The sequence below is a fragment of the Pristis pectinata genome, chromosome 1 (assembly GCF_009764475.1).
Source record: "Pristis pectinata isolate sPriPec2 chromosome 1, sPriPec2.1.pri, whole genome shotgun sequence".
NCBI classification, from domain to species: domain Eukaryota; kingdom Metazoa; phylum Chordata; class Chondrichthyes; order Rhinopristiformes; family Pristidae; genus Pristis; species Pristis pectinata.
The window spans coordinates 8,821,729-8,892,816 of record NC_067405.1 but is presented as its reverse complement, the minus strand read 5'-3'; the positions used below and the strand labels follow the sequence as shown (position 1 = coordinate 8,892,816).

General features: G+C 42.4%; 1 protein-coding gene across 4 annotated transcripts; it reads left to right on the top strand.

Moving 5' to 3' along the window:
* Positions 1–20,224: 20,224 nt before the first annotated feature.
* sec22a (SEC22 homolog A, vesicle trafficking protein) lies at positions 20,225–70,646 on the top strand. 4 transcript variants are annotated; one of them, XM_052026448.1, is made up of 8 exons: positions 20,276–20,543; positions 28,803–28,903; positions 29,386–29,587; positions 42,171–42,334; positions 44,857–45,036; positions 50,075–50,193; positions 58,515–58,580; positions 68,634–70,646. In XM_052026448.1, the coding sequence occupies exons 3-8, from the start codon at positions 29,406–29,408 to the stop codon at positions 68,832–68,834; spliced, it is 912 nt and encodes a 303-aa protein (XP_051882408.1). In that variant the 5' UTR covers positions 20,276–20,543; positions 28,803–28,903; positions 29,386–29,405; the 3' UTR covers positions 68,835–70,646. The 4 variants fall into 4 exon arrangements, with proteins under 4 accessions (XP_051882393.1, XP_051882398.1, XP_051882408.1 ...); XM_052026433.1 differs by lacking the exon at positions 28,803–28,903 and having other exon boundaries at positions 20,225–20,333; XM_052026438.1 differs by lacking the exon at positions 28,803–28,903 and having other exon boundaries at positions 20,256–20,543.
* Positions 70,647–71,088: the final 442 nt, after the last annotated feature.

Sequence of the window (71,088 nt, the reverse complement as noted above, 5' to 3'; positions counted from 1 at the left end):
AGCACAGAACAGGCCCTTCGGCCCACAATGTTGTGCCGACATAGCTATTCCCTCCTACCTACAGAATGCCCATATCCCTCTATTTTCCTCATTCATGTGCCCATCCAAGCCCCTCTTAAAAGCCCCCAATGAATTTGCCTCCACCACCCTATCAGGCAACGCATTCCAGGCATCCACCACTCTCTCAGTAAAAAAACGTACCCCTCACATCTGTTCTGAACCTACCCCCTTCTCACCTTAAATGCATGCCCTCTGGTATTGGATCGCTCAATAGTGGGAAAAAGATATTACTTGTCCATCCTATCTATGCCCCTCATAATTTTATACACTTCCAACAGATCACCCCTCAGCATCCACCGCTCTAGAGAAAAGAGCCCGTTTGTCCAACCTCTCCTGATAGCACATGCCCTCTAATCCAGGCAGCATCCTAGTAAACCTCCTCTGTGCCCTCTCTAAAGCCTCGACATCCTTCCTATAGTGAGGTGACCAGAATTGCACACAATACTCTAAATGCGGCCTAACCAGAGTTCTATAGAGATGCATCATAACTTCTTGACTCCTATACTCAATACCCCGATTAATAAATGCAAGCATTCCATAATCCTTCTTAACCACCCTGTTGACCTGTGTAGCCACTTTCAATGAGCCATGTACTTGCACCCCAAGGTCTCTCTGCTCTTCAGTGCTGTTAAGGGTCTTGCCCTTAAGAGTGTACTGCCTCTTGACATTAGTCCTACTAAGGTGTAACACCCACACATTTATCCAGGTTAAACTCCATCTGCCATTTCTCTGCCCACATCTGCAGCTGATCTATATCATACTGTATCCGTCGCCAGTCTTCTACACTATTCACAGCTCCACCAATCTTGGTATCGTCTGCAAACTTACCAACCCATCCATCAACATACTCATCCAGGTCATTTATGTACATCACAAACAGCAGTGGTCCCAGCACAGATCCCTGCAGAACACCACTACTCACAGGCCTCCAGCCCAAATAAGTCCCTTCAACCACCACCCTCTGTCTTCTATGGGCAAGCCAGTTCTGGATCTAAACAGCCAATTCTCCACTGACTCCATGCATACGAACTTTCTTGATTAACCTACGATGTGGGACCTTGTCAAATGCCTTACTGAAGTCCATGTAGATGACATCCACAGCTCTACCTTCATCAATCTCTCTCGTCACCTTGTCAAAAAGCTCAACCAGGTTAGTAAGACACAACTTGCCCCGCACAAAGCTATGCTGGCTTTCCCTAATCAAGCCATTGGATTCCAGATGCTCATATATCCTATCTCCAAGAATTTTCTCCAGCAATTTCCCGACAACTGACGGGAGACTCACCGGTCTATTGTTCCCCGTATTTTTCCCTTGTTCCTTTCTTAAATAGAGGAATGTCAGCCACTCGCCAGTCCTCCAAGACCTCACCCGTGGTCATAGAGGACATAAAGATACTGGTCAAGGCTCCAGCAATTTCCTCTCTCGCCTCCCTCAGTAACCTGGGGTATATCCCATCTGGCCCCGGGGACTTATCCACCTTAATACTGTTTAGACCTAACACTACCTCCTCCTTGACCTCTAAATACCCTAACATGTTTCCACCCTTAGTTCCAACTTCTGCGTCCTGCATGTCTCTTTCCTGGGTAAATACTGAAGAGAAATACTCATTCAGAACCTCACCCACATCCTCTGCATCCATAGATTCCCTTCTTTATCCTTAAGTGGTCCTACCCTTTCCTTCTCACCAATGACATACAACCCCTCTGCATCTCCCTCTCTACTGCAGGATGTACTGAGGGGCTTCTATTCAAATGGAGACCAAACCAATCTCCTCTCCCACTACCTAGTAGAATCTCAACTCACATCCAAGGCATACATCAGTGATAATAAACCTGATTCTGAACAATCTCCTCCATGGTTTCAGAATTCTCGCCATTATTAAATCTCTCCCTGGCCTTGATCTCTTTCAGTCTCACAGTCTTCCTGCATTCTTCCCTCTCTGACCTTCTGCTCATCCCTGGTTTCTGTACATGCTCAGGTCCCTAGCCATAGCGTCAGAGTCATACAGCACGGAAACAGGCCCTTCAGCTCAACTGGTCCATGCCGACCAAGGTTCCCATCTAAGCTAGTCCCATTTGCCTGCGTTTGGCCCATATCCCTCTAAACCTTTCCTATCCATGTACCTGTCCAAGTGTCTTTTAAATATTGTTAATGTACCTGCTTCAACCACTTTCTCTGGTAGCTCATTCCATGTACGGACCACCCTCTGGGTGAAAAGGTTGCTCCTCAGGTTCCTGTTAAGTCTCTCCCCTCTCACCTTAAACCCTCCAGTTCGATTCCCCAACCCTAGGAAAAAGACTGAGTGCATTCACTCTATCTATGCCCCTCATGATTTTACGCACCTCTATAAGATCAAGCCTCATTCTCATACACTCCAATAAATAAAGTCCCAACCTGCTCATCTTCTCTCCATACCTCAGTCCCTTGAGTCCCGTCAACATCCTCGTAAATCTCCTCTGCATTCTTTCCAGCTTAATGGCATCTTTCCCATAGCAGGGTGTCTACAACTGAACACAATGTTCCAAGTGCAGCCTCACCAACGTTTTGTACAACTGCAACATAATATCCCAACTTCCATACTCAATGCCCTTACTGATGAAGCCCCTCACTGTGGAATTCTCCTGCAACCCTTCCCTGACTCACTCCAAAAGCAGCAAAGCACATCTGGTAAGCTACAAAGACCTTGAAGCAATTTATTTTAAAATCTTTATAGATAAGTCCTGCTGACAGGCTGAGATCTTCAGTGAATGATGCGTGGGTTACATCTGAAGTGTTTTCAGGGAGCAAGTCCACACTGTCATTACTTTCCACAGGAAAAAAATTTATTTCTTCAAATAAGAGCCATTTAATCTGAGGCTTGAGAGCTGGTCTCAGCTGTTCCTGTCTCCTTCATGGTAATATGCTGTTTACAAATGGAGATCAAATAATGCCTGTCTTCAAAATTAGTCTGTGCATAATTCTTTTTGTCTCGCTAATGGACGACTACATTCAATCTGTCCAACTCCTGAAAGATCTGCGCCGTAAAATATGTACCAGGTTTTACATGAATCACTTGCCTTTCATTGAGTAAGAATTTTTACAGAATGAGTGACAAATTATGTATCAGCCATTTGTGAGTCTTCTGCCAAAGGGCCAACATCATTCTTGTTTAATCTAGAAATCTTTTTTTCTTGACCGGATAAAGAAAAACAAACTGGGTTCCAAGGTCACTTTCTCACCTTTATCATCATACTTTTCTCGTAGGCATTAGTCCCCGCTGGAGTGATTTCACTGCTCATCATCATGAATGGTCATGGGAAATTTGTCTTTCTCCAGATATTTTACGGGATTATTTCACCCCACCCAACACCCTACAGCCTTCTCTATAATCAGCTGTTCTCCCCGTTATTTACTTCAGTCACCGAGGCGAAAAAAGCGGCATTGATGGAGGCCATTTGGCCCATCTTGCCTCTGGCAACTCAATGAAAAACCATTCCAATTAAGATATCTTTATTAGTCAGATGTACATCAAAACACAGTGAAATGCACCTTTTTTTTGCATAGAATGTTCTGCGGGCAGCCCACAAGTGTCGCCACGCTTCCGGCACCAACATAGCATGCCCACAACTTCCTAATCCGTACGTCTTTGGAATGTGGGAGGAAACCGGAGCACCCGGAGGAAACCCACGCAGTCACGGGGAGAACGTACAAACTCCTTACAGACAGTGGCCAGAATTGAACCCGGGTCACTGGCGCTGTAATAATGTTACACTAACCACTACACTACTGTGCCTGCACTCACCCTGGCTCTCTCCCCATAGAGGTGAATATCTTTCTCTTCCAAGTATTTGTCCACCCACCTTTAAGCAGTTGTTATTGAATCTGCTTTCACTGCCATTTTAGGCATCAGGTTTCAGACCAAAATACATTTGCTTTGCAGCAAAGAGGCTGATTTGCATACTCTTGTCTTCAGAATGTGAATTATTGTGGAATAATTCCATTGAAATGACAGCTGAACTAATTGGATTTGAGGTTCCAGACGCTTTGTGTTTTAATCTCCTGTTTTAATCCCATTTTTCCTTGTCCCATCCCCCCTTTCGTTATTTAAATCCTTTCTCTGTCTTCCCCCTGCATTTGCTTCAAACCACTTCCCGGTTCAAATTTGAACCATTACCTCGGTTCCTCTCTCTGCAGGTGCCGCCCGACCTGCTGAGGATTTCCAACCCTCTCTGTTGGTGCTTCAGGTTTCCAGCAATCACCCTTAATGAATCTCACAGATATGCACCAAAGTGATCCCACAACACTTAGTATAAACCTCCCCGTCTAAGCTGGACATTTGCAATAAGTCAACCGAAGCAGAAAAACACGATGATGCTGGAGGAACTCAGCAGGCCAGGCAGCATCCGTGGAGAAAAGCAGGCGGTCAATGTTCTAAAGAAAGATCCTAACCTGAAACGTTGACCGCCTGCTTTTCTCCATGGATTCTGCCTGGCCTGCTGAGTTCCTCCAGCATCATCGTGTTTTTCATCTAGATTCCAGCATCTGCAGTCCTTTCTCTAACTGAAGCAAAAAGATAGGTATTTCCAGTGAGATTGTCCAGCGTAGCCAATGTTTTAAACTGGCTGCTGTCTCTATCCAGCATTTACCATGATTGCATTGTAAGAAATTAGCTGTGAAATACACAATTAATTCAGAAAATGCCCTTAATTCTTTTTATAGACCAATAACCATGAGTTCTGTGCTCCCCCAGTACTGATTTTCAATGGTCCACAATTGGCAGCCATTATAGGAACTGCCACAGCATTGAAATTCCTCTCTAAATTCCTGTGTTCCCCCAGATGTTTAAAACCTCTTTGATCAAGGTTTCTGTCATTTTCCTTAACATGGCATGTGCCTTTGCATCTGTGCTTTGACAGTGCTCCTGCAAACTGCCTTGGAAGGTTCCTGCTATGTTAAAGGGACATAAAGACAGAACCACAGGAGACTGCCAACGCTGGAATGGTTTGTTGCATTGACATGGGATGGTGTTTTTATGTTGGATTTTCAGCATTCACAGTTTTTGCTTTTGCCTCGTTGATGGTTGATAGTTTCTTAGATCTGTTAATTGCAGGCGAGTGGTAGAATCAGAGCGAGTTGAGGGGAGTGGTGTTTGTATTGGTTTGTTGTGGTCACATGTACCAAGATACAGTGAAAAGCTCGTGTTTTGCATGCCATCCAGACAGATCATGCCATATCGCTTACGGAGTTCAAGAGCCACGGGGTAATATTGCAGCTCCGTAGAACTCTGGTTAAACCACACTTGGAGTATTGTGTTCAGTTTTGGTCACCTCATTATAGGAAGGATGCGGAAGCTTTGAAGGGGGTGCAGAGGAGATTTACCAGGATTGGAGAGCACGTCTTATGAGCATAGGTTGAGTGAGCTAGGGCTTTTCTCTTTGGAGAGGAGGAGGATGAGAGGTGGCTTGATACAGGTGTACAAGATGATAAGAGGCATAGATCGAGTGGACAGTCAGAGACTTTTTCCCAGGGCGACAATGGCTAACACGAGGGGGCATAATTTTAAGGTGATTGGAGGAAGGTATAAGGGGGAATGTCAGAGGTAAGTTAGAGAGTGGTGGGTGCGTGGAACACACTGCTGGCAGAGGTTGTGGGGGCAGATACATAAGGGGTATTTAAGACACTCTTAGACAGGCAAATGAATGATAGAAAAATGGAAGGCTATTTGGGAAGGAAGGGTTAGATAGATTTAGAGCAGGATAAAATGTCAGCACAACATCGTGAGCCAAAGGGCCTTTACTGTGCTGTGATGTTCTACATAAGTAGGTTAAGGTAGTAAAAAGAAACCAGAATGCAGAATATAGTGTTGCAGTTACAAAGTGCAGTGCAGTGCAGGTGGACAAATAAAATGCAAGGGCCACAGTGAGGTAGATTGGGAGATCAAGAGTTCATTGTTATGGACTCAGTGCAAGTCCCTTAAAGATAGAGAGTGTGTGTGTATGTGTGTGTGGGGCGTGCTTACGTCAATAGAAGATAAAGGACATAATGACGTTGTTGAAGAAGAAGAAGAAGAAAGAGAGAGAGAGAAGGGAGAGAGACACCAGCCTGCTTGTTTTCTCTATCTTTCTTCTTCTTCTTCAACAACGTCATTACGTCCTTTATCTTCTATTGACGTAAGCACGCCCCACACACACATACACACACACTCTCTATCTTTAAGGGACTTTCACTGAGTCCATAACATCATCTTCTAGCATATGAGGTCAGTCCAAGTGTATGATAACAGGGGATAGAAGCTGTCCTTGAGCCTGGTGGTGCATGCTTTAAGACTTTTGTATCTTCTGCCCGATGGGAGGGGGGAGAGCAAAGAATCACTGGGGTGGGAGAGGTCCTTGATTACGTCGGCTGCTTTCCCAAGGCAGCGGGAAGTGTAGACAGTCAATGGAGAGGAGGCTGGTTTGCGTGATGGACTGGGCTGCGTACAGAACTCTGCAGTTCCTTGCAATCCAAGCTGTGATGCGTCCAGATAGGAGGCTTTCTATGTTGCATCTATAAAAATTGGTAAGAGTCATTGGGGGCATGCTGAATTTCCTTAGCCTTCTGAGAAAGTAGAGTTGTTAGTGTGTTGATGTTAGAGGGCTAAAAGAGGACATGAGGTTGCTCTGGCAGACAAGGTGAAGAGAATCCAAAGGGTTTCTATTGCTATATTAAGAGCAAAAGAATAGCAAGGGACAAAATTGGTCCTCTTGAAGATCAGCATGGTCATCTATGCGTGGATCTGAAAGAGATGGGGGGAGGTTTTAAATGGATTTTTTGCATCTGTGTTCACTCAGGAGACACAGAGTCTATAGAACTGAGGCAAAAGAGTAGTGAGGTCATGGACCGTATCCGGATTACAGAAGTGGAGGTGCTTGCTGTCTTGAGGTGAATCAGGGTGGGTAAATCCCCAGGGCCTGATGAGGTGTCCCCTCGGACCCTGTGGGAGGCTAGTGCAGAAATTGCAGGGGCCCTGGCAGAGATATTTAAAATATCCTCAGCCACGGGTGAGGTGCTGGAGGACTGGAGGATAGTTAATGTTGTTCACTCAGAGGGTGGTGTGAGTGTGGAACAAGCTGCCAGCAGAAGTGGTGGATGTGGGTTCAACTGTAACATTTAAGAGAAGTTTGGATAAGTACATGGATGGGAGGGGTATGGACGGCTATGGTCCGGGTGCAGGTAGATGGGACTAGGCAGAAAACCATGCTGGCATGGGCTAGATGGGCTGAAGGGCCTGTTTCTGTGCTGTACTGCTCTTTGACTCCACGTGTTGGTGTGGGGAGAATAAAATGAGATTAGTGTAGGATTAGTGTAAATGGGTACTTGGTCTGCACAGACTTGGTGGGCCAAAGGGCCTGTCATCGTGCTGTATTGCTCGATAACATTGCAGCACAGAAAAGGCCATTTGGCCCATTGAGTCTGGAACTGTCACCTGCCCTTTATCCCAGCAATGATTTCTCCATAAAATTCTGCCCTGTGCTTTTATATCTGCACCAGCATCAAGGAAAGTCACTGATTTGCACATTTTCTGTATTGACGCTCAAAATTTGGAGCGGTACAATCCCAGAGTGTTTAATAGATAACAGACCCTGTAACAGCAGAAAGAACTATAGGGAAAAGCTCATGCAAAGAGTAGCTTCATACCCAAAAACTACTGTACATTCTTATGAACAAAGAATATTTGGGAGTGCATGGAGACATATGTCTTGGAAACAGGCCCTTGGCCCCACCGTATCCATACCAACCATTAAGCACCTCAGACACTAATCCCATTTAGAGCTGCTCTGAGGAAACAGATGAGCTTCTATACGACTGCTTCGAGTTAGTGAACTGGTCCATGTTCACAGACTCATCTAGGCTGGCAGCTGAGTATGTCACCACCATCACGGACTTTATCAGCAGTTGTGTTGAGGACTGTATCAAAAGAGGACAATACGGGTGTTCCCAAACCAGAAACCATGGATGAACTGGGAGATCCACTCCTTACTGAAATAGAGGACTGCTGCATTCAAATCAGGTGACCCTGACCTTTACAAGAAATCGAGATACGACCTCTGAAAAGCTATCAGGAATGCCAAGAGACAATACCGGTTCAAAATAGAGTCCCAGACCAGCTGTCAGTTGTGGCAGGGCTTACATGCTATAACAGGCTACAAAATGAAATCGGGCAGCACAGCATAGTCAACAACAGCGCATCCATTCCTGATGAGCTTAATGCATTATGCCCATTCTGAACAGGAGTGGATTGTCACTACCCACCCTGACAGCCTCCAATGCAACTGAACCCATGGTCACCATCGAGGACACAAGGTCAGTCTTCTGCAGAGTGAACCCGAGGAAAGCATCTAGCCCGGATGGTGTCCCTGGCCATGTGCTCAGATCTTGTGCTGATCAACTGGCAGAAGTATTCGCAGACATATTTAACCTCTCCCTGCTTCAATCCAAGGTTCCCACCTGTATTAAGAAGACCACTATCATCCCAGTACCCAAGAAAAACAAGGTAACATGCCTTAATGACTACCGACCAGTGGCTCTGACATCCATCATGAAATACTTCGAGAGGTTGGTTATGGCACACATTAACTCCAGCCTCCCAGACAATAATAAACCAATACAACCTTGACCCACTGCAATTTGCCTACACTAACAGGTCTACAGTGGACACCATCTCCCTGGCTCTACATTCATCTCTGGAACATCTGGACAGTAAAGACACCTACATTAGGCTATTGTTTATTGACTACAGCTACACCTGCAATACTATAATCCCAAGCAAACATCACCAAACTCCAGGACCTGAGACTCAATACCTCCCTCTGCAACTGGATCCTTGACTTTATTGAAGGAAGGAAATAGGGATAACCCTGGGAATTACAGGCCAGTGAGTCCTTCTTCAGTGGTGGGCAAATTACTGGAGAAGACTCTTAGAGACAGGCTGATTAGGGACAGTCAGCATGGCTTTGTGAGGGGCAGGTTGTGCCTCACAAGCCTGATTGAATTCTGAGGATGTGACAAAGCACATTGATGAAGGTAGAGCAGTGCATGTAGTGTACATGGATTTTAGTAAGGTGTTTGATCAGTAAGTCAGGAGGCATAGGATCCAGGGAAACTTGGCTGTGTGGATTCAGAATTGGCTTGCCCATAGAAGACAGACGGTGGTGGTAGATGGAGCATGTTCTGCCTGGAGGTCGGTGACCATTTGTGTTCTGCAGGGCTCTGTTCTGGGACCCCTGCTCTTTGTGATTTTTTTTATTTTTTTATATATATATATATATATAAATGGCTTGGATGAAGATGTGGAAGGGTGGGTTAATAAGTTCACAGATGACATGAAGGTTGATGGTGTTGTAGATAGTGTAGAAGGTTGCTTTAGGTTACAACAGGACATTGATAGGATGCAGAGCTGGGTTGAGAAGTGGCAGATGGAGTTCAACCTGGAAAAGTGTGAAGTGATTCACTTTGAAAGATCAAATTTGAAGGCAGAATACAAGGTTAATGGCAGGACCCTTAGCAGTGTGGAGGAACAAAGGGATCTTGGGGTCCAAGTACCTAGATCCCTCAAGGTTGCCATGCAGGTCGATAGGGTTGTAAAGAAGGTGTATGGAGTGTTGGCCTTCATTAGTCAGGGTATTGAGTTCAAGAGCCACAAGGTAATGTTGCAGCTCTATAAAAGTCAGTTCTGGTCACCTCATAGGAAGGATGTGGATGCTTTAGAGAAAGTGCAGTGGAGATTTAGCAGGGTGCTGCCTGGATTGGAGAGCATGTTTTTAAGGAATACATTGAGTGAGCTGGGGCTTTTCTCTTTGGAGAGGAGGAGGATTAGAGGTGTACAAGAGGCATAGATTGAGTGGACAGTCAGACTTTTTCCCCAGGGTGATGGTGACTAACACGAGGGGGCATAATTTTAAGGTGATTGGAGGAAGGTATAGGGGGATGTCAGAGGCAAGTTTTTTTTTAAACAGAGTGGTGGGTGCGTGGACACATTGTTGGCAGAGGTTGTGGGGGCAGATGCATTCAGGACATTTAAGAGACTGAGATAACCCTCCATTTCTTTGTGTCTATGTGGGAGGGAAGGGTTAGATAGATCTCAGAGCAGGATAAAATATTGGCACAACATTGTGGGCCGAAGGGCCTGTACTCTGCTGTAATGTTCTGTGTTCTGTATGGGATGTACAAATCATTGGCAATCATTTACCCATTCCTAATGACCCCTGAATTAAGTATTGGTTTATTATTGTCACTTGTACTGAGGTACAGTGAAAAACTTGTCTTGCATACTGTTCATACAGATCAATTCATTACACAGTGCATTGAAGTAGTACAGGGTAAAAACAATAACAGAATACAGAGTAAAGTGTCACAGCTAGAGAAGTGCAGTGCAGGTAGACAATAAGGTGCAAGGTCAAACAAGGTAGATTGTGAGGTCAAGAGTCCATCTCATTGTACAAGGGAACTGTTCAATAGTCTTATCACTATGGGATAGAAGCTATCCTTGATCCTGGTGGTATGTGCCCTCAGGATCCTGTATCCTCTGCCTGATGGGAGAGGAGAGAAGAGAGGATGACCTGGGTGAGTAGGGTCTTTGATTATGCTGGCTGCTTCACCAAGGCAGCAAGAGGTATAGACAGAGTCCATGGAGGGGAGTTAAGGGAATTAAGTGGCTTGCTGGATCACTTCAGAGGGCTGTTGAGAGTCTGCCACATGCTGTGACTCTGGACTCCTGCACATGCTAGGTGTACTTTTCACAATAGTACTTTACCAGAACACCAGCTTTTTGGTCCAGATTTATTTAATAAACTGAATGTAAATTCCACAGCTGCTCTGGTGAGATTTGAATTCATGTTTCTGAATTACTAAATCATCTTCCTAGCATTCCATGGTGCTGTATCTTCTGTGGCATTCCATTATGCTCAACAGCCAATGAAGTTCTGAAGTGTTAGTCACTGTTGAAATTGGAACCATAGAACACTACTTCTAGTTTGTGCTGAAACTTTATTCCGATAGTCCCATTGACTGCTGGCCAAATTGTGCACGAGTGTTCCTCAAGTAGCAATGGCAAAATAACTGGATAACCTTGACTAAAGGTGAGTATTGGCCAGGATACCTACTGTTTTCCACATTCGTGCTATTGGAATCTTACTTGTTCACCTGAGAGCATTTTGCACATGGTTATACATCTTATTGCAAAAGGAAGCAATTCCAACAGTGCAACACTCCCTCAAGTCCTGCACCAGGAGAGTCAGAAGATGCTCAAGTCCTTGGAATAGAACTTGAACCAATTGGCACTTGAGGGAGAATAATTTGTGAGGCAATGGGATAGCTCCTAGAAGCTGGTATGGATTTGATGCCCTCCTTCGGAGCCTTATTAATGTTAAGAGTCTACAAATCTTCACCCTCAAAGCAAGTCATGGTTGACATTTAAATATTCATGGTGGACTCAACTTTTTCCCCCATACAAAAGTTCCTTTTTTTCAAGCTGATGATCTAGTATTTGTCATTTTAACATTTCCTGAGGAAACTTTCCCTTGGCAATGTCTACATACCTAGTCATGTCCCTTGCACCTTAATTGCCTGCTCTCTAACTTTAACACTATATTCTGTATTCTATTTCCTTTTGTATGACCTTGATGTACTTGTGTTTGGAATGATGTATGGATGGCATGCAAAACAAAGCTCTTCACTACATCTCAATACATGTGACAATAATAAACCAACTACCACCAAAAAAATTAAGTTCCCAGTTGTCTGCCACTTTAATTTTCCATCCAGCACCGACCTGTCTAACTTCGGCCTATTGTGGTATCCCAAAGGAAGTCCAACATAAGCTCAAGGAGCAATACCTTGTATTCTGACTGGGCATGCTTCAGCCCCCTGGATTTAATGTTGAATTCAACAATTTTCAGATGACTAGCCCTTATAGTTTGTATCAGAACTGACCTGTTCATGTTAACTCTTTTGTTCTTTCGACAGATGCTGCCTGTCTGTTGAGTATTTCCACCCATTCTGTTTTTATTTCAGATTTACAACATCTGCCCTGTTTTGGAGACACAAGACACTGCAGATGCTGGAATCTGGAGCAACAAAAACTGCTGGAGGAACTCAGCAGGTTGAGCAGCATCTGTGGGGGGCGGTGTTGGGAGGGGAAGGAATTGTCAATGTTTCGGGTCAAAACCCTGCATCAGGACTGCCATGTTTTGCTTCTCCAGAATTAATCACATTTGCGGTGAATTTGTTTTACTCTCCTTCCCTGCTTTCTGCTTACATCTCCTCTGGATTACCAATCACAAGGAAAGTGTCAGTGTCTTTCTTAGGAGGTTCGGCTTGTCACGGAACACTCCAACAAACTTCTACAGATGTGCTGTTGAAAGTGTCCTGACTGGTTGCATCATGGTCTGGGATGGCAATTCAAATGTGCAGGAACATAAGCTGTAGAGTGGGGGACTCTGCCCAGTACATCATAGGCACATCCCACCCCACCATCGGGAGTATCTACAGGAGGCGCTGCCTCAAGGCAGCAGCATCCATCAAAGATCCCCACCATCCAGGCCATGCCATCTTCTCCCAGCTACCATCAGGCAGGAGGTACAGAAGCCTGAAGTCCCACACCACCAGGTTCAAGAACAGCTACTTCCCTTCAACTATTTGGTTCTTGAACCAACTGGCAAAACCTTAATCACTACAGCTTAGCAACACTGACCACTTTGCATTATAATGCACTTCATTTTTTTGTTCTAGTTGTGTTCTTTCTTGTAAAAATTGTTTAATTATGTTTTTCTTGTGAATGCTGCTTATCTGATGCTATGTGCTTGTGATGCTGCTGCAAGGAAATTTTTCATTGCACCTGTGCACACATGGACTTGTGCATGTGACAATAAACTCTACTTTGACTTTGCCCTCACCACCTTCTCTCAGTGGGCATTGACACCATTCATATAATTTAGGTTCTCTTGGTGTGCATCCTATCAAACATTTCTTTGATCTCTCCACACCTTTTGCTGCTCTGCATCTTAAGTGTGTTTAACCTCAACTTTTCAGTTCTGGTGAAAGGCTGACCACCTGAAATGTTAAATGTTTCTCTCTAGATGCTGCCTGACCTGCTGAGTATCCTCAGCATTCTCTTTAAGATGTCGCTGTCTCTATTTTACTGTCATTTCTCCACCTTCCCAACCTTTTTAAGAGAGCTTTCTAATATACTGTAGATTCCTCCCTCTTATTTTCCGAGACTAATTTCTTTTCAAGCAGTTATCCAATTTTTTTTTTTGAAAACTTCCACTGAATCCGTCAACACCTTTCTGTCAGTGAATCCCAGATCAGAATAACTTGCTGCATCAGCTGAAGTTCATTTTATCTTCTCCCTGCTTCTTTTTGCCAATTACTGCACTGGCAGCACAGATGTCTGGTGGGTGGTGCTGCTGCCTCACAGCTCCAGTGACTCAGGCTTGATCCTGATCTTGGGTGCTGTCTGTGGAGTTTGCATGCTCTCCCCGTGACAAATGTGGGTTTCCCCCTCAGGTTCTATGGTTTCCTCCTACATCCCACAGACTTTTCCTTTTCCTACCTATGTCATTGGTACCAATGTGTACCACAACCTCTGGCTGTTCACCCTTCCCCTTCAGAATGCTGTGGATCCAATCTGAGATGTCCCTGACTCTGGTACCCAGGAGGCAACATACCATCTAGGAGTCTCTCATGTCCACAGAATCTCCTGTCTGCCCCCCTTACTACAGAATCCCCTATCACTACCACTCTCCTCTTCTCCCCCTTTCTCTTCTGCACCACACAACTAGGGTCAGTGCCAGAGACCTGGTCACTGTGGCTTTCCCCTGGTAGGTTGTCTCTCCTAACAGTATCCAAAGTGATATACCTGTTATTGAGGGGGAACAGCCACAGGGGTACTCTGCACTACCTGCCTATTCTCCTGAGTCACTCAACTACCTGCCTCCTGCAGCTTAGGAGTGACTGCCTCCCTGTAGCTCTTGTCTATCTACTCCTCATTCTCCTGTAGGAGCTGAAGGTCATCCAGCTGCAGCTCCAGTTCCCTAACACGGTCTGTAAGATACAGTGGCATGCAAAAGTTTGGGCACCCTGGTCAAAATTTCTGTTACTGTGAATAGTTAAGTGAGTATTAGATGAACTGATCTCCAAAAGTCAAAGTTAAAGATGAAACATTCTTTTCAATATTTTAAGATTAGTGTATTATTTTTGTCTTGTACAATTTTAGAGTGAAAAAAGGAAAGGAGCACCATGCAAAAGTTTGGGCACCCCAAGAGATTTGAGCTCTCAGATAACTCTTACCAACATCTCTGACCTTCATTAGCTTGTTAGGGCTATGGCTCGTTCACAGTCATTGTGAGGAAAGGCCAGGTGATGCAAATTTCAAAGCTTTATAAATACCCTGACTCCTCAAACCTTGTCCCAACAATCAGCAGCCATGGGTTCTTCCAAGCAGCTGCCTAGCACTCTGAAAATTAAAATAAATGATGCCCACAAAGCAGGAGAAGGCTATAAAGAGAGAGCAAAATGCTTTCAGATAGCCATTTCCTCAGTTTGTAATGTAATTAAGAAATGGCAGTTAACAGGAACGATGGAGGTCAAATTGAGGTCTGGAAGACCAAGAAAACTTTCCGAGAGAACTGCTTGTAGGATTGCTAGAAAGGCAAATCAAGACACCCATTTGACTGCAAAAGACCTTCAGGGAGGTTTAGCAGACTCTGGACTGGTGGTACACTGTTCCATTGTGCAGCGACACCTACACAAATATGACCTTCATGGAAGAGTCATCAGAAGAAAACCTTTCCTGCGTCCTCACCACAAAATTCAGTGTCAGAAGTTTGCAAAGGAACATCTAAACAAGCCTGATGCATTTTGGAAACAAGTCCTGTAGACTGAAGTTAAAATAGAACTTTTTGGCCACTATGAGCAAAGGTATGTTTGGAGAAAAGAGGGGGCAGAATTTCACGAAATGACCTCCTCTCCAACTGTTAAGCATGGGGGTGGATTGATCATGCTTTGGGCTTGTGTTGCAGCCAGTGGCACAGGGAACATTTCACTGGTAGAGGGAAGAATGAATTCAATTAAATACCAGCAAATTCTGGAAGCAAACATCACACCATCTGTAAAAAAGACAAAGATGAAGAGGATGGCTTCTACAACAGGATAACTATCCTAAACACACCTCAAAATCCACAATAGACTACCTCAAGAGGCACAAGCTGAAGGTTTTACCATGGCCCTCACAGTCCCCCGACCTAAACATCTGTGGATAGACCTCAAAAGAGCAGTGCCTGCAAGACAGCCCAAGAATATCACAGAACGAGAAGCCTTTTGCAAGGAAGAATGGGCAACAATCCCCCAAACAAGAATTGAAAGACTCCTAGCTGGCTACAGAAAGCATTTACAAACTGTGATACTTGCCAAAGGGGGTGTTACTAAGTACTGACCATGCAGGGTGCCCAAACTTCTGCTTCAGGCCCTTTTCCTTTGTTATTTTGAAGCTGTAAAAGAGGGAAATAAAAAAAGTAATCTTGCTTCAAATATTAAAGAAATGTGTCATCTTTAACATTATGCCTTTTGGAAAACAGGTCATCTTTTACTTGCTTAGCTATTCACAGTAACATCAATTTTGACCAGAGGCATCCAAACTTTTGCATACCACTGTATCTTTATTAGTCACATGTACACCAAAACACACAGTGAAATGCATCTTTTGCATAGTGTTCTGGGGACAGCCCACAAGTGTCACCACACTTCCAGCACCAACATAGCATGCCCACAACTTTCTAACCCATACATCTTTGGAATGTGAGAGGAAACAGGAGCACCCAGAAGAAACCCACACAGACACAAGGAAAACATACAAACTCCTTACAGGCAGTGGCCAGAATTGAACCCAGGTTGCTGGCACTGCAATAGCATTACACTGACTACAACACTACTCTGCCTGCACTAAGGAACAGCAGCAAGATGCACCTCATGCAGATGTAGTTATCAGGAAGACAGGATGTTTCCCAAAACTCCCACATCTCACAAGATGAGCACACCACTGGCCCTGGAACCATTCTAACTATGGCAATAAAGGAAAAATCAAAGAAAGAAACTTACCAGAAACTTACCTTTGCCTCCATCTCCTCTCACTGAAACCTCAAGTACTCTGACCCTAGCCCACTCCAACAATTGCCACACTGCTTAGACCTACCTTCCTTTTATTTGCTGCTGTTAATTAGCCAATCAACTATTAACAATTTGCAAATGTGCCTCTTTTAGACTCTTGCAAGGTGAAACTCACAAGCACAAGCACAGAGACTCACCTCTTTTCAATGCTCCCACTCAAAATCTCTCCACTTTATCATCCTGAGATACATTTGTCCCTGAGTGATAAAGGATCCTGGAGAATTGTGTGATCTGCAGTGATTTGGTACTCACATCTTAACAATTACACCATGGAAGTGAGAGGCCAGCATATGGCTGGGCCAGTAATTATTACTTTCCGAGCTATGCAATCATGTTTGCTTCAATGGTGTGAAATAATACAGGGAGAGTGTGTGAAAAATTCAGTAATGGATGAATTGCTGCCTGTCAGATGTGCAAAACCTGCAAAGTGGCAGTAGTGAGATAATGCATACAAATATTCTGCTCAAACCATTCAGAAGCATTCAATTTTCATTTCAGAACTGTACTATATACAACAATATTTGTATTTACACAAGCCTTTCATGAGCTCAGAACACCTGAAAACACTTGACAGCCAGCAAAGGATTAAAGTAGCTAATCACAGGCAAATTGCTTGTACAGAGAATGGCGGACTAATTGCAAGACCACCTGTTTTTTTTGTCATGGCGTTGAATGGGAGATAAATATTATTCAATGTGCTGGGAATAATTCCCCACTGAAGTATTGCCATGGGATTTTTTTAAATCTCCACCCGGGACAACAGTGTTGCCAATAGTCCTGTATTGGAAGATAGGATAAAATATCTTTATTTGTCACATGTACATCGAAACACACAGTGAAATGCATGTTTTGCGTAGAGTGTTCTGGGGATAGCCCGCAAGTGTCGCCACACTTCCGGCACCAACATAGCATGTCCACAACTTCCTAACCCGTATGTCTTTGGAATGTGGGAGGAAACCGGAGCACCCGGAGGAAACCCACGCAGACACGGGGAGAATGTACAAACTCCTTACAGACAGCAGCAGGAATTGAACCTGGGTCGCCGGCGCTGTAATAGCGTTACGCTAACCGCTACACTACTGTGCCTTTCCCTGTCACAGAATTGTTGTGCACGGAAACGAGGTCCATCGCCCACCCTGTCCATTTGGTGAGGATCCTTATTGATGGATGCCGCCTTCTTGAGGCACCGCCTCTTGAAGATGTCCTCGATGGTGGGGAGGTTGTACCTGTGATGGAGCTGGCTGAGTCTACAGCCCTCTGCAGCCTCTTGCGATCCTATGCATTGAGCCTCCATACCAGTCAGTGATGCAATGAATCAGAATGCTCTGCACAGTACATCTATAGAAATTTGTAAGACTCCTTGGTGACATACCAAATCTCCTCAAACTCTTAACAAAGTAGAGCTGCTGGCATGCCTTCTTTGTGATTGCACCAATGTGTTGGGCGCAGTGTAGGTCTTCTGAGATGTTGAAGCCTTGGACCTTGGAGCTGCTCACCGTTTCCACCACTGACTCCTCAATGAGGACTGGTGTGTGTTCTCCCGACTTCCCCTTCCTGAAGTCCACAACCAGTTCCTTGGTCTTTCTGATGTTGAGTGCGAGGTTGTTGTTGCAACACCACTCAACTAGCCAATCTATCTCACTCCTGCAAGCCTCCTCATTGCCATCTGAGATTCTACCAACAACAGTAGTGTCATTGGGAAATTTATAGATGGTGGTTGAGCTGTGCCTGGCCACACAGTCATGAGTGTAGAGAGAGTTGAGCAGTGGGCTAAGCACACATCCTTGAGGTGCACCCGTGTTGATTGTCAGCGAGGAGGAGATGTTACTACCGATCCACACTGACCGTGGTCTCCTGATAAGGAAGTCGAGGATCCAGTTGCAGAGGGAGGTACAGAGGCCTAGGTTCTGAAGCTTGGTTATTAGTACTGAGGGGATGATGGTGTTGAACGCCGAGCTGTAATTGATAAACAGCAGCCTGATGCATGTCTTGCAGTTGTCTAGGTGCTCCAAAGCAGAGTGGAGAACCAGTAAGATTGTGTGTGCTGTAGACCTGTTGTGGCAGTAGGCGAATTGCAGCAGGTCTAGGTCCTTGCTCAGACAGGAGTTAATTCTAGCCATGACCAACCTCTCAAAGTACTTCATCACAGTAGGTGTGAGTGCTACTAGGCAATAGTCATTGAGGCAACTCACCCTGCTCTTCTTGGGCAATGGAATGATTGCTGCCCTTTTGAAGCAGGTGGGAACTTTAGAATGCAGCAGTGAGAGGTTGAGGACGTCCTTGAACACTCCAGCCAGTTGGTCAGCACAGGTTTTCAGTACCCACCCAGGTACACCGTCAGGGCCTGACGCCTTGAGAGGGTTGACCCTCTTTAAGGATGTTCTGACGTCGACCTCTGAGATAGAGATCACAAGGTCATTGGATGCTGCGGGGATTTGCACAGCTGTAGTGTTATTCTCCCTTTCAAAGTGTGCATAAAAGGTGATGAGCTCATCTGGGAGTGGAACATCACTGCCAGATTTCGCCTTGGAGGAAGTAATGGCATGTAAACCTTCCCACAGCTGTTGTGCATCCGACTGTGTCTCTAGCTTCACTCAGAATTGCCTTTTTGCTCTCACGATGGACTTCCGTAGGTCGTACCTGGACTTCCTGAAGAGTTCTGGATCACCTGTCTTGAATGCCACAGATCTAGCCCTCAGAAGACTGCAAATCTGAATGGATGTCTTGCAAAAGTAAGTTTATCACTGTATCTCGGTACCTGTGACAATAATAAACCAATTCCAATTCCAAATGTACCAATTAAGTTCTCATGAACATACTTCAAAAATGTTTTTTACATCCATTTCTGAGATGCAAGGCCAGCATTTATTATCCATACCTAACAGCCCTTGGGAAAGTGGTGAAGGCCCCTTATACTACCAGTTCAGTGTATATTTGCATTGTTTAAGGATCCCATTATCACTGTTTTCTTGTCTTTGCAAACCGTAAGTTCCCTGCAAATGTTACTACTACAGCAACGACCCGGGTTCAATTCCCACCACTGTCTGTAAGGAGTTTGTACGTTCTCCCCATGTCTGCGTGGGTTTCCTCCCACATTCCAAAGATGTACGAGTTGGAAAGTTGTGGGCAAGAGTATGCAAATCAGCCTCTTCGCTACAAAGCAAATGTGTTTTGGTCTGAAACCTGATGCCTAAAATGGAAGTGAAAGCAGATTCAATAACAACTGGATAAATACTTGGAGGAGAAAGATATTCACCTCTATGGAGAGCCAGGGTGAGTGCAGGCACGGTAGTGTAGCGGTTAGCATAACACTATTACAGTGCCAGCGATCCGGGTTCAATTCTGGCCACTGTTTGTAAGGAGTATGTTCTCCCCGTGACTGCGTGGGTTTCCTCCGGGTGCTCCGGTTTCCTCCCACATTCCAACGACGTACGGGTTAGGAGCTGTGGGCATGCTATGTTGGCGCCGGAAGCGTGGCAACACTTGCAGGCTGCCCCCAGAACACTCTACGCAAAAGATGCATTTCACTGTGTGTTTCGATGCACATGTGACTAATAGCGATATCTGATCTGATCTGAATTATTCCTGCACATATTCTCCCTTCAGCACTGAAATATTATCTTCCATCCCTACTATTGCACAATTTTGCAATCCATGTAATGCTTCAATAATTGCAAAAGTAACGACAAACAATTATATGTTACGCCAACAGCTTTCTCGGGCTCTGTTGAGATGAATTCCTCGCAACACCAGGGGCGAACTTGCCACGTAAACACTAATTGACAGGTGGGTTTTCCCGGGTTGGTGCATGCGCGTCAGGAGCAAGGCGAGAGCCCGTGAGAGGCGTGTCAGCCGGCGAGGGAAGCGCGCATGCGCTAGGTGACCAGCCCAATGAAGGGGGCGGGGCTTGTGCGGCGACGGTCGGGACGGGGCCGGCGGTGTGGTGGCCAACCGCGCATGCGGGCACCCGGCGGCGTGGTGGCCAACTGCGCATGCGCGCACCCGGCAGGCCGTCGTAAGGGACGGCGCGCTTGCGCGGAGCCGTCCCTCTGAGGCAGCGGGAGCGCGCATCTGTGGCCGGAGGGAGGAGGTGGGTCTGTGGGGTCCGAGCGACGCCGCGCCCGGTGACCGGCTGACCACTCCTTCCCCGGGGGGGGGGGCAGGCGGGCAACCGCCACAGATACCCGGTCCGGTCGCAGCCGGTTGCTGGGGTAACGTCAAGGCCTCGGCCGAGCGGCCCGTTGCCCCGGGAAGCCTCGGATCGGCCCCGGCGCTGCCCGACCGGCGGAGGAGCCACTGGGTAAGGGGCAGGGACACGGACCGTGGGCGGCCGCACACACCCAGGAGGCGGGGGGGGGGGCAACCGGCGAGGGGCCCGGTCAACGGGCGGACCCGCAGCCAAGCGGCTGCCTGCACCGTGAACCCCCCCCCCCCCCCCCGCCCCGACACTCCACATTCCCTCCCCCCTGCCCGATCCCTGATCCTAGGCTACCGGTGCCCAGATCCCTCCCTCACCCCGACCACACCCCCGCACATCCCTCCCCTGACCTGCCCGCATCCCCAGATCCTTCCCCTACCCCGCCACCTACCCGATCACGCAGATTATCCCCCCCACCCCGCCCCGACACTCCACACCTCATATCGCGACTCCCTCCCCGCTGCCCAATCCCTGATCCCTCCCCTCCCCGCCCCTACCCTACCCCACCCCACCCCACCCCCGATCCCTCCCCTCTCCTGATGCCCAGATTCCTCCCCTCCCCTACCCCCAGATTCCTCTCCTCCCCTCCCCTACCCCGATCCCCAGATCCTTGCTCCCTACCTGGTCCCTGATTCCCTCCCCCCCCCCCTTCCCTCCCCGATTCCCTCCCCCCCTTCTCTAGTCCCCTTCCCTCCCCGGTCCCTGATTCCCTCCTTCCACCCCTTCCCTCCCTGCTCCCTGATTCCCTCCACCCTGACCTTCCCATCACAAACCTTTTACCATTGCGTTGCCCCCACCAGAACATACATATATAATAAAAATAGATAGTGCTGCAAATATTCAGCAGGTCAGGCAGCATCTGCAAAGAGAGACAAAATCGATGTATTGGATCAATGTCCTGTTTCTGCCTCCTACACTCTGCCCCTGCTCCCCACCCTGACTGCCAATTTCCCCCCATTCAAACCATGCTTCCTGTCTCCACTGTCATTCCCCCATCTGATCTTATTCCCCATACCCACTCTACAACACACCATAACCTGACCTAGTTTCTCCAACCTGACTTCATGGCCCTCTCTAGATACCACCCTGACCCCAAACTCCAAATCTGATACTGCTCCTCACAGACATAATCCACTAATCATCTTCCTCTTCCCTGACCTACACATACCCCATGCAAATCATCTTGCACCCACTCACCCAGCACTTCCCTCCTGACATCCTTTCTCTATGACCTTGTACTCTGGTGTTGTCCATCGCCCTTAATGCTCTGCTGACCTCTGTGATGTTCCAGTTCAGGCTGCAGCTGAGACCAGTCAATCAGCAATCAAACCAATTCTGACTTTATTCTCCTTGTAGCTTCAAGGCTGGGAGAGGGAAGAAATATTTTCTTAGTACTCTTGGCATCAACAGACTTGATCTTCTTGCCTATACATTTTCCACATCAATAGTGGAGATATTGGCACTGTTATTCGCTTCAATGCTGTATACCGGAAAGGAGAAATAGTGATATTATCACTTATGGAAGTCCTATAGTTCAGACTATTTTAGAGTTCTAAAATGTAGATGTGTTGGTGAAAATAGGATTCAACTTGATTATGCTGTTTCTGTCAGCCTTAGGTTGGCACACTAGGTGTTTAGGGTCACCTGGTAAGAATAATAGCCCTTAGACAAGGTATTAAATATGCTTTTGGAACTGTAATTAGATGTGATGGTTAACAGATTCATTTTGGAAAAGTTGCCTAGATTTTGTATGTATTTTCTGGAGTTTAGAAGTTTTTTTTTGTAATCTGATTGAGGTACTTAAAATGATAAAGGAATCCATAGAACATTGAACAGGACAGTGCAGGAACAGGCCCTTTGGCTCACCATGTCTACAGTGTCAATGATGCCAATCTTAAGTAATCCCATACGCCTGCACGTGGTCTGTATCCCTCTAGTCCCTGCCAGTTCATGTGTCTGTCTAAATGCCTACCAGAAGTACCTCATTCAATGTACAGCATATTCGGATATGCTGAGGTACATCCCTCTTTTCTTCCTTGCCCCCATTTTCTTAAACTATTTGACAGAATTATCTTTTGCCGTGCAAAAGTAAACAGATGGAACACAATACATGAATAGAATGTAGAACAGTACAGCACAGGACAGGCCCTTTGGCCCACAGTGTCTGTGCTGATCATGATGCCAAATTAAACTACACCTATCTGCCTGCAAATAACCCATATCCCTCCATTCCCAACCTGTTCATGTGTCTGTCTAAATGCCTCTTAAACATTGTTATCATATCTGTTTCTACCTAACACTTCCCTTAGCAGTTTCCAGGTACCTAGCACTCTCTGTGTAAACAAAACTTGCCTCTTTTAAACACCCCCCTCTTGCCTTAAATCTATGCCCTCTAGTATTTGACCTTTCCACCTTGAATATCCACCTATCTGTGCCTCTCATAATTTCATACTCCTATCAGGTCGCCTCCGATGCTCCAGAGTATGTATGGGGAACATGACTTTGCTGGAAGGGACTTCAGCAACTGCAAGCTTAAAAATAAAACTAGGCCATTCAGAAGTAAAGTCAGGAAGACTTGCATATGAAAATTTGGAATTGCCTCAATGAGAAGGCTGTTGTTGGTGGGTCAATTAATGTTTTCCAAACTGAAACTGACAGTTCTTTGGTATGAGGTATAATAGGTAGATGGAGTTCAGATACAGATCAGCCTTGATCCATTTAAATGGTGGAATGGTTAAGTGGCTGAATGATCTTCCCTGTTCACATCTTTGTTACTGTTTAAGTTCTATGTGCTTCAGGAGTTAATGACTCCTGAAGATTTCAGAAAAAAAGTTTTCAAAGATTTGTTTCCAGTGGATTTTCCAGGCTGTTGGCCTTAATAGCCTTGGTAGTTTTACAGTGTGACTTGTAGCTGGCTGCACAATAGAACTTAGTTCACATATTGCAACATGAATGCCTTTAATCGCTTATGTGGAGCTTTGTGGAATGGTTTAAGAAAAACCATTCCCAGCTGGACATTACATTCAAAACTGAATTCGGCGATTTAAAGGTAAGAAAATTTGAACAGCTAGTTTGGATTCAGATGTTGAATGAAGACTGTCAGCAGATGATAAAGTGGTGTCTCCAAACAAATACTTTCATCACACTGAAAATGATTAAGAATGACTTGCTCCCATACTGCAATCTGTAAATAACATCTTGAAGGACTGGTCTGCATCTTATTGGCTCCTTGCACTGAAACTTGCCAAGCAATGTGGACTTGGAGTTGCGCTGATCCTTAACTCTTTCAAGGTTTCCAGGGTTGGAGAACATGAAGAGATCTATTCTCATTACCAATGGATCTTTTTTCTCTTCATGGCAGTCCCTCAAGGTTGAGGATGACTTGCTTCCACTCCAATATCGTAGGTTCTGAGGTGATTAAAGCATCCAATGCAGGATTTCCAGACTCTGCCACAAGTTGAGTAAGGTAATGCTTGACAGGATGGCTGGGTGGATTGGTTTTTTTTATTGTCAAATACACCAGGGTGCAATGAAATTCTTTGCTTGCGTGAAGTTCACAGAGCAAACGGCATACGTGGTTATAGTAAATACAGCGAGCACAGTGTGATGAGCCAGGTTGCTACTTGGTGAGTGTCCCTTTAAGGCGCCTGAACGGTAGAGTGTGGCTTTGTCTGACTACTGTGAGTGAGAGCGGGGAGCTTCTATAACTGGAATGCTGCGGGTGTCTGAGGGAGGATTCACTGGAGTGCTGGCAACTGCAGACGTGTCTGAAAGCTGATTTCCAATTGGCCACAGACAGACAGAGAGAGAGAGACATGAGAGTTGGTAGCACTGACTGCCAGCCTCTGTATTTATGAGTGAAGCACAATCATTGTGACTGTCACTTTACAATCCATACATGGATTTTTGGAGAAATCTGTGGAGTCCACTTTGTCGTTAACCTGTAACAGGAATCAGGTATATGTGTGGGCGGCCACGTATCGAGTGCCTTCGGTGTGGCAGATATTTCTGAGCCTAGCAGCGGAGATACTTCTACCTCAAGCAGAATGGCCTTTGAATCAGTTGGGATGTTATGTGCTTCTGCTTGTTGTGCATGGCCTCCACAAGCTCCCATCAGTGCCTTCTTCAATGCTCCTTCCCTATTTCATTGGTCATGGACCAGTGATTCCTATGAGACAGGGAGGATGTTATTTTTTTCAAACCTTGTGTGTCTACTGGTGTGCCACAGGGGTCGGTTGTTGTTTGTAATTTATATAAATGAGTTGGATGTAAATGTACAAGGCATTGTTAGTAAGTTTGCGGATGATACTGAAATGGCTGATGTTGTAGACGATGTAGAGGGTTATGAAGAATTACAGGGGGATCTTGATCAGCTGGGTATGTGGGCTGAGGATTGGCAAATGGCTTTCAATACGGATAAATGGGAGGTATTGCGTTTTGGGAAAACAAACCAGGGTATGGCTTGTACAGTGAATGGTAGGGCTCTGGGGAGTGTTGTGGAACAGAGGGATCTAGGAGTGCAAGTGCATAGTTCGCTGAAAGTGGCACCTCGTGTAGATAGTGTGGTGAAGAAGGTGTTTGGCACGCTGGCCTTCATCAGTCAGGGCATTGAGTATAGGAGTTGGGAAGTTATGTTGCAGTTGTATAAGGCGTTGGTGAGGCCTTGCTTGGAGTATTATGTGCAGTTTTGGTCACCCTGAATATAGAAAGAGTACAGAAAAGATTTACCAGGATGTTGCCTGGACTTGTAGGCCTGAGGTACAAGGAGAGCTTGTGCAGACTAGGACTTTGTTCCCTGGAACATGGGAATTTGAGGGATGACCTGATAGAGGTATATAAGATCTTGAGAGGCATAGACCGGGTGAAAGCACATTGTCTTTTTCCCAGAGAGGAGGTGCTAAAAACAAGAGGACATAAGTTTAAGATCAGAGGTGAGAGATTTAAAAGGGACATCAGGGGCAGCTTCTTCACGCAAAGGGTGGTGTGTATTTGGAATGAGCTGCCAGAAATAGTGGCTGAGGCGGGCACATTAGCAGCACTTAAAAGGCCATTCAGGAGAGGTTTAGAGGGCTATGGGCCAAACATGGGCGAATGGAACTAGCTCTCTGGGCAACACAGTCGGCATGGACGAGTTGGGCTGAAGGGCCTGTTTCCATGCTGTAAGACTCTATGACTTTGAGAACATCCTGAAGTATTTTCTCTGTTCTTCTGGGAATCTCTTTCTGTGACAGAGCTTGGAGTAGAGTGCTTGTTTTGGGCATCTAGTGAAAGGCAGGCAGACTGTGTGGCCAGACCACTGGAGCTGGCTCAGTGTAATTAGAACCTCAAAGCTGGAACTGTTGCCTTGGGTGAGAATTTGACATTAGTTCACTTATCCTTCCAATGCATTTTGGGATTTTGTGGTATGTTTCCAATGCTTCTATGTGCCCACTGTAATAGTGCGTGTCTCTGAAGCATATGCAGGAGGGTGGAAATCACTGCTGCCTGATAGATTGTGAGCTGGGTTTGAGATCTTGATCTTCAAGACTCTTTCCTCAGATGGACAAAGCCTGTGCTAGTGCACTGGTGTAATCAATGTCTGCCTTCTCTGAGAGCTGGCTCCTGAGAGATGAGAAGGGATCTATATTTTCCAGGATCTTATGGAGGATGGGGGGCAGTGTTTTGCAGCAGGGGCAGGTTGGTAGAGGACTTTTACAGATGATTAATGTAAGGCCTATTCTCTCTGTATACTTGGGGTGAACAAATCAACGATGGCTTGGAATTCAGCTCCTGTGTGTGTTTGGTGAATGGAATTTGTTGCATGTTAGGGCACAGACAGAAGTGCTTTGAACGTCCTCATGTCACAAACCAGCAACAAAAGAAACACACTGAGCATGATTTAGTGTTAAAAACTATTTTATTAATCACTACTTATGATAATACGTAAAATAAAAGTTAAAATGTTAGTATGTTAGAATTCAAAAATGTTAAACCTCGAACGTTAACCCCAAAACTAAACTCTTCGTGTGTGTGTGTGACAAAGTCCAAAACTCCCAGTTCCGGAATGGTTCTTAAAGTTCAGTTCCGCAAGCCATAAGGTGAAACATGAGCAAGGGCTTCTTCAACAACCACCGTTGTCTGAAGATAAGATGTAGATGTAGAAAAACATAGAGAGAGTACATACGAAATCCAAATGTTCCACGATGGAACCCAAACGACACTCCAGTGTTTACTCGGTAGTGACTTCCTCACCCCGAAAAGCATCCGAATCGTGGTCGTCCACACACAAATACCTGTTTCCTTCTACAGGTCAGCAACAAAGTGAACTCCACCGGATTACTTCCAACTTCCATACATGGATTTCAGTGGTAAACACAGTTATTGTTTCTCATCCATCGATAGAGAAAAACAAGCAGGCTGGTGTCTCTCTCCCTTCTCTCTCTCCTTCTTCTTCAACAACGTCATTACGTCCTTTATCTTCTATTGACGTAAGCACGCCCCACACACACATACACACACACTCTCTATCTTAAAGGGACTTTCACTGAGTCCGTAACACTCAAGTTTAATAGCAGCTGAATATGGAAGACCAATTTGGAGCACATGTGAATATACATACAAATTAGGAACAGGAGCGGGTGACGGCCTCTCAAATTTGCTCCCCCATTCAATAAGGTCATGGCTGTTTTGAAACCTAAGTCCTGCATTCCTACCTACCCCAGCAACCTTTCATCCTTTACTTAGCAAGAATTTCAATGCTTCTGCCTTAAACCTGCTTTCCTAGCTACCTTTTTATCATCAGCAAATTTGGCAACCATACCTTTGGTGCCTTCATCCAGGTCATTTATATAAGTTATAACATGTTGAGACCCAGTTGATTCCTGTGGTACCACTCGCTGCATCTCGTGCTGCAATGGTTAGCAAAGATATGGGTGGCCATCATTAGTTCTGCCCCTGCCTCAGCAGATGAGCTGAGGCAGGGGCAGAACTGATGATGTAATGGAGGTGTAAATGGATGGTCTTAGTGGTGGATTGAATATGAGCTCTAAAACTGAACATAAAACAGCAAAGTTGTGAAACATCTACTTTGTTTCATAAGAATATAATACATAAGGACATAAGAAATAGGAGTAGAAATCGGCCATCTGGCCTATAGAGCCTGCTCCGCCATTCAATGAGATCATGGCTGATCTGGCCGTGGACTCAGCTCCACCTACCTACCTTTTCCCCGTAGGCCTTAATTCCCCAACTTTGTAAATATCTATCTAACTATGTCTTAAATATATTTAATGAAGTAGCCTCCATTGCTTCCCTGGGCAGAGAATTCCACAGATTCACTGCTCTCAGGGAAAAGCAGTTCCTCCTCATTTCCGTCCTAAATCTACTCCCCTGAACCTTGAGGCTATCTCCCCCAGTTCTAGTCTCACCTACCAGTGGAAACAACTTTCCTGCCTTGATCCCTTTCATAATTTTATGTTTCCATAAGATCCTCTCTCGTTCTTCTGAGTTTCACATAGTTGCCAGGTGCAAAAATGGAGTCGGTGTCTAGGCAACAACGTTTGTGACAAAGGCTGATATTTTGTCGACTACATTTTAAATCCTTGTATACTAATTTACCAGCTGTTCTTGCTGTACAATATTTCAAGTGATATATTTGAGCTTGACAGCAGAGCGGTAAAAATGTGTTTTGTTTTGTATGGCGGGGAGATTAATAAAGGCATGAGTTTCTACATGGCACACAACTGGAATGAAGATTTATTCTGATGTTATTGTAGCTTATAAAAATTTAGCCTGGAGCAATGAAAAGTTGTAAAACTTCTCTTATTAATTTAAACATGGTGTTAAATTAAGAGTGTGCTAAAAGATAAAGCAATTAAGTAGCTTAATTAGTTACAGATGAAACATTTTTGCAGTATTCCTACTGTGTTCTTAAATAATTTGGACTATATTAGGTTAGGGAATCTGGAAGTTTTTTTTGGCTACTTTATTCCCATTGCCCTTTTCTTTTGAAAGCAGCAATGTAATATATGTTTTTATGCTGTTGCTGACGGTTAGCTTCTCTAATTAGTTATTCTTCTTTCTTAAGCCAGAATGGCAAACATTGGTTGGCAATCTAACCATAGGATCTGTTGCCACCAAGCCTGAACCTTTGCTTCTCACTCTCCCTGCTGAGACTTCTGGCTGAGGCCTCTCGATCAGAAGGGGGATTGTTTCTTTCGGTGGGATACTGAAGCCAAAGATAGTTCAGGGCAGTTAAAAAAGACTGGATGTGTTGGAAATCTGAAACAAATACAGAATATGTGGTTACTGGTACCTGTAGTGGAACGGCAGAATAATACATCTGGTCTAACCTGAGTGACAAAGGACTTATTCTCTTCACAGGTATTGTCCAACTTGTGGAGCAGTCGGATAATACCTGCAAAATGCAGCAATTTCAACTTTTGTACTGTCAAATCATCAACACTGCTGAGACAGCTACTTCAGTATGTATGAGGTGTTGAATGTTGCACCTTCCTTATTGTATAGCTTTGTGAGAAATCACACGGACATCTGGGGGATAGATTAGAAACAGCTGACAATTTATGAATAGCATTTACAGTAGGTAGCATATTTCAATGCCTGAATGTAATATCTGAAGAAATGCTGATGGAACCCACTTGGTGTAGCTCTGTACACTTTCAGATTGTTTAGCATATTCTACGGTGAACAAGTTTTGTTTCTTTAAATATCCAATAATATTGTGATTCACCTTGACTTTTTGCTCTTGCCTCACAGTAAAAATATATTAGTTATTCTAATGTTCAAAATCAGATTTATTGTCACTGACATATGATGTGAAATTTGTTGTTTTGCAGTAGCAGTACAGTGTAAAAACAAAATCTATAAATTACAAAAATAATATGTTTTGGATGTTGCAATTAAAATGCATTAATTTACTGAAACCATTTCCTTAAATGTCTTTCAGCATCCCAGGGGCTGTCGGAAATGTCCATGGTCCTGTTTGCTTCAGTGGTGCGTGTTCGAGATGGCCTTCCACTTTCTGCTTCAACAGATTATGAACACAATAAAGGAGTACAGGAGAGCAAGAAGCATCTTAAAGTGCTGTCAAAAAAACTAGGCCATCTGCCCGATCGATGTACTCTGAAAGATGTACCCTACAATATACAGTAAGTTATTGATATTCCCATCCTCTCTTTGCTTTAAAAGGAACTGAAGAATTTTTAAAATGTTATGTCTACCATTTTGTGGATGTTAGTTGCTGGAACGGGATTAGGCCATTTAGCCCTGAACTCCAAATAATTAATATGTTTGTTTTATTTTAAAAGAAGCTATCATAACTTTAAAGTAAACTGCTGGCCAAGCATCAGTTGCCATTTGCAAAGGCAAGTTCCAAATTTCTACCACTGCTTGCCTTGCTGTTTCATAGAGTCATAGAGCTGTACAGCATAGAAACAGGCCCTTCAGCCCACCACATCTATGCTGACTATCTTGCCTGTCTATACTAATCCCACTTGTCTGCATTAATTCCATATCTCTCTATGCCTTGCTGATTCAGGTACCGGTCCAGTTGCCTTTTAAATGTTATTAATGCTCCTGCCTCCACCACCACTTCTGGCAGCTCATTCCAGATACTGATTAATCTTTGTGTGAAAAGTTTACCCCTCAGATCCCTTCTAAACCTCCTCCCTCTCACCTTAACCATGTAGTTTTGGACACCCCTACTATGGGAAACAGACACTGGTTATCTGCCCTATCTATGTCTCTTTTGACTTTATATGACTCTATCATGTCACCTCTCAGCTTCCTTCACTCCATGAAAAACAGACCTAGCCTATCCAATCTCTCCTGCTGACTCAAGCCCTCCAATCGAGGCAACGTCCCTGGGAACATTTTCTGCACCCTCTATAACTTAATCACATCTTTCCTACAATGTGGTGACAAGAACTGCACACAGTACTCTCAAGTGCAGTCTAACCAAGGATTTGTATAACTGTAAAATGACATCCCAACTCTTATACTCAGTGTCTCAGCTAACGGAGGCAAGAATGTCGTATGCCTTCCTCACCATTCTGTCTACCTGTGTTCCCCTTTTCAGAGAGCTATATATTTGTATCCCAAGGTCTCTGTTCAACAATAATTCCCAGGGCCCTGCCATTCACTGTGTATGTGCTGCCCTGGTTTAACTTTCCCAAAGCGCATCACCTTGCACTTGTCCAAGTTACATTTCATCTGCCATTCCTTTGTTGATCTATATCCTGTTGTAACTTTAGACAAACTTCTTCAGAGTCCACTATACCACCAATTTTGGTGTTATCTGCACATTTACTAATTATGCCCCTGCATTCTGAATTATGTATAATTTATGTTAACTTAAGTTCATATTAACTTAAGTTGTCATGTTTATAATGTACTGTGCTGCTGCTGCAAAACGCTCATTTTCATGGCATTTATATGCTGTTCATTCTCATCCAAATCATTAATATATACGACAAACAACAAAGGACCCAGCACCTATCCCTGTGGCATACCATTGGTCACAGGCCTCCTATCACCAGGAAAATTTTGTATCCAATTTGCTAGGTTACCCTGGTTGTTCTAACCTTCCAGACCTGCCTACAGTGTGAGACCTTGTCAAAGGCTTTGCTAAAGTCCATGTACACACTATCTACTGCCCTGCCCTCATCAATCCTCTTGGTCACCTCTTCAAAAAGTTCAAATCAAATTTGTGAGATGTGATTTCCCAAGCACAAAGCCATGCTGACTATCCCTAAATCAGTCCTTGCCTTTCCAAATGCTGGTAGACCCAGCCCCTCAGAATCCTCTCCAATAACTTTCCCACCACTGATGGAAGGTTCACTGATGTCATTCCCTGGCTTATCCCTGCTGCCCTTCTTAAATAAAAGGCACAATATTAGCCATCCTTTAGTTTCCCTGTACCTCATCTGAAAATCCTGGCTCAAACTTTTAGACTATATTCCCATTTCTAAATTCCCAGCCAATGGAAATCAGATTCCACTATCTACTCTATCATTTGATGTGTAAGAGTTATGACCAGGGTACAATAAGACCTTTATAGTGCCATGTGGAAGCTTTGCACCCAACCTGAACAGATTGGTTTAAAATCAACCTAATGACAGCACCTCTCATAATGTAATGCAACCTCTCTATTGGAATAGTGGTGTTCGAGTCTCTCTTCCCAAGAGCTTTCACCTACATTTTTCTGACTCTGGTGAGAGCTAACATTATAGAGATAAATCGGTTAAGGGTGCTTGTTGTAGGTGAGTGCACAATCACATGGCTCAGCATTGCCGCCAACAAACCACTGATTATAGACCACAAGTAAAGAAACATGACTAAATGACCTAGGTATACATTATAAGTTATGTCACCTCTGCATGCACCATTTTATATTTCCTGCATTTGTTTAACTCCAGGAAAGCGAAAATGGAGCATCATGTTTTGCACAGGGAGGAGAAACGTTATTGGTTGTTTACAAATGGGGCAAAGCTGTGTAAATCTAAATGGAGATTTATGTCTTTTGCAAAGCACTTTGCTCAAACTTGCTTACAGGTCAATGTCAGCCTAGGGGTCAGTTGTGCTTTTATAGTGCATGGATTTGTCACTGTCTTTTGTAAATTGTATATAATAAAGAATAGTTGGCAGAGAGCTAGAGATGTCAGTTTGGCCCCTTGTTGTTTGGCACTTGTGTAAAATTATGTTAAAAGTTGCTTTTGTTTGCTATTCTGGTTAAAACTGCCTTAAAATGAAACAAAGCCAGCTTTAACTATTGTTCAGGAGATCCATGCGTCCTAAAATCATGTTTCCCTGTTTCATTAATCGACCTAATGGCATCATATTTCTGCAGTTCCTAACACAGCCTGAGCTTGGCCTCCACCTTTTGATAATGCAGCCTTACCCAGCAAAGAGGTCAGTCAGGGTGACTAATGATGTCAGTTTTAATCCACAGTTAATGGACTTGTTGAAAGCACAGGCCTCGAGGGTCTTTTTTCTTTAAAATAAAATATATGTATCCAAATTTCTATTTTTGCTTTTAAGTTTTGTAGATTAATGCTGATGAGTTTAAGTCATTTATATTCCTCTCCATTGCAAGTATTGTTAGTGTTCAAACAAAACAGTGTTAGAGTCCCATCTATACTTTGAATGAAACTGTCACTCGTTTAATAGTTTGCTAAATTTTTGCCTTTGTCTTTCCTTGATCTAATCTATACATTGATTGCTCTGCATAAAGTGGATTTTCCTGACATCAGCACACAATTTATTTTTACTAGTTTGAATCTAGCTCTTGACCTGCAATGTAATATTTTAGATATACCTTTTTTAATTTCCTTAACTGTCTTCCACATTTCTATAAGATTGTCCACAGATGCTATTTTCCAGATAAGATTCACAATCTATATCAACCATTTGGTTGAGGGGATAATATGTAACTTCTCGAAGTTTACTGATGACAGAAAAATAAGTAAGAATATCTGTAGTGATCAGGATGCTTCAAAGGGGATATAGACAGGCTGAGTAGGCAACCATTTGGCAGATGGAGTATAATATGTAAAAATATGAGGTTATCCACTTAGATTAAAAAAAACAGAAATGTTGAGTATTTTTGAAATGGTGAAAGGTTGGGAAATGTTGATGTTTAAACGGTAAAGGCTGTTCTTGTACACAAGTCATGAAAACCTAACATGCAGTTGCAGCAGGCAGTTAGGAAGAAAAATGATTGGTTGACAGAAATTCCCAAACTACAACGCTGATTACACTTCCAGAAGTACCTCATTGGGTGTACAGCATATTCAGATATGCTGAGAATCATCCCTCCTTTCTTCCCTGCCCCCATTTTCTTAAACTATCTGACAGAATAGTCATTAGCCATGCAAAAGTAAACAGTTGGACCATCGTACATGAATGGAACGTAGAACAGTACAGCACGGGAACAGGCCCTTCAGCCCATGATGTCTGTACCGATCATGATGCGACATTAAACTAATCCCATCTGCCTGTACATGATCCATATCCCTCCATTCCCTGCCTGTTCATGACCCATTTTAAATGTCACTATCATATCAGCCTCCAATGCTCCAGCAAAAACAATCCAAGTTTGTCAAACCTCTCTTTATAGCTAATACTCTCTAATCCAGGCAACATTATCTGTCCTGTTCTAAACATGTAGTCGCCACGGCCAGGAAAGTGCACCAGCACCTCTACTTCCTCAGGTGGCTAAAGAAATTTGGTATGTCCCCTTTGACTCCAATTTTTATCGATGCACCATAGAAAGCGTCCTATCCAGCTGCATCATGCTCTGCCTGAGACGGCATGAAACTGCAGAGAGTTGTGGACACAGCTCAGCATATCATGGAAACCAGCCTCCCCTCCATGCACTCTTGTCTACGCTTTTCGCTGCCTTGGTAAAGCAGCCAACATAATCAAGGACCCCACCCACCTCTCTTATCTCCCCTTCCACTGGGCAGAAGCTACAAAAGCCTGAAAGCATGTACCACCAGGCTCAAGGACAGCTTCTATCCTGCTGTTATAAGACTATTGAACAGATCTCCTGTACGGTAAGACGGACTCTTGACCTCACAATCTAGCTTGTTATGGCCTTGCACCTTATTGTCTGCCTGCACTGCACTTTTTCTGTAACTATAACACTTTATTCTGCATTCTATTATTGCTTTTCCCTTGTACTACCTCGATGTACTGATGTGATGAAATGCAAAACAAAGTTTTTCACTGTACATCAGTACATGTGACAATAATAAACCAATTTTCCAATCTACATCCCACTGAACCTCTTCTGCGCCCCCTCCAAAGCCTCCACGTCCTTCCTGTAATGGGGAGACCAGAATGACCAATGTGGCATCCCCAAAGTTTTAGGCAGCTGCCACATGACTTTCCAACTTATACTCAACACCCCGACCGATGCAGGCAAGCATGCTGTACGCCACCTTTATCACCCTATCTACTTGTGTTGCTGCTTTCAGGGAGCTATAGACTTGCACCCAAGATCCCTCTGTACATCAATGTTCCTAAGGTCTGGCCATTTACTGTGTAGTTTCCTCTTACATTTGACCTTCACAGATATTATGGAACCACCTATTTAAAGGACATTTTGTTGTTATACTTAAGGTATGTGTGTGTACTTTCAAAAAGCTTTAAGCAAACTTCTATGGAATAGACTTGTTAGCAAAGTTAGAACCCATGGGATTAAAGGGGCAGATGCAAGTTTGACCAAGAAACAGGAAATGAAGACTAGAGGTTGAAGATTTGTTTTTTAAAAGCTGGAAGATATCTTAAAAGTTGATATTAGGACCTTTTTTTTGATATACAAGCTAGATTTGGTTAAACAACATAATTTCAACGTTTATACCTGACTCAGCTTGAAAATATGTTAAAGCACAAGTAACAGACTTCAGGAGGACATTGAAAGACTGAAAGGGGAAGGCATGTGGCAGAGTCAATTTGATTCAAGTATGAAGTGATACATTTCAGTAAGGACAATGAGAAGAGGTAATATAATGCAAATGGTACAGTTTTAAAGGACTGGAGAAACCTTGGTAGATACATTTTTGAAGGTGATGGAGCCAGTTGAGAAAGAGGTTCAAATCAATCATAGAATCATGGACCATACAGCACAGAAGTGGGCTGTTTCTGCCCACTTTGTCCATGCCAACTACAATGTCTATCTACGCTAATTTCATTTTCCCGCAATAGACCCGTATCGCTCTATGCCTTTCTTTTCCAAGTACCTGCCCTAACATCTTTTAAATATCCTAGTTGTATCTGCCTCCAGTACCATCTCTGGAAGCTCGTTCCAGATATTCACCACTCTGTGTGTGAAATACTTTCATCTCAAATCTACTTTAAATTTCTCCCTCTCACCTTAAAGCTTTGCCCTCTAGTTCTAGACTCCCCTGTACTGGGAGAAAGATTCTGACTAACTATCAGCATCTGTGGTAGGAAAAGGACATTTGTAGTCATGTAGGGCCCCCGGGAGGGCTGCGCTGGGGACGAGACGGTCGCCCACCTCTTTGTGGGCTGCTGGTTTGCGAGGAGGGTGTGGCGAAAGATGAAAGGGTCCTTGTCACGTTTCATCCCCAGCAGCCGCGTAACAGAGGATTCTCTGATCTATGGGCTGTTCCCGGGGACACACACAGAAACTGACATCAACTGCTGCTGGAAGGTCATCAACTCGGTGAAAGACGCCCTTTGAGCTGCCCGAAAGTTGTTGGTCTCCCAGCGCTGCGAGATGTCCGTAGGGGAAAGCTGCCGACTGGCACATTCCAGGCTGCAGGAGTACATGCTGAGGGACGCACTGAAGCTGGGTGCAGCCAACGCAAGGGCTCGGTGGGGAAGGACTACAGTTTAGGGTTCTTCTGCCACAGGAGAGGGAGGGGCAGGTTCAGGCAAGAAAACCCCTTAAATATTGTAAATATGGGATTGGGGTATCACCCCAGGGAGCCACACGAGTGGCATCAGTGCTGTGGTTTTTAAAAAAAAGTAACACTAAGAATTGATCTGTACATGAATGTAAAGGTTTGCGCTGTTTTATTATTGTATATAGTTTGTCTTTTATTATGAATAAAGTTTATTTTGGTTAAAAAAATTTAAAAAATATATAAAGTTTGTAGTCATGGAGGGTCAACAATTCCTCCCCACCCCCCCCCACAGATGCTGCTCGACCTGCTGTTCCTCCGGCAATTAGTTTTCTTGCTCCAGATTCCAGCATCTGCAGTCACTTGTCTCCCCCCCCCGACTATCTATACCATCTATTCCCATCATAATCTTGTACGCTTCTATCATGTCACCCCTTCAGCCTCCTACCTTCCAATGAGAATAAACCCAGCTTATCCAGTCTCTCTTTATAACTACAGCGTCCTGGTGAATCTCTTCTTCACTCTCTCTATTGCTACCATAACTATACAATACTCTTAAGTGCAGTCCAACAAATGTTTTGTGCAGCTGCAATATAACATCCCAACTCTTATATTAGAAGAATGAGAGGGGACCTCAGAAACATTTCGAATGTTGAAAGGACTGGACAGAGTAGATGTGGCTAAGTTGTTTCCCTTGGTGGGTGAGTCCAGAACAAGAGGGCACAGTCTTAGAATTAGAGGGTACTCATTTAGAACAGAAATGAGGAGAAATTTCTTTAGCCAGAGGGTCGTGGATTTATGGAATTCGTTGCCACATACAGCCGTGGACGCCCGATCATTGGGAGTGTTTAAGGAGGAGATTGATAGTTATCTAATTAGTCAAGGTGTCAAGGGATATGGGGAAAAGGCCAGGAATTGGAGTTAGATGGGAGAATAGTTTAGCTCGTGGTGAGGTAGTAGAGCAGATTCGATGAGCCGAATGGCCTACTTCTGCTCCTTTGTCTTGTGATCTTGTGATTACCTCCACTTATGAAGGCAAGCATACCAAATGCTTTTTTTTACTCTCCTATCCACCTGTGTTGCCACTTTCAGGGAGCTATGGGCTTGCACCCCAAGGTCTCTGTGTGCATCAGTGCTCCTAAAGTCCCTGTCATTTACTGTATATGTCCTCCTTGTGACCTAGTAATCTTTGACTTGGTTACTGGAGATATGGGTTATAAAGGAAATTATACGTATTTTATACTGGTGAGGCTTCAGTTTAAGTAGTGTTTCCATTTCTATACACCACACATTTGGAAGGATATGAAGCTCTTGGATTGATTCTGGCTTTCCATTTGGGAGATGCTGAGATTGTGATCCTTGGAAGAGGGATGGTTCAAAGCAGATTTGATGGAAGTGTGTTTTGATAGGAGTAATGTATTTCAGATAGCATAAGGATTAGTAACCAACAGACAAAGATTTATAGATGTATACAGAAGAATCAGAGGTCACAGGAGGTATTCATATTTTAACACAGTGCACTCTCTGAGAGTGAAGGAATCACATTCATTTGTAACTTCCAAAACAGAAAAGGAACAGTATTTGGAGAGAGAGAATTTACTGGACTACTGGGAAAGTATGTATAGTGGGAACAATTGGATTGTTGAGTTGTTAAGAAGGCATATGGTGTATGGGCCTTCATTAGTTGGGGTATTGAGTTCAAGAGCTACAAGGTAATGTTACAGCTCTATAAAACTCTGGTTAGACCACACTTGGAGTATTGTTTTCAGTTCTGGTCGCCTCATTATAGGAAGGATGTGGAAGCTTTAGAGAGGGTGCAGAGGAGATTCACCAGGATGCTGCCTGGATTGGAGAGCATGTTTTACGGTTGAGCGAGCTAGGGCTGTTCTCTTTGGAGCGAAGGAGGATGAGAGGTGACTTGATAGAGGTGTACAAGATGATAAGAGGCATAGATCAACTGGACAGCCAGAGACTTTTTCCCAGGGCGAAAATGGCTAACACGAAGGGGCGTAATTTTAAGGTGATTGGACGAAGGTATGGGGGGATGTCAGAGGTAAGTTTTTTTACACAGAGTTGTGGGTGCATGGAACACACTGCTGGCAGAGGTGGTGGAGGCAGATGCATTGGGGACATTTAAGAGACTCTTAAATAGGCACATGAATGATAGAAAAATGGAGGGCTATATGGGAAGGAAGGGTTAGATAGATCTTAGAGTAAGATAAGATGTCGGCACAATATTGTGGGTCAAAGGGCCTGTACTGTGCTGTAGTGTTCTATGTTCCTTCAAAACACTGGTGGACTGAAGTCAAAATCCAGCTCTTTTATTTTGCTGACATTGAGGGAAAGGTTGTTGTCATGACTTCATATCACTTAAGCCCTCTATCTCCTTCCTGTACTCTGACTCATTGTTATTTGAGATACGGCCCACTATTAGTGGTATCATCTGCAAGCTTGTGGATGGAGTTAGAGCAGAATCTGACCACGCAGTCATGAGTATATAGGGAGTAGAGGGCTGAGGATGCAGCCTTGCGGGGCACCAGTGTTGAGAATAATTATGCTGGAAGTGTTGCTGCCTATCCTCACTGATTGCGGTTTGTTGGTCAGAAAGTCAAGGATCCAGTTGCAGAGGGAGGTATTGAGTCCCAGGTCTTGGAGTTTGGTGATGTTTGCTTGGAATTATAGTATTGAAGGCAGAGCTATAATCAATAGTCTAACATAGGTGTCTTTACTGTCCAGATGCTCTAGAGATGAGTATAGGGCCAGGGAGATGGCGTCCACTGTAGATCTGTTCTGGTGATAGGCAAATTGCAGTGGGTCAAGGTTTATCAGGAGGCTGGAGTTAATGCGTGCCATGACCAGCCTCTCAAAGCACTTCATGATGGTGGAAGGCAGGTTTTCTGGTTGATGTGAAGAATTTAAAAAAATTGTTGTGGCTTTACTCGTGTTACAAAAACGATCCTCCAGTTTCCCTTAAAGTAAATTTTTCTGTTCAGGATTAGTGTGCCTTTGCTGGGAAATAGAACACTTGCCAATTGCTTGGTCAGCTCTATTTTTGTCTTCCAGTTAACACTCCCACATTAGAGGAAAAGTCCAACTACTTTTCTATAGCAGTATACCTCAAGCATAACCTCAAAGTCATTCAATACTGAACAACTCTGGCAGTTTGGAGTAAAGTGACTGTACTGTCTCTTATGCAAAAAAACAAACTGCTGGAAGAACTCAGTGGTCAGGCAGCATCTGTGGAGGGAAATGGACAGTTGATATTTCGGGTCGAGACCCTTCATCTGGGTCTAGATGAAGGGTTTTGACCCACAAAGTCAAGTGCCCATTTCCCTCCACAAATGCTGCCTGACCTGCTGAGTTCTTCCAGCAGTTTGTTTTTTGCTCCAGATTCCCATGTCTGCAGTCTCTTCTGTCTCCATACTGTCTCTCATTATGGACCATTCTCTGCTGCGACTCCATGCCGACTTGGAATTAGCTGATGCTTCCTTTCGTCAGAGAAATTAGGGTTTTTGTTTCCATGTCCAGCAGGACTTAAACTCAGCCCCTGGAGAAGAAAGGGCAGAACCTTAAATGAATTGTGCCACCCTGCATTTCTACCTATAGCTCAGAATCAGGTTTATTATCACTGACATATGATGTGAAATGTGTTGTTTTGCAGCAGCAGTACAGTGCAAGACATAAAAATTACTAGAAGTTACAAAAATAAGTAGTGCAAAAGAGGAATAATGAATTAGTGTTCATGGGTTCAAGGATCGTCTAGAAATCTGATGGCGGAGGGAAAGAAGCTGTTCCTAAAACATTGAGTGTGGGTCTTCAGGCTCCTGTACCACCTCCTTGATGTCCCGGATGGTGAGGGTCCTTAGTGCTGGATGCCACCTTCTTGAGGCGCCGCCTTCTTGAAGATGTCTTCGATAGCGGGGAGGGTAGTGCTCGTGATGGAGCTGGCTGAGTATACAACCCTCTGCAGCCTCGTTTGATCCTGTGCATTGAAGCCTCCATACCAGGCAGTGATGCAACTGGTCAGAATGCTCTCCACCGTACATCTGTAGAAATGTGCAAGAGTCTTTGGTGACGTACCAAATCTCATCAAAATCTCCTCAATAATAAGCCCATGTTATTTTCCACTGTCTTGTACAGGTCAGACAGATACTTTACATTTCTCTTCTTTCATAATGTTGTGCTTTTGGAATACTGTTACCATCTATATCAGAGACTCTAGCATGGAAACTAATAGTTAAAGCTGCCTGGTCTAGCAATGTAGAAAAGTAAGTCTAACGCTGCACGTATAAGTAATGCTACTTTGGCCAGTGTTGTGTCTGTAAATTCACAGAATAAAAGTATGGGTTCTTTTATATGGGGGGTATGGGGTTATTATGTTTGTCACAGCTTTCTGGTTCTGGTTTTGGGATGTATTTACATTGCTAAGTTTAGTGAGTTTGTTTCAATTGCAGCACCACACTTATGTTGTACTAACCAGGTTCAAAATATGTATGAAGCAGAGTGGAAGTTTATTCTTATTTATACATATTAAAAGACTAGACATGACTGGATTATGGCTTTTTTTTACAATGTGATTGCATGGTGAGTTAGTTTAATTTCAAACATAATGTAAATACATCTGAGATTGTTATCAGAGTGCAGTTAAAGGTGTACTTTTAAACTTTTAAGAGTAATGTTTAGTATGCAGGAATTCGGGTTTACAGCCAAGATTGTATATTAAGCGTAACAAGCAACCTGCTGGAAGAACTCAGCGGGTGAAGATGCATCTGTGGGAGGAAAGGAATTGTCGACATTTCGAGTCAAAACCCTGCATCGGGTAAACCATGTATCAGTCTTGACCCGCTGAGTTCTTCCAGCAAATTGTTTGTTGCTCCAGATTCCAGCATCTGCAGTCTCTTGTGTCTTCATTGTATATTTAGGGTTACTGATTTACACTGAAGCAGCAATGGTTTACCGTAGACCACATTAAAATATAGCAATCAATAATGCAAATGTTGTTATTTGTAAATTAAGATGTTAGGCAGTAATTGAAGCCTTAGGCAGTTCTTGGCTTTGCAGTATGCCAGTTTTTATAACTCACAGCCATATGGTGGTTGGGAAGTGATAAACACTGCGAGAGGATGTCTGGGGGTGAGTTTTCTTCGATCCACTTGCTTGCTTTCCTTTGTCTGATCCAGATTAACTGAAGCCATGTGAGCAGATTGTTTGCTTTCAGTTGTGTATAATGTCGCAACACCAGAGTAAAGGATAATATAGGTTTCTTAACAACACAGGGATGGCAGTATCTCTCAAAAAAAACTCTTCCACTCTATGTGCTTTGTGAGGTCTGTTCACAATCATGTACTTCTATTGCTACAGCTCTGACTCTCTGTCCCTCATTATTGGCAATGAACAAAGATGCAATCTGTTTTCCTTTAAGCCTTTCAATGAATTTTACTTTTATAGTCTGCACAATGCAGTAAAACTAGCCTTGTTCTTCCTATTGCCATCTGAGTTTTCCTTACATCTTAGCAATAAAACTTGGGACATAGCTTTGAAATGATTGATAGGAATTGCTTTGCCGTTTGCATGGTTTTCTAACATTAATGTTTGCTTTCACATTAAGCTCTTAGAGCAATGTTGAAGAGTGATGTAATAACAATGAAATAGATGCAGTGTAGACTGCTGGAATGCTATGAACAGAAGGACTGTCGCAATTCGGGAAAATAGGTCACCATCTCCTCGAGAGCAATTAGGGTGTTATAATTCCATGTGTGAACAAAAAAATTAAGATTCACTGTGGTTACAAAGAGAGATTTAATTTTGGGGTTTTCAGTAGTGCTGCAAAGGTTGAAGTTGACTTGATGGCACTCTTTAAGATGTGAAGGGAGGCATGAGTAAGCGGTCTTTAGATTGTTTCCCCTGTTCAGTGAGACTTGCAGCAAGTTTATTGCAAGTTATGATAATCAAAAGAAAACTTATTAGGGAGTTTGGAATATATTTTAACAGTGAAGATTTTTTTTGTGAAAACACTTCTGCCAACAACTGAGATAAAATCTTTAAATTATTTGACAAGTGAAAAGGAGAGTAGGATTAAATTAGATGGCTCATGAGAAAAACAGATTTACTGTTAATGTTTTATGAGTCTGTTGCATTTAAATGCATAGTCAGTAAAATTTGGAGTACGTCTGAAATATGGCTTTGTGCTTTTTCTTTTTCGGAAGAGTCAATTGTATTTAATATATTAGCAAAATGTATAATAGTGTAATTTTTGTAATGTACATTTTGCTAAATTATTCATGAACTATTTCATCAAAGTAATTGTGGTTCATTATTTTCTTTATTGCAGATCCAATTAATTTGTCCTTTCTCTCCTTAGTTTTATAAGTTCATTAGGAGTGGGGTATATGATGATCTGCTCTGAAAATTACCCAAATGTGCTCGCTTTCTGTTTCTTGGATGAACTACAACGAGAATTCATTACTTTATATGATACAATGAGGATTAACACTGCTGTCAGACCATACTCCTTCATCGAATTTGGTGAGCTTCCAGGCTTTTATAAATCGCTTGTATGATGATAGAAGTAATGATAATTTGCCTTCTAAAGTGCTAATTTGTGGAGTGGAAAGACTTGAAAAGTGTTAATTACATATTACTGAGAGAAAGATGATACACTTTGGAAAATGTTAATCTAATTTTATTACATGGAGTATCATTTGTCATTTTGGTTCTGTAAGGTTTTGTGTATAAGTCAAACCTTTCTTTTATATGGAAATTTGAAAGGCTATTCTTGTTTAATTGAGACCAGACAGCAGTTGATCATTTTCAGGTAAATTGTGGAATAATGTACAATGAGTAATAAGCAATATATGACATTTTTTCTTTAATCATGTGAGTTATGCATCAAGGAGTTCAGCCTTTCTCGTATGAGATAACAAATTTGATAGGTGGATATGTCGTGTAGGTTAACTTGCCTCATTGGGATTTGTCTCCTTTCTTGAAGACACAACTAAAGAGCCTTGTCTTCCTCATCTCAGAAACTGGAGACGAGGCTGTGAATTAGTATCAGAAGTTGCTCTCAAATTTGAGAGCTTCAGCAGGGATGCCATCTACTCCAAGGGCTTGTTTTTACCTTTACTCAGCCTATGTCCTTTTGATATTGCTATTGGTTTATTATTGTCACTTGTACCGAGGTACAGTGAAAAACCTATCTTACATACCGAGCGTACAGGTCAATTCATTACACAGTGCAGTTACATTGAATTAGTACAGAGTGCATTGAGGTAGTAGAGGTAAAAACAATAACAGTACAGAGTAAAGTGTCACAGCTACAGAGAAAGTGCAGTGCAATAAGGTGCAAGGTCACAACAAGGTAGTTTGTGAGGTCAGAGTCCATCTCATCGTATAAGGGAACCATTGAATAGTCTTATCACAGTGGGATAGAAGCTGTCTGTGAGTCTGGTGGTACGTGCCCTCAAGCTCTTGTATCTTCTACCCGATGGAAGAGGAGAGAAGAGAAAGTCTCCCAGGTGGGTGGGGTCTTTGATTATGCTGGCTGCTTCACCAAGGCAGTGAGAGGTAAAGTCCAAGGAGGGGAGGCTGGATTCCGTGACATGCTGGGCTGTGTCCACAACTCTGCAGTTTCTTGCGGTCCTGGGCAGAGCAGTTGCTGTACCAAGCCACGATGCATCCAGGTAGGATGCTTTCTGTGGTGCATCGATAAAAGTTGGTGAGTGTCAAAGGGGACATACTGAATTTCTTTAGCCTCCTGAGGAAGTAGAGGCACTGGTGAGCTTTCTTAGCCGTGACATCTACGTGATTTGACCAGGACAGGCTATTGGTGATGTTTACTCCCAGGAACTTGAAGCGCTCAACCCTTTCGACCTCAGCACTGTTGATATAGACAGGTGCATGTACACTGCCCCCCTTCCTGAAGTCAATGACCAGCTCTTTTGTTGACATTGAGGAAAAGGTTGTTGTCATAACACCATGCCACTAAGCTCTCTATCTCCTTCCTGTACCCCGACTCATTGTTGTTTGAGATACGGCCTACTACGGTGGTATCATCTGCAAACTTGTAGATGCAGTTAGAGTAGAATCTGGCCACGTAGTCATGAGTATATAGGGAGTAGAGTAGAGGGCTGAGGACGCAGCCTTGTGGGGCACCAGTGCTGAGAATAATCGTGCTGGAGGAGGTATTGCTGCCTGTCCTCACTCATTGCAGTCTTCAGCTTCTTGTCAATCTGGGAAAGCAGCAACACTGGACCAGTGTGTTGGGATGACGTCAAAGTCACTCGTCAGAATCAGACTTGTTATCACTGACATATGACGTGAAATTTGTTGTTTTGTGGTAGCAGTACAGTGAAAAGACATAAAAATCTATAATTTACTAAAATAATTAGTGAAAATAAGGATTAATGACAAAAATCATGTCAAGGATAATATTTGTAGAAGAATTCTTTGAGGTTCTCAAGCTTTTTAGATTACAAGCTAATTATAGTAGGAGTCTCCCTGGTGACTGCGACAAGGATAATCATTGGGGTGGTCCTCAATCACCTGCTCCCTATCACTGAGGAGCTGCTCCTTGAATCGCATTATGGATTCTGTTCACTTGTGATCTTCATTGCAAAACAACTCCAAGCATCAACTACCTTAGATAGCCTTTATTGCTCCTGCAAATCAAGAGGGATTATGGAGAATCCTTTTCAAATTAGGCTGCCCTCAGAAATTTGTTTCCATTCTATGTCTATTATGTGCTGGAAGATGCTCATGCCTTGTCCTGGCATCACTGCTATTTGATCTGTCTGGGTCTTCACTCCGATCACAGATCTTTGCTTTTCTTCTCTCTTTCCTTTCCCCCTTTCTTCAACTTAAAACTTGCTGAATTGTTAACTTTTCCTAATTTCATCAACCTGAAATGTTAACAGCTTTTCTCTCTCTACAGTGTTGTCTGACCTGCTGAATGTTTCCAGCAGTTTCTGTTTTTATTTAAGAGTTTCAGGATCTGCAATATTTTGCTTTAGATCTTTATTTGTCAAATTGTGTTTTCTTTAAATCTCTAGATAATTTTATCCAAAAGACTAAGCAGAGGTTTAATAATCCCCGATCGTTATCTACGAAGATAAACCTTGCTGACATGCAGACAGAGATCAAATTGAGACCAGCCCATCAGCTTACAGTACATGATCTTGGAACAGCAAATGGAAACCTACATCCACGTTCTTCCCCCTACAAGGGGATAGGTGAGACTCTTTCATTTTGAGCAAATTTCATAAAAAAACATGTCAAAAAGTCCTTCACTGCTCCAACTTGGCCCCACAGCATCATGTACTTTGTATTTCCTCTGCTAAGATTTATCACCTTATGGAGAAACCCTTAGTTCATCTTTCAGCTGGGTACATTATATCCTTCCTTCCATTACATCCTCCTGGTCTCCACAGCTAGTTAAGCAATTTCAAGTTTTGATTCTGATATTCCTACTTACACTCCCTCCAGTCCCATATTTTATTCATGATTACTGTTTTTGCATTAGTTGCCATTCCTATTGTTGTTTAACCTTCTCTCCTTCCATTACCCTTTCCTCTTCTTCCCTCTTCTTTCTTGCATCTTCAAACATGTTTTATGATGTTAATCCACTTTTAGCCCTGTTAAAAGGTCATCAACTGAAATGTTACCTGTTTCTCTCCATACAGGTGTTCAGTGACCTGAGTGCTTCTGCATTCAAGTTTTAGTAACTGTAGTGGTTTTGTACCATTTTCCCTTTCAGTTCCGTGACTACCTCTCAACAGCAACAGCTTGTATTTGCTTGGTAACTTTAATGGAACAAGATATCCCGAAAAATGTTAATCACTGACACTGACCACATTCTTTGGGGTCTACCTTTTGACCATGCTTTTAATCATCTCCTTATGTTCTGGAAGTCAAGTCATGTCTTAGGATGTTTTATTGCATTAAAGGCATTACATAAATATGTGATGGTGCATTTAATATGGCTTAAGTATTGGTTTCTCTTACCTTTATAAACAGTTGTCATTCCCATCCAAGTTTAAGAAGCCTTGCTTCAACTTTCCCATGCCCTCCCAGCTGCAAGCTTAGTTTTGAAACCTTCCCCTCCATCTCTTTAACATTTGACTGGGGTCCAACTCTCCCATTGCATTCCATCCTTCGCTGTGGCCTTTTTGTCTGTCATTATACAGAGAACCCTCGTATATCCAGTGTTTTTGTTTTCAAAATCACCAAGACCATCTGTGGCTGCAGCTTCCATATATTATCCCCTCATATGCATTGAAATGCTTGCAAACAAAAATAGGACATTCCTGGTTCCATTTCGCTTCATCCTCTTTACATTGCACTCCTCACATTGTTCATACAGTTTCCCGTTATATCTTCAGAAAGAAGTGCATCGAGGAACGTGATCAGTTCAGGAGAAATACTCTGTATTCCCAAGAATGTTCAGGTGACTACAATTGGCCATGAATCATCAGAGTCTCAACTAACTAACAATTCCTCACTTACAATTGGAAATATTCCCTTCATTCACCAATTCCACAAGTTCTCCTTTAAACAATTCTACACAGTTCTACTTGCCATACTTTGCTGGTTTGTTCTAGAATACATTGACACTATGGAAGGTATTACTTTCTTGCTTATAGGCAAACACCTTGCCTGTGGATTTTATCAGCATGACATCCAGATCTACTATTCCTTCTTTTTAACATTAGATTTGATGAACTTTAATCATAATCCATTAAAGAGGGTATTATGCAGACTAATACTAATTCTTGTAGACAACGACGTGGACTTTTTAGCTGTAGCATAATCCTTGTTGCACTTTACAAGACCATTGGGAAATATGGAATGACAACATACATTGTGTTCCTAGCTGTTGACATTCCAAGTTCTTACCTGTTCTCTATTTTACCTTAATCTTGTACTATTTCCTTTATTTATGGAAGCTTCAAATAATCAGCCAAAATGCCCATGTCTTTTTTTTCAAGTTTATTTTCTTTACGCCTGGGATTTCTATACTTGATGTGCATAACAATACATTTGTCTGCATAGTTTACTTAGTGAGCTCTGAAGAGCTCATTTTGCTTAAGTGACTTCAGGCACTCCAATGTAATGATTGTATTGAGATCTAATTGTTTTATCTTTCCTGTGTCAAATATAAACATGCAGTGTCAATTGGACTGTCATCCTGCACCAAAACACTTAAAAACACAGAGCCGAGGCTTTGCCTGCAATTTTTCTGTGGCCTCCAACATGAAGAACCTTTCCCCTCTTCTGCACCATTCAACTAACTTCCTGGTTTGTATGTTCTAGTTGCTAGTCAAATATAGTTGCAGTAATTGTACAGTTTTTGCATTTAATTATAGATGCTGTCACAGACTCATGTGCCTGTGATATGGTACACTTCATCTGTAAATAGCTATTTTGAGTTTCTAAGCTTCTGCTAGAAAGTGCAGAGATATGTTAAGTGTTTCCACAAATCCCTATGCTTAAGATCTTAACCTGTGTATTGCATACCATGGTAGCAAAAGTCAGTGGCAAGGAGCAGCAATAACCTGGTTGCCAGAGGAATTATACTTTTATGTGGATCTATCAAAAATTGAAAATAAGGGCATGCAATTTATTTTTGAATCTTGTTTAATGGTACTTGTATGAAGGGCCTCTGAATGTTTTGCCACATTAATAGTGCTATTTTAATGCAAGTTGTTGAGGCAGATCACATGAGTATTACCTGACAAAATTTGACATTGAGTCTTAAAGACAGTTCACAAAAGATTGGTTAATGGAGAGAATTGTAAGGAGCAATCGGGGAGTCTTCCAGCATTGGTTAATAGGAATTCTTTATGGTTTAGTTTTCTGTAAAAATATATTAATATTTATCGGTGCATTGGTTAATATATCATCAATTTTAGTTTTGTTTTAGCATAGTTGGTAACCCATTCTATGTAACCTACTTAATAACTACATTAAAATTGTGTACTTGGAAACTTAATGCAAAAAAGTCACAAACTTTGAAATGCTTCTGAATATAAATATAGAGTTAAGTCCACAAATTTGTGTGATTTATCCTGATGTCAAATTCTGGGCTTTCCAGATGTCAAACCCTGCGGTGTGTTTTGTTTTATTAACATATTAACATTTGCACAGACTTGCATATTTTAGTTTCTGTTTTGAAGCTCTTTTCAGTCATGGTTGCTCAATATCTGTAAGAATAAGCTCAGCTGGGAAGGAATCTTTTACTCTTCTCTGAAAGAAAAACTTTAACTAAACCTTGGTCTGTGCAAACAGATAATCATCAGTAGATCTGGATTGAGAGTTAATCACTTGTACTGACAGTAAACTGTTGCTGACATTAAAATGGGGCTTGTGTGAATTGTTAGCCTTGCGATGATGAATGTTGGTGGCCAGCAATGGGATTTGCTTGTTTTACTTGGGGGCAGGGTGAATGAATAGTTATCTAAATATGTGCTGCAGTGTTTGGTCAGCGGTACAAATGGATAAGGTTAAATTCCACGTCCAACCAGAGGAACAGACGTATGTTTTTTGGTTGGTTGAAGTAGAGCTAAAACGATTGCAAGAAATATTCCATTGAAATATGATGGCTGGTCGTTATTTAATGCCATGGGAAGGGCTTCAAGTTCTCAGTTATCAAGTGTTGGGGTTTGTATTCTTGAGTGAGTAATCAACCTCTTAGCAGATCATATCTTCATCTGACATTATTAAAGACTGACACTTTATGCCATTTTACTTTGTGCTGAGCCCATAAGTGTGTGTACTTACATTGAAGTAGGGCATTTTGGTTTGAATTGGAAGGGAGAATCAGTCCCATTGTGATCCTATCGCCTGCAGCAGAGAATGCCTAAGATGAAACCACCCTGTCCTCTTGCTGCATTAAATATGATTGTACGTTCTGGATGTGTGTGAATGGAAGATATAAACAAGCAATGTTTCTGATCGGACCACATTTGCTACAGCTTGGCGGGATAAAATGGAACTCAGTAGGGGATGCTGAAATCGTAGTTTACATTTTATGCTGTTTTTAGTGAAGTTTCATCAAATACAACAGTTTTTTTTGATATTTTGTTCATAAATACTGACATTTATTATCCAATCTTAATTGCCCCTGAACTGAGTTTTTGCTCGGCCATTACAGGGAAGAATTAGGAGTCATCTGTGTTATATTGAAAAGTTAAACGTCATAAGGATGGCAGATTTTCTTTCCGAAAGGACATTTGTGAACCAAATGAGTTTCTGTGATAATCTGATGGTTGTATGGGCATATTTACTGACATTAATTTTTTATTCCGGATTTACTTCATTAACTGAATTCTAGGCAACCGTGGTGGATTTAAACCCCTGTGTGTCGATCAGTAATCCAGGTCTCTGGATGTAGTGACGTAGCCATTATATAGCTGTACCCTATCCATTACAAACAACTCATTTTATTTTATTTGCAAATGCAGTGCTACTAAAAATAATAGGTCTGGAACAGTATTTGCAGTCATCTGTAGCTAAAGTGTTGTGGCAGACTGCCTCTTCAGCTTCTTTGTCAATTATCTTAAATCAGTGTGTCTGGTTACTGACCCTCATTCCAGTAGAAACAGTTTCTCCTTGTCTTTGTACTGGACAGCATTGCTTCTTTTACCCAATTATATACTCACAAAAAAGTAGATCAGGTGCAAACCATATTAAATCAATTTTCCACCTTTATGCTTTGAAGACATTGCCTTTATCTGAATTACAGTCCTCTAGCTCTCTGTTCAATGAAACGTTCTTCACAGGTGGGATAAGTTGACCTGCTAATGGTTCCTGTGACATCATGGCCAAGTATAGTTCTGTCTGTATTTGAATATCTGACTGAAGTGAGTAGGAGCAACAAGCTACTTAAAAAAAAATGTTTTATAAGAAACGAAAATGTATGAACCTTGAACCACTGAGTAGCTGTGTTGCTGGGTAGCTGGCAATTATAGCTTTAACGAAATCACATTGCAATTGTTCAAAGTGGCCTTCTGCTAAAATTTCCCACATACCAAGATGTTGTCACCTTTTCTGCAGCACTTCTTTTCCTCTTCTGATTGAGGGTAGCTAATCCGGGCAAACTGGAAATCCAAGCTGTGGTATCACATCAACTCATGTACCAATCATTTGAGGCTGACAAATATTTCCCGCTAAATAAATGTTGATGTCAACAAATATGCACTCTCTGTTAGAGACGGTAATATGCAACCTGATTCATGGTGCTGCTTTTTTTTGTTGGTTTTGTTGCCACAGCTCCAAATCAGCGACTGGAACCAGTGAAGCTGCCAGGAATTATATCTTGTTTACTAAGTCTGCTCTGTGCAGCTTTAAATCTAATCCGTGGATTTCATGCAATGGAAAATTTATTTCAGGTGAGATGTGCAGTATTTCCTCAAGACAGTATGTTTACTTTCTTAATTAAATTTCAAATAAAATGCGTATACATCTTTCACGTGTAGTGTTTAAGGATCAACATAAATGCACATCATTTTACATTAATTTCCCACCTCTCCCACCCCAATACAAATATTTTCAGTCTTGTCTGAGAGGTGACAAGTAGTGCTCTGCAGAGCTGGAGAAAGGAAAATCTGAGACTAAGCTGACCCTGGCAGTTGTCAGGCAACTGAAAATGCACAGTTAGAATAGAATTGGCAGAGTTCTACCCCTGCTTTTAAGTGGCATAGGGCAAAGGATATTAATAGACCCTGGAAAAAAGTGATCTGATGAGAGAATTCTCATTAAGTTTTGAGCTCAAGTAATGAACCTTATTAAGTAGAGGCAGGCTATGGCTGATAGCTGCAACTGAATGCTGACATTAGGTTAAATAGTCCTGATGTAATTACTTACAAGTGTATTGAGTAATTGTCTTCATTTGATTCCAAGGATATAAACGAGTCTGTTGAAATCCATCCTGTTGTTTTAAATTGCATAATATAGAAAATTATAACATGTCTTGGAACTGAATTATGAACTGCAGAAACAGCTTTGTTTTTTTTAGTCAACATCAAGGTGAATTGCTGCCCCCAGGATATGCTGTTGTGTGCATCTGTCTCTGTATTAAGTATGATATTTAGTTATATCTGTTTTCCAGTTTTCTCTTCTAATTCTTTGAGGGATTTGTGACAGTGACACAAACTCTTATGATCAAATATCATACATTTCTAGCAGTGATGGTGCAGTAAATGATCTCAGAAGCAGTGGTTGTGTACTGTATGCTGTTTCAAAGTTAATGCCTTAGTTTTCACATTGTACGTTAAGTCTGTCCCCCGACCCAAACCTATTTTACATAGAGCTTGTGATCATTCATTCCTTGTTAATACAGTGGCTTGAATACAAACTAAATTGATCAACATTGTCAATCCATTTGAAGTAAGTTCACTATAAACAAAAGTATTGACTTTTTAAATGTTTTAAATGCAACCTTTCGCAAAGAGCCTGAAGGGGATTGTGAGTTGTTGAACAGGGCAAGCAATGCTAAATTGCAAATAAAATGTATTTAGAATGATTTTCCATTAGAAATCAAATAGGCTTTTAACCTAGCTTTGAAGAGGTGAGCACAAGTGAGAGTATTAGTTGTAGCTGATTGAGAAATAAGAGAGGGCAGAATTCAAAGTACAGTGTAACCAATGTAAAGAAGTTGCTGAACACAGGAGTACTTACATAAAAAAAATCATGGTCCCTAAACGCCTGTCAGCTTTTGACACATCGATCACTGTTGTCCACAATTAATCCAACCCTGCCCCAATATGTCATCTTACTGAGCCCCTCAATTTCTTGAGACTGAAGGAAAACAAATTTCCAGGACTCAAATGAACATTGTGTTCCCACCAGATTGCTTTACAATAGTCAGCCCAGTGTAGTCCATTTGCCATTATGGTACTGAATGTCATTTGGCAAATAAAGTTGCTTATCTCTTCTGTATCTGGATCAGGACTATTGCTGGCTTGCTAGATATGCTCCATTATCCAGAGCATCTTCTACCAAATTGTTATTAGCATTTGGAAATAGTTGTTAGATCTAAGCTGCATTTAAAACGTGGATAAGAATTTGATATTGGTTAGTGGTAGAAAGTGTTGCTAAGCCGTAAACACAAATTAATTTCTTTATCAAATTGTGAATCCCAAGTAAAGCATGGGTTAAATGTTTATGCATTATTGGGCAGAAAATTATGGATAATTATTGGGGTTGGGGTCCCTCTATTTATTTGAAAATATTGGCATTGGCATTATATTGAGCACAGAGGAAAGCCAGCGTTGAACTGTATGGATATACAGTTTTACACAGATGGACCTGTTCAACAACAGTAACACATGGGTGAAGGAAAAGCTTTGAAGTCATTGAGTTCATGCAACAAGAGTGAAGACGGAGGAAGCACTCTGAGTAAAAGTTTGTCTTGGTAAGGTCAATAAGGTAAATGACAATCAATTTGCAATCAACAGATGACATAAGCTGTTTAAGTAAGGAGAGTGTGCATGGAATCAAACTGATTCATTAGGGTGGGAATGTTATTTTAAGTTCACAGAAACTAATCAGAGAGCATTGGCTCAACAGGAAAATAAGGGGTGAAGTATAATTCATGACAGATGCACCTTGAGGACATTTGAGTGAGTTAGAGGAAGTTATTCTAACCCTGTAAACATAATTGCTGAGGCTCCGGTCGGGTTACTGTGTTATTTTGGGCTCTCTGCAGGCAAAAGTATATTGGTGTTGGAAAGGCCTCACAGAGCAGTGACACAGATGATTTAGGACTCTATAAGTTTATAAAGAGAGACTTCCACAACTGAGCACATTTCAAGTGCTATGATAAGGATATTTTAAATTCTATAAAGGACAGATTAAAAAAACACCTACAACTACAGTAAAGAGGAGGTAAGGTTAATAAAACTAAAATAGGGCTGAAGGCTGGAAGTGTAAAAAAAGGAATCCTCTCCATCCTGGATTAATAACATATCTGATAAATTCTATCAGTAAATCCAGTTAACAGCAAGATCATTAATATTTTTAAATTAAAATACCTGATTTGTGGTAGTATTACAAGGATCAGAAACTGTAAATTTTTAGTTATTGGCACCATTCAGATGAGATAAGATGAGATATATTTATTAGTCACACGTACATTTGAAACACACAGTGAAATGCATCTTTTGCGTAGTGTGTTCTGGGGGCAGCCCGCAAGTGTCGCCACGCTTCTGGCACCAACATAGCATGCCCACAGCTTCCTAACCTGTACATCTTTGGAATGTGGGAGGAAACCGGAGGAAACCCACACAGACACGAGGAGAACGTACAAGTTCCTTACAGACAGCGGCCGGAATTGAACCCGAGTCGCTGGCTCTGTAAAGCATTACACTAACTGCTACACTACCAATGTGATGGAAGTCTACTGATCTAAGACAAGTAATGTGATATGTGGGATTGGTTAGTTGTTTGAGAATTTTGTTTTTGTTACCTTTATTTATCAACTAGAGTTGGGAAGAAACTTTCCTTCCTTGAAGAGATAAAAAGGATTGGGATATCATTCAGAGCAAATATGGTCTGGGCAAAAGGATTGCAATCTTCTAAATGGCTATTTACTTTTCTGTGTGGAATTATGAATTAAGTATTTGTGAAGATTTTCATGTTGATCAGATTGAGTTTGATATTTCCATCACCTGAATTATATTAACTTCAGTTTCTATTAAATTGCGGGTACATTATTCACACCGAGCAGGAAGTAATGTTTTCACCGCCCATTTATAGTGTGCAGATGAAACACACAGCATCCCATACATGCACTGTTGCACATTAGAAGTTAATTAGAGTGCATTGTATCATGGAACAAGATGATTATTAATTTTGCATATAAATTTGTAGATTTTTGTTATTCAAAGATGTTAATGGGCACGGAGTAAAGGCAGGAATGTGTTGCACCACAGATCATCTGTAATCCTATTAAATGTTGGAGTAGCTTCAAGAGGCCAGTTCCTGAAAACATTCAGCAAGTCAGGCAGCATCTGTGGAACAAGAAATGAGTTGATGTTTTAGGTCAATGACCCTTTGTAAGCCATCAGGAACATGTGTGCACTACAGAATTTGCTGCAGTGATTCATCTGGGCTGCAACAGCAATAACAACACCTCCCAAACCTGCAGTTTCTATTATCAAGAAGGACAAAGGCATCAGGCCCTCAGGAGCACCAGTACCTGCAGATCCAGGTGGAACACCATCCTTATTCGGACATATACTTCAAAATTCCCTCTCCAGCAGCACCAAGAGAACACCTTCAACTACTAGGAGAGCAGTGATTCAGGAAGACCACCATGGGCAGTAAATGCTACCCTTGCAAACAGCATCCACCTCCTGAAAATGCACAAAGCAAATTTCCACAGCCAGGAATGTGATATTGATCAGTTAATCTGTTTTAGAGATTGACAGAGAAATATTGGCCAGGAGAACAGAGGTGTCTCCCCCTTTTTACTTGTGATAGTATCATGAGATCTTTTGAATTTACCTGTGAAGATAGATGGGGCTTTGGTTTAATGTCTCATCAGAAAGATGGCCCCTCCCTTAGATTTTTGGGCACTAATCTAGAGTAGAATGAGTTTACAAACCTAATTCAGAGGTAAGTGAACTATCCAGTTAGCCCACAAACTGAGGAAGTATCTTGGTTCTGGGGAGAAATGGGAGAATAGGAGAAGCATTGGTATTGGTTTATTATTGTCACTTCTACCGAGGTACAGTGAAAAACTTGTCTTGCATACCAATCGTACAGGCCAATTCATTACACAGTGCATTCTGGGCAAGACTTTAGCTTTATATTCTTCTGTAACTGATATTTCTTGCATATTCAAAATGTGGTTTGCAGTGTGACCTCTCTTAAAAATGTCTTGAATTTTCTGCAGTAATTGAAGTGAATTTTACCTTAAATCACAGGAACAGTAAACACAATTCAAAAAAGTGGTTTGTTATCCTTTCCAAAGGTTTTTTTGGTTTATTCTGGCTGTTTTAAAATGGACACAATAGGATGTGGTGTATTGAAAGTGCAAAGTTCTTGGTCCTTGGATGCTTTCTGTAGATTCAGTATTTAACTCAGTGGTAACACTTTTCTCTCTAAGTCAGAAGGTTATCAGTTCAAATCCCACTTCAATAAAAAAATATAGAACACTGCAGAGCAGAAAACAGACCATTCTGCCCTAGTCTGTGCCGAAACTTTATTCTGCTAGTCCCATATAACTCCAATTTATAATCCAGTCTGGCATTTCAGTGAGGAAGACCCACCAGAGGTGACGTCATTTTGATGTGACACTAAACCGTTGCGTCTTTGGGTGGTTGTAAAAGATCACATGACATGGACCAAAGAAAGTTGGAATTGTGCACAATGTTTCTCTCTCAGCCAGTGGTGCTTCAGCAATACAATGGATGTTCTGGTTATTGCATTATCTCAATTGAATTTTGCTGTAAATAATTGGCTTTCCTTTTTCCTTCATTACTGCAGTGACTACACTTCAAAAGTTCTTCATTAGCTACAAAGGGATTAGGATATCATGAGCTGTAAAAGATGCTTTTCAATTCATGAATTTATTTCTTAAATTCAGTTTATCAATCTGTAAAACTTTTTAGTTACTTTCAGATTGTTAGTTGAAAACTGGTCTTAAAGATATACGTGTCACAGTTAATCTTGTATTACTGGCACTGCACTGATCATCCGAAAGTTTGAATGATTTATTGTGGTAACTTTTAGACTATACTTTTCTACCATGAGTTAAGTTGGATGGAGTAAATTTCATAACTGGGTCAATTCTATGTGCCATGTTGAAGATATGAGCTTCATGGCCTTTCTTACCCCATGGAGTGAAAATATTACATGTACAATCCAGAAAAATAATTCATCTATGGCAAGTTAGAGCAGGAGCAACTGAGGACAGAGTTGGATGAGAGTTTTCTGACAGCAGTTGTTAGTTTCTCTGCCACCTGTGCTGCTCTCTAATCCCCTGGCTGGGGTAGCAGCCAAGCATATTGTCCTTGACGCGCCATTGTAACAGGCCACGAGGCAAATCCACTACAATCATTTGCCAGCACTACTTTCTCCGTTCCTCACTGGAGAGAAGTGCTTGGCTCAGTGCCATTCCCCAAGGGCTTTTGCAGTCAATCCAGACTTTGTCATGTGTAAAATTACTGGCACAGGTCTTTTGAGTTTCAGCATGTTGGTATCTGGTGCGTTGCTACACAGTTCATGAAAATGACTCTCTTTATTCGGATGTTGGAAAACTACAAAAAGCCAGAGAACTTTGATTCATTAAGTGTTCCTCAAATCTATGAAACATTCTGCATTTTCACAGTACATTGCACTGTGATACAAAATACATTTTTATGATCTTGCATTTTAATAGTGTGCTGTTGTAGTCTTCAAAGGATGCAAGTAATCTGGTCTGCTGTTTTGGAATTTAAAAGGAATTAGCTGTAAACCAGATAAATGCTTAAGGCTAATGCAAAGTAATCTGTAATGTTTTCACTCACTCTGGGTAGTTAAAGAACTCTTTGATATAGGTGATGAATGAGGCTGTGGTATCACTTGGCCCTCTGCTAGAATGATATCCCATATGTATATTATTTGTTGCTTTGGATGGTTTGTTTTACTCATTAGGTAGGTATAAAATGATGAGAGAGGGTGAATGTACATAGATTTTCCCCCAGGGAAAGGGAACCAAAAACTAAAGGGTAAAGGTTTAAGGTGAGAGGTGAAAGATTTTAAAGGGACTCGAGGGGCAACATCTTCACGCAGAGGGTGGTGCGTATATGGAATGAGCTGCCAGAAGAAGTGGTTGAGGCATTTAAAAGTCACTTGGATGACTACATGGATAGGAGGGGTTTAGAGGCCAAACATGGGCAAATGGGACTAGCTTGGTGGGCACCATCATCAGTATGGACGGGTAGGGCCAGCTTCCGTGCTGTATGACTATTTTCTCCTCTGTTTCTGAGTGACATGCCAACAGGCAGGTCCACACTGAGACTAGCTGTCCACTTAATTCACACTAACAAAGGACCATTTTCCTTCTGAACATAAAGCATTGGTATATTGTAGAGGACATCAGAGTTGAACCTGCCACACACGTAGTACCAGTATCATTACACGTCAATCAGAAGTAATGCCTCTCCAGCCCAAGGACTCTAAACCCTGTATAGGATCCTCATGCCCTCCTTCCATCCTATTACTCAGGCGCTGTTCTAATAATCTCACGATATAGAGGGAAGATATGCTGAGAACCTCAGTGTGGCTTTGTGTAATGCAATATACGTTGAGAGTAGGAAAGCTGCCTAATGGTTCTTCTTAAGCATTGCCTATATTGAACTCGTGGTTTACTTTGGAGATACAAGACTGCCAGATGCTGGAATCTGGAGCAAAAAACAAGCTGCTGGAGGAACTCAATGGGTCAGGCAATATCTGTAGAGAGAAATGGACAGTCAACGTTTTGGTCAAGACCCTTCAACTTGACACAGTCCAGATGAATGGTCTCAACCCAAAATGGCGACTGTCCATTTCCCTCTACAGATGCTGCCTGATCCACTGAGTTCCTCTAGCGGCTCGTTTTTTGCTTATGGTTTAGTTTTTTGCCCATGAGTTTTATTCTGTGGAGCACTCCCACTTCAGTGCACTGTGTTGGCACCAAACACGTTATCTGAAGAAAAATATCTGCATTTTTCTGACTTCAGAGGTGCACCCTTAACTTGTTCAAATTTCTTTGTATTCTTCATACTGGAATTTGTTTGGAAGAGAGGCTGAATTTTGCTTTTAGGTTTAAAAACATAGAACATAGAACACTACAGCACAGTACAGGCCCTTCGGCCCACAATGATGTGCCGACACTTTATCTATCTAACCCTTCCCTCCCACATTGCCCCCTATTTTTCTATCATTCACGTGTCTATCTAAGAGTCTGTTAAATGTCCTGAATGTATCTGCCTCCACAACCTCTGCAGGCAGTGCGTTCCACGCACCCACCACTCTCTGTAAAAAAAAACTTACCCCTGACATTCCCCTTATACCTTCCTCCAATCACTTTAAAATTATGTCCCCTCGTGTTAGCCATTGTCACCCTGGGAAAAGGTCTCTGACTGTCCACTCGATCTATGCCTCTTATCATCTTATACACCTCTATCAAGTCACCTCTCATCTTCCTCTCCAAAGAGAAAAACTCAACCTGTCCTCATAAGACAATTTGAAGGCCAAAGACCTTGGAGCTAACTGAGAGTGTGAGCATCTGGTGAAAGGGGACCTGTACTAATCCAACAGTTTCCCATCACTCATGTTCTTTAACTAATATTTTTTATTGAAATAAAAGTGATTAATATTGGTACCTTTTACCTTGGTCTCTTTTTTTCCCTTGTTTTGGTATGTCTTGTATAGAATTGTCAGCAAAAACTGGTAACTATAGATTAAGTACTACTGAGTATCAATACTAACAGCTGCCTGGTTGGAAGAATCTCTGATGTGAATGTTGCAGTTCTAAGAACAAAAAACAATTACATGGGTTAGGCAGCATCTGTGGAAAGAGAAACATTTAATGTTACTATTTCTCTTCCCACAGACGCTGCCTGGCCTGCTGAGTGTTTCCAGTGTTTTCTGTTTTTATTTCAGATTTCCAGTATCTGCATCTTTATCTTGATTTTCAATTCTTTCCTGTACTTATAATAACACATTTTTTTTAATCAAACAGGACGATGAGGAGGAATTGAATACTGTCGCTGTGTTTTTCATTGGTACTGCTGCATGTTTGTATCAGGTGGGTTCTTGGTTGTTAAGTAGCTTTTGTAGGTATTTTCGGCTGTCTAGACATCTGATTCATGTGGAAACTTGTTGTTGTGTTTTGACTCCATAAACAAAACTCTTGAGAAATCCCTTAAAGCGGATTGTTTTATTGAATTACATTTTCTCGTTGAAAGACGGGGGGCTTTCCATGCACATACTTGCCATGGAAATGCATCCTATTTTAATAGCTTCAACATTTGGGTGCTATTTGGCAGAGATAAGGCTTAAGGATCCCAAGTGTATGCAGAGACTGCCAGCTCAGAGCCATGGTTTCTAGTTGCATCTGTCTCTTTTTCATGGTTCCACCGGAGAGCCAAGCTACAGTCACTACAGTATCTTGTAGATCTATTTATTACTCGTCTTGGATTGCTAACTACATAACAGATTTGTATATCACAGATTATCATTGATAATCCAACATTCACAGAAGTTTGCATTTATATTGCAACTTTGACATAATAGGATGGTGTAAGATGCTACATAGTATTATAGCATATAGCATAGTATTAAACACACATCAATGACACCAATCTACATGATGAGATAGTTAGACACGTGCCCATAAGTAGATTTTGAAAAGCATTGGCAGTGTGGAGGTATAGTTAAGAAATTCGGACCCCTTGGGCATAGGCAGCTGAATGCATTATTGCTAATGGTGGAGAGATTAAAATCAGGAATACATAATACACTGGAGAAGTGCTGATGTTCCAAAAGGTATACACCCAAGAAGAAGAGACCTTGGCAGGTTTAAACACAGGAATGAAATGTTACAACAACTTGCCAAACCAGGTGCCACTATAGGTCAGTGAGCACAGATGTAATGGATGAATAAGACGGTGAGTTGGAAAGCAGACACCAGAGTTTTGGATCACAAGTTTATGCAAAGAAGATTTGTTTAACTAGAATTAAAACTTGGCTGCTTTTTAACTAGTGCCTCTAGCAAGCAGCCTTTTATCTGGGGGGCTGTATTTTGAACGAAATGCAAAACTAGGGTCTCATCTTTCAGTTAAGTTGGACTTGAATGGTCCCACAGCATTGTTCAAAAAAGGAAGGAAATTCTTCCAGTTATCCCTCAAAGACGCCACCAAACCCACTGAAGGTTTCCAATTAGCATTGTTCATAACAAAATGCACAAGCTGGATGATGTTTTTGCCTACAATGACTGCACTTCTTTTTAAAAAAAAACTAATTTGTGAAAGTCACGGGAAGATGTTAGGGATATAATAAAACGCTAGGAAAATGGAAGTCTGCTCTTCGGTTCAGAGTATACTTAGTTTATGAAGTACGTAAAGAAGAAAGTCCACTTTCATCTGTTAGAATATAAGATTACCAAAATATTGTTTTGGCTTTTACACTGTCTACGAACCAACGACAGCGAAGCACAATGAGTAGAATATGTGATATATTGGGATTTATCCATTTAGTTGTCAGAAAGAGTTTGCTAGGTAAGTTGCATATCAGTTTTAAATAGGTTCATACTCGTCAGTTGAGTGTCACATTAGGCATTTAATAAGAATATACAGTTTACTGGAATATACAAGAATATATGGATGATTCCCAAAGTCTGAGGAAAGGATTATAATATAAAACTTGGTAAATTGGGATTTTTGTCAGGGGAAGAAAAATACCTAGCGTAGCGTAGTGGTTAGCACGACGCTATTACAGTGCCAGCGATCAGGGTTCGATTCCCGTTGCTGTCTGTAAGGAGTTTGTACGTTCTCCTGTGTCTGCGTGGGTTTCCGCCGGGTGCTCCGGTTTCCTCCCACATTCTAAAGATGTACGGGTAGGTTAATTTGGGGTTTAAAATGGGCGGCGTGGACTCATTGGGCCGGAAGGGCCTGTTACCACGCTGTAAATAAAATTTAAATAAAATTTTTAAAAATATATCTGGGTAGGGCGATAAAGCCACACAGGTTTAGTGGGATGATAAGTTGGCTTGGTTTTCTTTCCTCAAGCAGTGATTGAGCAGCTTAACAGGAAGAACTGGGTGATAAAGGGCACTCCTGAATAGTTAGAAGCTATAATGAAAAAGCCTATCTGGAAGGATGAAATTAAAAGGGTCAAAGAACTGTCTTCCTTGCAAGTACAGTTTATAATGTTATTGCATTCCTGATTGTAATCTCCATTATACTTTTACGGATTGCTGGAGTTTCTTGGCACACCAGTAACAAACGATTCTCTGGTGCACTTCATGAATCTTGATGTTGCCAGCTAAATTGTACTCCATTCTTTGCCGCTAATAGAAGGAAAAATAGAACTAACATTCATATAATGCCCTTCACTTTCTCACTGTCTCCCAAAGTCCTTACAAACCCATGAATTTCCTTTGCAATGCATTTATTTGTGCTGGGTAAGCATAGCAGCCAGTTTACACACAATTTTTTTTCTTTCATTGACAATTCACATAAGCAAACTGACTTCACAGTAGAGGCCATTCAAGTCCATTGTGTCTATACTGTCCAATGACTATCCCTTGACTTGATGGGTGACAAAATTTGAAGTGCCCAACCAAGTAATCTTTCAATGCATTGAGAGATTCTGCTTCCTCCACCCTTTCAGGGAGAGAGATACCAGGCCATGGCCAATGGCTGAGCCTCTACCCTTCCCACCCCCCTACCCAAAATGGTGAAATATATTTTCCTTAATGCTCCTCAAATCATTCCACCACTAATTTTAAACCTACAGCACCTTGTTATTGACCTCTGCTGTGAGAAGTGGGTCCTTTCTATCCACTCAGTGTGTGGGGCCTCGCAGTAAATTATCTTGGGTGGTCTCTTGGGATGAAGGGTGATCTGTTTCCACTTTGAAGAAGGCTAATGAGATCAATGTTGGACATGCAGCTTCTGCCTCAACTGGGGCGAGTGGTTGTTTGGAATGTTCTTTCCACCTCTTATGCTGGACTATGTGCTTAAAGTTCTCAATGCCATCCCAAACACTCCTCTCCTTTAAGTGGTCATGGGTCAGGGATTCTTCTGAGTTTGTTTAGATGTTGCAATTTTTCAAGAAGATTTTGAGGACATTATTGAAACTTTTCCTCTGCGTGCCTAATAATTTCTTGCCATGACAAAGCTTTAAATAGAATGTCAGCCCCTGGAGGCAGGTGTCAGGCTTGTGAACGATGTAATATGCTCAGCGGAGCCAACCATGTGTAATTGGGGCCTCAATCCTGCGGTCTATGACAGGATGCTGATGTTGCTTTCTCTTCCTTCCAGTGGATTTGAAGGACTTTGTGGAGACAACATTGGAGTTATCTCTGCAATGCCTTGAGGTACATGACATGGGTAGTCCAAGACAGAAGCTTATGGGAGTAAGAAATCACTGCTGCCAGATGGACCGTGCATTTATAGCTGGATTAATATTTCCTTACAACATAGGAGGACATTTGGCCCATGAGGTTTATGATGGCTCTCAGATAAATCCCATTGCCCCACTATTTCCCAGTAACACACATGCCAATTAACTGCCCCCAGTTACCTATAACCCAGTAGCAAATTAACCTAATGACCAGCATGTCTTTGAGGAGTACCCAGGGAAAACCCATGCTGTCACAGGGAGAACATGCAAACTCCACATAGACAGCACTGGAGGTCAGAGTTGAAACTGGGCTGCTTCAAAAACACCCTTCAGTTAGCCAAAGGCTTTACTGGCGCGCAGAAGGTAATGAATCTCATCGATAGTGAAATTAGACTCCTAGAGATGTACAGCAGAAAAATGGGCCCTTTGACCCAACTCATCTGTGCTGACCATGGTGTCCATTTACACTAATCCCACATGCCTGCAGTAGGCTTGTATCTTTCTACTTTCCTTTCCAAGTACTTGTTCCACATACCTTCTGAATACTTGTATATGGAACAAGCTGCCTCTTCTTCTGGCAGCTTGTTCTATACCCCTACCACAGGTTTAAGGTGAGAGGGGAGAAATTTAAAAGGGAGTAACTTTCCCCTCAGATCCCTTTTAAATTTCTCCCCTCTCACCTTAAACCTGTGCCCTTTGGTTTTAGACTCCCACACCCTAAGAAAAAGACCCTGATTAATTACCCTATCTATGCCCCTCATAATTTTATAAACTTCTATAAGATCAATCCTCAGCCTCCTTTGTTCCAGTGATAATAAACCCAGCCTGTCCAATCTCTCCTTAATAGTAAAGCCCTCTATTCCGGGCCACATCCTGGTGAACCTCTTATGTGCTCTTTCTAATGCTGCCACATCCTGAGGAATTCTCAAAGGACTTGGCATGGTGGATGTGGCTAGGATGATTCCCCTAGCTAAGGAGTTTGAAGCAAGGTGTTGTGGTGTTTAAAGTTAGGTCATTTAGAACTGAAATGAGAAGAAATCTGTTCACTTAAAGGATGGTGAATATTTGGAGTTCTTACCCAAGAGAGCTGCAGCAGTTCAGTCACTGCATATATTTAGAGATTCTGAACGAGAAATCTTGGATAGGAGGAGAACCAAGGGATAAGGGGATAGGGCATGAACATTGGTGGTAGGAGATCAGCCATTATCTTATTGATTAGCCAAGCAGGCTTGAGGAGCTGAATGGTGCACTCCTGCTCCATTATCTTGTGTTTACCTTCACTGAGAGGTATTTGACTAAGATATCGGTCCAGGATCTCACCACGGATCTTTATTGTTAGAGGACGGTGTTGTATAGCAGTTGCAACTTGCTAGAAGTCTTTAGTTTTGCTGATGAAGTGTGTTTGGCCCATTACCTCATATGCATAGGTGTACAAGTTGATGATGACTTGGAGCTCGGTCTCAAAATGAGTGCAAAGCATCATCTGTTTATCAGCAGCACGATTATTGAGGTTGTGATTTGTAGGATTAAATCTTCCTTTGCCCCTCCTATAGAAAATCACCTAGCCTATCCAGTCTATTCTCAGAACAGTCCCCAGCCTTGCAGTGTATCCTCTTGTGCCTGCTTATATGTAACCCTAATGCCTGGGGTAAATCATTACCAGTATTGAAATTTGGCTGCTTGTATTCTATGACTGCTGTTAAACTTTGAGGGGCGGGAGAGACCATAGGTTTAAACTCTGAGGGGCGGGAGAGACCATAGGTTGCATCTAGACTAAGCCATCACCAAAAACATTCATGCAAGATGTGTATTTGATTCTTCTGTTGCGTCATTTTACATTGCTACTTTCTGCACTCAGTATTACTGTAAATAATAGTGAAGTGGTTCCAAATATTGAAATTTAGATCTCTATTTTGAATAGAAGTACATATAAGTAAAATTTGGGTGGAGAAATAGTAGATAGAGTTTACCATAGAAAAATACAGCACAATACAGGCCCTTCAGCCCACCATGTTGTGTCGGCCATCTAACCACACCTAAGACTATCTAACCCCTTCCTCCCACATATCCCTCTATTTTAAATTCCTCCATATGCTTATCTAACAATCTCTTGAACTTGACCAATGTATCAGCCTCCACCACCACCTCAGGCAGCGCAGTCCATGCACCAACCACTCTCTGGGTGAAAAACCTCCCTCTGACATCTCCCTTGAACTTCCCACCCATTACCTTAAAGCCATGCCCTCTTGTATTGAGCATTGGTGCCCTGGGAAAGAGGCATTGGCTGTCTATCTATTCCTCTTAATATTTTGTATACCTCTATCATGTCTCCCCTCATCCTCCTCCTCTCCAATGAGTAAAGCCCTAGCTCCTCTAGTCTCTCCTCATAATCCATACTCTCTAATCCAGGCAGCATCCTGGTAAATCTCCTCTGCACCCTCTCCAACGCCTCCACATCCTTCCTATAATGAGGCGACCAGAATTGGACACAGTACTCTTAAGTGTGGTCTAACCAGAGTTTTGTAAAGCTGCATCATCACTTTGCAGCTCTTAAACTCAATCCCATGACTTATGAAAGCTAACATCCCATAAGCATTCTTAACTACCCTATCCACCTGTGAGGCAACTTTCAGTGATCTGTGAATATGAACCCCCAGATCCCTCTGCTCCTCCACACTGCCCAAAATTCTGCCATTAACCTTGTACTCCGCCTTAGAGTTAGTCCTTCCAAAGTGTACCACCTCACACTTCTCTGGATTGAACTCCATCTGCCACTTGTCAGCCCAGCTCTGCATCCTATCAATATCCCTCTGTAAGCTTCGACAGTCCTCCACACTATGCACAACACCACCTATCTTTGTGTCATCTGCAAACTTGCTAACCCACCCTTCCACTCCCTCATTCTAAGTCATTAATAAATATCACAAAAAGTAGAGGTCCTAGAACCAATCCCTGTGGGACACCACTAGTCACAGCCCTCCAATCCGAATGCACTCCCTCCACCACAACCCTCTGCTTTCTACAGGCAAGCCAATTCTGAATCCACGCGACCAAGTCCCCCCTTGGATCCCTTGGCCTCTGACCTTCTGAAGAAGCCTACCATGTGGAACCTTGTCAAACGCCTTACTAAAATCCATGTAGACCACATCTACTGCACTACCCTCATCAATCTTCCTGGTCACTTCCTCAAAGAACCCTATCAGGCTTGTGAGGCAAGATCTTCCCTTCACAAAGCCATGCTGGCTGTCCCTAATTAGTCCATGTTTCTCCAATGCTCATAGATCCTATCCCTTCCCTGGACTATCCCTACTACCTTTTTTGAATAAGGGGACAACATTTGCCACCTTCCAATCCTCTGGTATCATTCCTGTGGACAACGAGGACTCAAAGATCCTAGCCAACGGTTCAGCAATCTCCTCCCTTGCCTCACGCAGCAGCCTGGGGAATATTCCGTCAGGCTCCGGGGACTTACCTGTCCTAATATTTTCTAACAGCTCCAACACATCCTCTCTCTTGATATCTACATGCCCTAGAACATTCCCCTTACCAACACTGTCCTCAGCGTCATCAAGACCCCTCTCCTTGGTGAATACTGAAGAGAAGTATTCATTGAGAACCTCACCCACTTCCACAGCTTCCAGGCACAGCTTAATCTGGAAAGTGTGAGGTGTTGCATTTTGGGAGGTTCAGTGCAAGCTGGAAGTATACAGTAAGTGGCAGGATCCTTAGGAGCATTGGTATACAGTGGGATCTTGGAGTGCAAGTCCACAGCTCCCTAAAAGTGCTCACACAAGTGGATAGGATGGTAAAGAAGGAGAATGGTGTGCAGTTCTGGTTGCCACACTATGGGACGAATGTAGAGGCTTTGGAAAGGGTGCAGAAGAAGTTCACCAGGATTTTGTCTGGATTAGAGAGTATTAGCTGTAGAGGTTGGACAGAATGGATTGTTTTCACTGGAGAATAAGAAACTGAGGGACGACCTATATAAAACTATGAGACGTATAGATCAAAATCAGGTTTATTATCACTGACATACGTCACAAAATTTGTGTTTTGTGGCAGCAATATAATGCAAAACATAAAATTACTATAAGTTACAAAAAAGAATAAATAAATAATGAGGTAGAATTCGTGGGTTGATGGACCATTTAGAAATCTGATGGCAGAGGGGAAGAAGCTGTTCCTAAAATGTTGAGTGTGGGTCTTCAGGCTCCTGTACCTCCTCCCCAATGGTAGTAATGAGAAAAGGACATGTCCTGGATGGCGAGGGTCCTTAATGATGGATGCCGCCTTCTTGAGGCTTCGCATCTTGAAGATGTCCTCGATGGTGGGGAGTGTTGTGCCTGTGATGGAACAGACTAAATCTACAACTCTGTGCAACCTCTTTCGATCCCACACATTGGAGCCTTCATACCAGGCGCTGTACATCTGTAGAAATTTGCAAGAGTCTTTGGTGATATACCAAATCTTCTCAAATTCCTAATACAGTAGAGCGCTGGTGTGCCTTTTTCATGTTGGGCCCCGGAAAGATTCTCTGAGATATTGACGCCCAGGAACTTAAAGCTGCTCACCCTTTCCACCATAACCCCTCAATGAGGACTGATGTGTGTTCTCCTGCCTTCCCCTTCCTGACGTCCACAATCAATTCCTTGGTCTTGGTGTTGGTATTGGTTTATTATTGTCACTTGTACCGAGGTACAGTGAAAAACTTGTCTTGCATACCATTCGTACAGATCAATTCATTACACAGTGCAGATACATTGGGTTAGCCCAGAGTGCATTGAGGTAGTACAGGGTAAAAACAATAACAGAATACAGAGTAAAGTGTCACAGCTACAGGGAAGTGCATTGCAGGTAGACAATAAGGTGCAAAGTCACAACAAGGTAGATTGTGAGGTGAAGAGTCCATCTCATCATATAAGGGAACTGTTCAATAGTCTTATCACAGTGGAATAGAAGCTGTCCTTGAGCCTGGTGATATGTGCCCTCAGGCTCCTGTATCTTCTGCCTGATGGGAGAGGGAAGGAGAGAGAATGACCCGGGTGGGTGGGGTCTTTGATTATGCTGGCTGCTTCACCAAGGCAGCGAGAGGTATGGACAGACATTGAGTACGAGGTTGTTGTTGCGACACCTCTCAACCAGCCGATCTCACTCCTGTACGCTTCCTCATCACCATCTGAGATTCTGCCAACAACAGTGGTTTCATTGGCAAATTTATAGATAGCATTTGAGCTGTGCCTAGCCACACAGTCATGAATGTAGAGAGAACAGAGCAGTGGGCTAAGCATGCATCCTTAATCTTTTCCTCTGTGTCAAAATGTCAGATACTAGAGGGCATAGCTTTAAGATGAGAGGGGAAAAATTTAAAGATTTACGAGGCAAGTTTTTTTTAATGCACAGAGTGATAGGTGCCTGGAACAAACTGCTAGGGGAAATGGTGGAAGCAGATACCATAGCAATGTTTAAGAGGCATTTCAACAGACATGAAACAGCAGGGAATAAAGGGATAGGGACCATGTGCAGGCAGATAGGATTACTTTAGATTGGCATCATGGTCAGCACAGACATGGTGGGCTGAAGGGCCTGTTCCTGTGGTGTACTGTTCTATATTCTAGATGGAGTAGGTCATGTGATCATTGGAGGCTGCTTCACATTTTACAAAATCCATACTTCAACTCACCTCTCCTGCCAAATGCCAAACTCCATACCCCTCAATTTTCTCGGTGTCTACCAATCTCAGTTTATAATGTTCCTAGTGCATGAGCATTCACACTCTTGTACGACAGACATTCCGGACATATTTGTAGTCCTCTGAGTGCATCAGAAATGTCTTAGACTTGTGGCTGGGTGCAGCACTCTGTAGATGAAGGGCTTTGTAGTGGAGGGCTGGAGTTATAATGAGAGACCAGATAGGCTGGGACTTTTTCCAGGAGCATTGGAGGTTGGAGAGGTGACCTTAGGGTTATAAAATCAAAAGGGGCTTTTTCCCCTGGTAGGGGAGACTAAAACTAAAGGACATAAATTTAAGGTGAGTGGGAAGATTTAAAAAGACCTGAGGGGAAACAGTGTGGTGGGTATATGGAACAAGTTGCCACAGGAAGCTATAGAGGTGGGTACAATTACAATTTTAAAATACATTTTGACAGGTACATTGGATGGAAAACGTTTAGACAGAGATATGGACCAAACACAGGCATAGACATCTTAGTCGGCATGGATGAGTTGGGCCAAAGGGCCTGTTTCTGTGCTGTATAACTGACTCTTAATAAACAATGCATCTTGTGTCCTTGGACCATATGGAAAAACCCACCTAAAAAGCAATAAGCAGCTCACTCACTGAATTGTAAACAAATTCTTTTGTTAACAAAGTCTTTGAACTGTCTGCTGTTATCTTCCCTTCTCTGGCTTGAGTCACTGCCAGGAGTTAATTCGTGGTTATGTCAATCAGCTTAATAATGTGCAATTTCACATGAATCTTAAAAAGATTGAATGAAAGTACTTGATATCTTTTTTCCAGCATAAACATTTCCAGCTTGATTGTAATTCAAGTGCTTAACCTTTGGTGTCATTTCGGCTCATTTTAGAGTTCATTTTGGGTTGATCACCTCTTCCTGTTGAAGTAAAGGAGCACTATTTATTACTGTTGAAAGACTTTACACTGCAAAGATGTGCTTCACCATTGCTTACATGCTCTGAAATTCTAAAATATATTTTAACCTTTGTTTTCTTTCAGTGTTACCTGTTGGCATGCTACAGTGGACAGAGGGATTTGAAATCATTCCTGATGTTTGGTTTAGTTTGTCTTTGTAATCTGTATCTGCATGAACATCGTAATACCTGGCAGATTCTGTTTCACGTGGCAGTGGCTGCATTTTCAACTCTGCAGACAAGGATGAGACAACCACAAGGAAAGGCCCCCGACTACAATGTCTGAGAGTCTGACTACAGAGAGTGGTTCTGCAGAAAGCACAGAATGACGTGGGACAAAGAGCCCGAAATAAGTGCATCCATTATGGGCCAAATGAGGAAACGTACTTGACTTCTTCAGAAACATTGTGGCACAATGCTGACACTCAAAGCTACTAATCAAGATTGTGAAGATGAATTTCTGCTGTCAGATCCTTAATGTGTCATTGCCGCAATGTTTGCGGGAGCCTATGTGGGCGCTAGATGTGAGGCTGGAAAATGCCTGGATATCTTGTTGGTTGTTTGGATTTAATTGTTCTGAGACTTTTTTGTGGAATTTTTATTTCTTTTTATTTAAAGTTCATTTCTCTTCTGTTCAGAAGGTAATGATTTGTACTTCGAATGCAGAGTACATGCAGTAAAGTCACAAGACTCTGCTTTCATGTCCAACTTTATAGTCTTGACCAGGTAATTTGAATTGACACTCCCAATACAGGACTGAGGAGGTGCTGCACCACCATGCACTGCGCCTTCGGATGTTCACGAGATCCATGCCACTGTGTGGATGGAAGTCAGAATTCTCCCCATACTTCTCATTAGTATTTATATTTCACCAAATACTTTTTAACCAAAAAATACTACATCTGGTCATTTATTATGCAGAAATTTGACTGCTCTGTTTCCTGCATTACAATAGCGACGACTTTTTTTTTGCCCCAAAGTACTTCATCTGTTGTAAAACTTCCAGGCAACTTGCGATGGTAAAGTATTAAAACAGAAAATGCTGGAAGCATCGAGCAGGAGAGAGCGCCTTCTGTGTTCTTCAACCTGAAATGTTAGCTGTTTCTACAGATGCTGCCTTTCCTGCTGAGTGTTTCCAGCACTTTTTACTTTTATTTCAGATTTCCTGCATCTGTAGATTTGTGATTTTCATTTACAGTGATTGAGAGGTGCTTTGTAAATGTAGTTCCTTTAATGCTGTGGGAATAGATCATTGGCAGTCTCTATCAGCATCTGTTTCTGCATGTGCACTTTCCATTAGGGTTTCCTGATAGCAACCGGGAAAGTTGCTCTTCTTGAATTTCCCTAGGTTATTCCCTCATTTTAAATTTCCTCCCCTTTCCTCTTTCCCCCAAATCCACAGAAGCAATTGGACCTGTTGCCAGCAAAAAAAAACAAACCACTGAAGGAACTCAGCGGGTCAGGCGGCAGACGTGGAGGCAGAGGGATGGTCAACTTTTTGGGTCAAGACCCTGCATCAGGACTGTTGCCAGGCCTCCTTGTCGGTGCCATTCTGTAACACAAAGCAGCAGAAGATGCTGCAAATACTTCGCAGACAGGCAGTATCTATGGAGAGAAAATCAGCATTAATGTTCAAAATGCTAATTTCGATGAAAGTTCATCAAAGTTCAGGTTCTCTTCCACAGATGCTGCCTGGCCTGGGATTTCCAGCATCGATCTTCATTTCAGATTTTCCAGCATTTGCGGTGTTTAGGGCCTTTTTAAAACTAACTATAAAGGGAGTTGAATACAAGTGTTTACCTTACCAATTTTATTTTCAACTGTACCTTATCAATTTTATTTTCAGCTGTTTTGTAACTAGACTGGCTATGTCTGGGAATTCCAACTAGTGAGAAAATGCAAGAATGAATTTTCTTGCTTCCAGGCCATACTTCAGTGTCACACTGCTGCCTTTTGGGATCTGAATATTTTCCCAGTTAGGTTTGTGACATCTCTTTTATGAAAATTATTAACATATGCAAATATCTATATACATTATGTGACTGTGTTCCAACATTTTGTAGACAATTGGTAAGAAATAAAATATGTAATGCATATATTTAGAGACTAGCAAACCCAAATGGTTTCCTCCCATTACAAAATATGCTGTACAGGCTACATTTACGGAGGGAGTAATTGACCTTTTGAACTGGCACTGATTAGAGATGTAACAGGTGTTAAACAAGTGTACTTGCATCCAAGCTCTTGGGACCCAGCTTCGGGTTCCACTTCTTCCTTGTGCTCTGTCTGGTATCCAACTTATACATTTACAGTTGGAAATCAAGGATAAGTTTGCAGTTTACCTTTCTCCAAAGACTTGTTCCACTTGAGAATGACTCAGGGAAGATAGGCTACTTGGTACACGTAGGAAATGGAGGGAACTCAATCTATGAATACAGCCACACCAGTCAGATGGTTCACGTTATGAGTTCTTGTCCTGGGCAATCTATTGGCAGTGGCCGTAGGAGGCCATTCGGTCTCTTGTGACTGCTCCACCATTA

Coding starts and splice junctions, on each gene's coding strand:
- sec22a (XM_052026433.1), top strand. CDS start 29,406: ATGTCCATGGTCCTGTTTGCTTCAGTGGTGCGTGTTCGAGATGGCCTT. Junction 42,335..44,856: donor ATACTCCTTCATCGAATTTG/GTGAGCTTCCAG, acceptor TTAAATCTCTAG/ATAATTTTATCCAAAAGACT. Junction 58,581..68,633: donor CTGCTGCATGTTTGTATCAG/GTGGGTTCTTGG, acceptor GTTTTCTTTCAG/TGTTACCTGTTGGCATGCTA.